The sequence below is a fragment of the Diospyros lotus genome, chromosome 8 (genome assembly GCF_014633365.1).
Source record: "Diospyros lotus cultivar Yz01 chromosome 8, ASM1463336v1, whole genome shotgun sequence".
NCBI lineage: Eukaryota > Viridiplantae > Streptophyta > Magnoliopsida > Ericales > Ebenaceae > Diospyros > Diospyros lotus.
In genome coordinates, this window is record NC_068345.1 from 5594477 (window position 1) to 5666565 (window position 72089).

At 34.0% G+C, this 72089-nt stretch overlaps 1 protein-coding gene and 1 non-coding gene across 3 annotated transcripts; both read left to right on the forward strand.

Annotated features, from left to right (window-relative positions):
- The first annotated feature begins 4247 nt into the window (after positions 1-4247).
- LOC127808679 (vacuolar protein sorting-associated protein 45 homolog) lies at positions 4248-22489 on the forward strand. 2 transcript variants are annotated; one of them, XM_052347244.1, is made up of 13 exons: positions 4248-4508; positions 14866-15067; positions 15200-15279; positions 15743-15970; positions 16237-16362; positions 16502-16582; positions 16676-16817; positions 16979-17157; positions 18354-18521; positions 20333-20440; positions 20534-20655; positions 21445-21576; positions 21948-22489. In XM_052347244.1, exons 1-13 carry the CDS (start codon positions 4419-4421, stop codon positions 22006-22008), a joined length of 1719 nt encoding a protein of 572 aa, XP_052203204.1. In that variant the 5' UTR covers positions 4248-4418; the 3' UTR covers positions 22009-22489. The 2 variants fall into 2 exon arrangements, with proteins under 2 accessions (XP_052203204.1, XP_052203205.1); XM_052347245.1 differs by having other exon boundaries at positions 4251-4508; positions 18354-18509.
- Positions 22490-23554: 1065 nt separating this feature from the next.
- Positions 23555-23643, forward strand: LOC127809069 (small nucleolar RNA Z221/R21b). Its single transcript, XR_008025072.1, has one exon. It is a non-coding gene; the product is annotated as a small nucleolar RNA Z221/R21b (small nucleolar RNA).
- Positions 23644-72089: the final 48446 nt, after the last annotated feature.

Consider the following 72089-nt stretch of genomic DNA (forward strand, 5'->3'; position numbering starts at 1 on the left):
TTATTATTATTATTATTAAATTTTACTTTAAAATTTCATTTCATTCATTTTTCAATTTAAACTTGCATATAACCATAAAATATATATTAATATCTAATTTAAACTATTTTTAAGATCAAAAGAAGGGTATAATTATAACAAAATTTTTATAAAATTAACCACTAATCAGGTGGTCACATTTAGGTAATAAGAATAACGATAAAATGAAATTACCGAAAACCCTAACCATTACCTAACACCCTGAATTGATTATTTAATACATTGGCCCGCGCAATATTCAAATCTGGCGTCATGGAATTCGTCAAGCTAAGCCATCGACTACGTCATCATGCCTCGCCTTGCATGCTACGCGTAAGTGTATAGTGGAACTACACACCCACTTATAGGCTGCAATATCATAATATATATATATATATATTTACCCATAAACTAATTTTCTTTTAATATAGATAATATATATTTTTTATCTAAATTCCTCATTTATCAAAAATACATACATATATATATTTATAACTAAATTGATAAATTTTCTTAAAAATTTAATAATTAATTAATAATTTAATAAATAGTTTAAAATGAATAAATTGCAATATTCTAGCTTCAGAATAGAAGGAATCCATCAAAAATCAAGATTCGAAATAAACCCACGTCGTCATCATAGGCTAGCCTAGAACGCACTCGGGGTCAGTCTTGCTCGGCCTCTAGTCATCTAATAAGGCTTTGTCCTTAAGACTCCGATCAACAAAATGACTTGCCAATCATATCGCCAATTCTAGGAGACCTAAAGAGAACCCAAATTAGATCAACCTCGATATCCTGAGTAGGACCAACCTAACCAAGTCATCCCAGGTCCACAGACAAGCGACAAAGGAGAACAAGCCGAGTGGGCCAGCCCAAGGGCTGCCACAACCGGGTCAGTCATGCCTAACACATTGGGCCATCCTAAAACCCAATCGGGCCCCACCATCCTAGGCCAAAACCTAACCCGACATGCCCAACCCCAAAAGCCCTCATTTCCTTTTTCTTTATATTTTATTTATTTTTATTTTCTTTCCTTTTATTCTTTTTTTCTTTTCTTTTCTTTCTTTTTCTTTTCTTTTCTTTCCCAGCAAACTGCCACCACCAGCGACCACCGCCGGTCGGCCAAAAATGGCCGATCAATATACCGATACGAAGCCCTCGCCACGAATAACAACATATATTAAAATGAAACCCATCGAACGGTCAAATCTTAATAGATCTAAAAATTAATTTTCGACCAAAAATAGGGGCAAATCTGGTCGTCGCCGTTCGTCAGCCGCCGGCCATTTTTTCGACGATCAGAAACTACCCCGAGGTGCGCAACACTAAGGAGAGCAACATACCCAAAATAAGAAAGATCGGACGGCTAGATCTTCGTAGATCTAGAGTCAAAGTCTCGGCTAAAATGGGACAAAATACTGCCAACGTCGCCGGCCGCCGTGGCCGGCGATTTCCGACGATCCAAGACCGCCACCCAACCCTCTTAAGCAAACCGACCATCATATCCAAGAATCACAAAAATTCAACGGTTGGATCTTCGTAGATCTAACCTCAAACATTCGGCCAACAAGCCCCATCGCGCCTCAACCCTCTTTTCATGAAAACACAAGCAAAACAGAAAAAAAAATGAAGACAAAACACTTACCTCCTTGAAGATTGGGGGCACTTTGACGGTGAAAACGAAGTCGGATCGTCGATCGAACGGTTCGATCGTTTGAAATTGAAGGAAATTCGAGAGGGAGCAAGAGAGAATAAAAGAGAGAAAGAGAGATTCTGATTTGGGGGGGGGGTTGCCGAGCGCCTCCCCCTTTTCTTTTTATATTTTCTTTTTTTTAATTAATTATTATATATATAATTTAATTAAATTAATTAATTTAGTTTTTTTTTTTTAATCTTTACATATCTATGGTATAATATAGGGATTTATTTGTTATAACTTAAACGTATTAATCATTGTATAATATAAGTGTATATATGATATACTACAAAAATTTTCATTGTATAAAGTAGGTATATTTGTGGTTTAGCATATGAGTATTCGTGATATAAAATAGGTGTGATGGTGGTACAACTTTGTGGTATTCATAATATAATATAATGACATTTGTACTATAATAAAGGGTATCTATGTAATAACATGGTGATATTTATCATATAATATAAGGGTATTCATAAAATAATTTAATAGTCGATATATTTATGATATATAACATAGAAGTATCCATTATGTAATATTGATGTCACACTAGCGTATAATATAAGTGCATCCATAATATTCTATAGTGGTATTCATAATATAATAGAGTGATGGTCTTGTTCCAACTGAGTGATATTGTGATCTAAGGTAGGGATATATGTGTTATAACATAGGGTATTTGCAATATAGTGCAAGGGTATTTGTGGTGAAATATAGAGTTATCTATGTTATATAACATAGAGTATTTGTGATATAACATAATAATATTTATGGTGTAACTTAGGGATTTATTTATATGATATAATATAAAGTATTTGTAATATAACTTATTAGTATCCATAATATAGTATATGAATAAATATGAGTATTTGTTGTATGACATCCATGGTGTAACATAAATGTATTTGTGTTATTATACATGTGTACTTATATTATAATATAAAGGTAGTCATATGGTATAATGTAAAAGTATGTATGATATAACACAAGTGTATTTGTGGTATAATATATAAATATTCATTAGGGACACAGTCAAGATTTTGATTTAGTGAGGGCGAACTTAAATATAAAAAATATATTTTTAAAAATAAAATAATAATAATAATAATAATATTAAAATATAAAAACTTTTTACAGTTATTCCTTACGATTTTTTATACTATAAATTGCAATTGTTTAAGAAAGTTATCTTGATTATTTGAATTTTTAAATTTTTTATGATTATGAAAGGTTAGTTCTTGTCGTAGAAGAAGACAAATACAATCAATTGATGCATTCAAACGAATTCGATAATCTCACTATATTTATTCTAATTGCTTGAAGAAAATTGTCTCAATATTTTGTTCTTAATTTATTAAGACCTCATACTAGTTTCGTGATTGATTGTGTGCACTATTGGTATCTTTAACATGAACTTGAAATTTATATTTCTTTTTAAAATTATTGAACTCTTATTTCACAAAAGAATCACTACTTTCTTATTTCCTATTATTTATTTTAAAAAGACAACAGTATAAGCAAAATGCAATATCTTTGCTTATATTATATTTCAATCAATCACCAAATTTATTGCATCAAATTGGAATAAATTGTCTTAATTTCGAGATTGACACATACCTTTATGCAAGTGGGTTTTTTTAATTTGATCTCGAAAATTAACATTGTAATTCATTATTAGAGCTTAACTTGGGATCCATAGGAAGTTGTGCAACATCAATTTGCTCAATACTTACTTTGTTAACTTGTTCATTTTTTTCAATATAAATTTCCTCCATACTTGCTTTTTTTATTTCATAATTTTTTTCAATACTTTACTTTTTTTGCATCATCATTGTAAAAAAAATAAAATGATGAGTAAATTGTAAAAAATGTTATAATGGTTATTATTGAATCATTATATACTTGTTTTCTTCGATACTTGTTTTATTTTATTTTATTTCTACTAGTAAATTATAATATAACTTTCTTTATTTATAGTAGTAAACTATTGTAAAAAATAAATTAAAAAAAAAAAGTTAGCCCAATGGGGGCAACTCTAGGCCTCACGTGACTCTACTTTGATATTTATAATATAATGCAAATATATTTGTAATATAACATTGATATATTTGTGATATAACATAAGAATTTATGTGATGTAATATAGAGATATTTATGATATAACGTATGAGTATTTGTGATATAATATAACTTAGTATTATTCCTAATAATGTAACACAATATCGTTGTATTCGTTATATTTCAAAAAGTAATTTGTAATATAATATTAGGATATCCGTTTTATAATTTTATTATAGGATATATATATGTTAAATATGAATTTTTTTAGATAAGTTTTATTTAGATATTCCAAAAAAATTAAAATAAAAACGAGCTAACTAAAATAAATAATTAAGTAAATTCGTACTTTTTTGAATAAAAATATTTTAATCTAAATTTAATTAAATAACATTATTTATATTAATCAAGTAACCAAAACGCACCAGCTACGACAGCAGGCCAGTAGGTCCCAGACAAACTGGGTCCGACCGAACAGAAATCGGGTCTTGGGTCCTAAGAAACGACCCGCCCTTGATCATCTTCTTCATTTCCCTTTACCAGTTCAGATCTGAGTTCTCCACGATCGCTCTCAGATTCACCATCGTCACCGTCAGAATAAGAACACAAATCTTGCAGTAGATCGAGAAAAATTGTTCTCACAATGGTGCTGGTATCCGCCGCACGGGATTACATCAACCGTATGTTGCAGGACATTTCTGGCATGAAGGTCCTCATCCTCGATTCGCAGACGGTTCGTACTGTTCGTAACCCTAGAGTTATTTATGATCCCTCATTGATCTCTAATCAATCATTTTTAGTGTCGCCATCCAATCACTTTTTTTCACAAAAAACGAAGCGACGAGAGTTTGCTTTTCTTTGGAGTTATGTGTCTATGCTTTGAATGTTTAGTGGTTAAAATCGAGTGATATTATTGCTTATCATTAAGAGTTGTTCTTACCTCGGTGAATTTCTGGGATGGTGTATTTGGTTTCCCGTTTCAAAATGAGTTCAGAATGAAATAGTTAAAACTTCATCTTCGATTTCTAGAATCACTCATTCTGGAGAAGAATTCAGTTGGTAGAGAACTTATAGTTGCTCGTCGTTATTATTTCCATTGAGATTTTTACTCAGCTTTGAATTAGATAGGTCTTGGCTGTTAAACTTAAACCCATGTAACAGTTGCTGGTATCTAAGTAATATAATTCTATGAATGGGTGCCCAACTGCTAACTGGCTCATGGATTTCAAATTTGGCTTAAATCCGTGGACTGGCTAGCAGTAGAGGATGAAATATGCGTGCCATGGTTGTTTCATCTTTCTTGAAGTGCTACATGATCGCTGTCTACCACTAGCTACTCTGTCAAATTTATTCATTGCACCTTACCATTTCCAGGCATTGTCTGGTACTCAACCTGCTTCATTTTTGTTGATGGTTACCAATTTTAATGTGTCACCAGAATCTAGGCAGCTTATAATACCCTACTTTGCACCTTATCCTTTCCAAAATTTGGTCCATAATTGGTGCCATGATCATTAAAATGTAATAGCTGCTCAGATTTATGCCAACTTTATGCAGTGAGATGGAGGCAATTATCTAAATTTTACCAAACTAAAATCTAAATTCAAGTTTTTCTACAGGACATCTATGTATAATAAACAGTTGAAAGATGTTACCTGTATAAATATAGGTGCTGTGATGACCCTCTTTATCTTAAACTTTTTCTGAAAGCAACATTTTGGTCCTCAGTAAGGTCATTATATCCAATGTCATGTCAGGGGATACCTGCTAAGTTTTTTTGGTCTTCCTCTTCCTCTTTTGATATAGATGGTCTCCATTTCATCAACTCACTTTACAGGTGTTACTAACAACAGCTATCACTAGCTTATGTGGGGTATGTTACATAAATTCTAGGTCTCCAATCAGCTCTATCCATGGCCATATCACATATGGTTTGTAAGGCCATTATATCATATGCCATGCCTAAAGGTTTTCTGCCAAGGTTTTTTTTTTTTTTGTCTTCTTATCCATCTTTCCTATAAATTTCATTCATTTCATCCCTCCACTTGCATCATAGGTACGTCTATCAATAGTCTTTTCATATGTGCAAACCGTTATAATTGTGAATCTCTCATCTTATCTTTAGTAGGCACTACTCTTAACTTTTCAAGTGCTATTATTTTTTTTTTCACACGTTCAAATCATCTTAATTGTAATTCTCATATCTTATCTTCAATAGGCACTACCATCTTTATTAAGTACGTGTCATGACTCCAAGGATATAATAGTAAATATAATAGTAATTGTAATTTAATTGCAATTATTATTTACAGTTAGGAGCAGTGTAGCAATGTAGTTATTTTTCTTATAGTTATGAATTAGGAGTAGATGGATGTAGTGGAGTAGTGGAAATGGTAACTACTGTAATAGCTTTATATATAAAGCTATCATACGGTTCCAAGAGATTATGATTGTTGTGAATTAAAAGATATTCCTTTTCTTTACAATTCTCCCTTACTTTCTCTCGGAATCTCTTTGTTTTTTCCCCATTTCTGTTTGTATCTCCCTCATTTCTCTCGGTTTCCCCCCATTATTCTATTTGTTTCTCCCTCATTTCTTTCTATATCTCCCTCAATTCCAATTCTATCTTCAAAAGAAACGTTAGTTAGGACTAGGGTCTTGATAGTATGATTTTGTTTTTTATTTGGCTTTTTCTTGTGTAAGCACACATTCACTGTAGCATTCTCATATAAGCCATGTTCATATTTTTTGCACATATTCATGCTTAACTAGTTCACTTCCCAACATTTTGATCCATACAACAAAGATGGTTTTATAGTTGTTTGATAAAGCTTGTTTTTAAGATTGAAGGGATTTTATGATCTCATAATGTGGAAATCAGTGAAACCAAGCAGGAGAAATTCTCAATCTAAAATCATATATTAATCCATAGAATACATGCCCTATTAATAGAGAAGAGAATACACTTATAGGAAAGTCTAAGAAAGGAAAAATAAATATTCTACATAACATACAAGGAAACTATATATACAACAATGATTTAGGAAACATAATCACATCTTAACAGTTGGAGAGAATCCACCATATCTGTAATGACAACTTGTGGATCTCGATATTGTCCAACGCTTCCTTTCAAGTTGGTGAATGAATATCTATCATTTTTAGCTTGCTTATAAGTGCTTCAAACCTCTTAATAGGCATGCCTTTTGCTAATACATCTGCAATTTGATTTGCTGAAGTGACAAAGTTTATGCAAACTTCCTTGGATTCTAATTTTTCTTTAATAAAGTGACAATCAATCTCCACGTGTTTGGTCCTATCATGTTGCACAGGATTGTGTGCAATGTTGATAACGGATTGATTGTCGCAACACAACTTCATAGATCCATTACAAGATATCCTTAGGTCTTACAACACTATCTTTAGCCATAGTAGCTCACATAGACCTAAAGCTATCGCTCTAAACTCAGCCTCTGCACTGGACTGGACTACCACATTCTGTTTTTTGCTTCTCCAGGACACCAAGTTACCCCCAAGAAAGACACAGTATCCTGTAGTTGACCTCCTATCTACCAATGAGCCCCCATAGTCAGCATCCGTATATCCTACCACTTCCATTTCCTTCCCTGGTCTAAACAACGGGCCTTTTCCAGGAGTTGCTTTAAGGTAGCATAGGATTCTTCTCATCGCTTGCATATGCTCTTCAATGGGATTATGCATGAATTGACTCACCAAGCTGATTGCAAATGCGATGTTAGGCCTGGCGTGAGATAAATAAATTAGTCGTCCCACTAATTGCTGATTCCTTCCTTTCTCCACAGCCAGGCTATCATAATTTCCCAATTTTAGATTAGGCTTTACAGGAGTGCCTGCTGTCCAACCACCAAGCATCCCTATTTCCTTCAGCAAATCCATGGTATATTTTCTTTGAGAAAGAAAAATACCATCTTTAGAGTAGACCACTTCTATTTCCAAAAAATACTTGAGCTTACCTAGATCTTTGATATCAAATTAGTGAGCTAGATCTTTCTTTAGTTGTTGTTGCTCCTCAATGTCATTTCCTGTAACAATGATATCATCCACATATATCAACAAAGCAGTCAAACTACCTTTATGTGAGTGCTTGATAAAGAGGGTATGATCTCCCCTACTTTGCCTGTACCCCATAGATTTCATAGCCTTCGAAAATCTATCAAACCAAGCCTTTGGAGATTGTTTCAGTTCATAAAGAGCTTTCTTTAGCTTGCAAACCTGCCCTGCAACACCCTTATTAAACTTCGGTGGTGGTTCCATAAAGACTTCCTCTTCTAGATTACCATGTAAGAAAGCATTTTTAACATCCAATTGCATCAATTGCCAACCATAACAACTGGGTAAGGATTCTTACAGTATTCATTTTTGCCATTGGTGCAAAAGTCTCCAAATAATCAATGCCATAGGTTTGAGTATATCCTTTGGCTACCAACCTTGCTTTATATCTTTCCAAGGTGCCATTAGCATTATACTTAACATTGAATACCCACCTACAACCCACAGGTCGCACCCCCTTTGGTTTGGGCACCAAGTCCCATGTATGATTTTTCTCCAAGGCCCTCATTTCTTCTTGCATAGCATATACCCAATTCTGATATTTCAATGCCTTGTCCAAAGTCTTAGGAATGGCTATAGAGTCAAGGGAAGAGATGAAACATTTATGCTTAGGAGACAAGCGATGATAGGTAGGTCTAAGTCAGTGTGATCAGTAGTAGGTGAAGGTTCAATTGACTGAGAGAATTCCATACTTGACTGTGGAGAGGAAGTTGGTTCTTGCTAAGCACACTGAGTAGGCTGATTCCTTCTTTTATATACATAAGGCGACCCTCTGAACCTTGCAGGAGAATTAGGAATTGATGGAGGTATCTCTTGAGATGTTACCTTTGTAGGAGCTGAGCCTAAGTCAAGATTAATTGGAGAGGAACAAGTGCAAAGAGAGGAATTAGTGGTAGTGGGCAGAGAATCAGAGGTAACATCAGATTGAGTGGGAGATGGGGATGGCTGAAAAATTATTCCAACATGGGCAAGACCTGGTCACCACCTAAACTCTCCCCCTGGTGACTAGAAGCAGAAGGACGAAAGAAAGCTTGGTTTTCAACAAAGGTGACATCCTTAGAGATAATCATTTTCCAAGTAGAAGGATAGTAGCATTTGTATCCCTTTTGAGTGGAAGAATATCCCAAGAAAACACAACGAAGGGCTTGAGGATCAAATTTGTCCCGGTGTTGCTTAGAGACGTGCACAAAGGACTAACATGTGGAAAATGAGTGGTGAGACAATGAAAAGGACTAACATTGCTAATTACTCGAGAGGGGACCTGATTAATCAGGTGAGTAGCAGTAAGCACCGCCTCACCCCAAAAATTTTTAGGAACAGAACTTTGATGCAAAAGAGCTCGAGTCACATTGAGAAGATGCCTTATTTTTCTCTCAGCAACCTCATTTTGTTGAGGGGTGTCAATACAAGAGGATTCATGGAGAATGCCTCTTTGCTGAAAAAAATGATTTAGAGTTTGATTAAAATAATCTCGAGCATTGTTTGTTCTAAATTTTTGAATGGAAACTCCAAATTGGATAAGAATCATCATATAAAAAGACTGCAAGACACTGTTAGGGGCTGATTTTTCCTTTAATAAGTAGACCAAAATCATGCGAGTGCAATCATCGATGAAAGACACAAACCATCTACCCCCGAACAATTGGGAGTTTTTGAGGGTCCCCATACATCAGAATGCACCAATGAAAAAGGAAACAAGAATAATTTGTGACTAATAGCATAGGGAACTCTATGATGTTTGAATATTTCACATACATCACAATGAAAATCGCTAACATTAAGACTGTGAAAGATTTTAGGAAACATAGATTTCAATAAAGGAAAAGGAGCATGCCCAAGTCGGAGATGATGCAGCCATGCATCCTCTTTGTTGGAATTGAATTGAGACACATGGGAGAGAATCGGCTGTTCTCCTACAGAGAAATCATAGGGCTGCTGCTGCTGCAAGAAGTACAGCCCCTTGTGTGCCCTAGCAACACCAATTGTCCTCCCCATTGTCAAGTCCTGAAACACACAGCCATGGGGCAAAAAGATCACATGACAATTTAGGTCTTGGGTTAATTTATAGACTGAAAGAAGATTGGTAGAAAGGCTAGGAACATAAAGAACTTGCTGCACTTTGAAATTGGGGGTAAGACTCACTTTACCATGCCCAACAATAGGAACAAGGTGGCCATTGGCTACTGTAATATTTCTAGAATTGTTCAAGGGTTCATATGTCTCAAAAAAATGTAGGTTAGGAGTCATATGATCAGTTGCTCCAGAATCCAAGATCCATAACTCATTCCTAGGTATTTTGGAGACATTAAAACTCTCAGAATTTAGGCATATACCTGCTTTGGCTAAGGAGCATGAATCTCCTTGAAGAGTCTGCAAGAAAGACTGCAACTTACTGATTTCCTTGCTGATGTCCTCAAGTTTCAGTCTTCCCGAAGCAGTGGAGTCCATAACCTCCTCTCTTCCGGCAATATCTTCTCCTTCGTTAGTGGTTAGGTAGGCTCTCATGGGTTGTTTGGACTGCAACTTACTGGTCTCCTTGGATCCTTCTCCCATCTTGTTCAAGACTGCTTCTTTTCCATGCAATCGAAAGCATGTCTCATGTGTGTGTCTAGGTTTCTTGCAAAATGAACACCACAAGCTGTCCCTACCTTGTTTCACTGAAGACTGCTCCTTGTCGTGGGATGATTTAGGCCATGCCCCTTGCATTCTGTTAGAAATCATAGCAGAACTCTCCATATGATTATCACTAAGCATGGCAATCCTTCTATCTTCTTCACTCCAGACTATGAAGTAGGTCTCATTTAAGGATGGCAGTTTGTCTCGGCTAAGGATTTGTGCTCTTAACTTGATCAAAATCAGTGTTGAGCCCAGCCAAAAGTTATACTATTCTATCCCTTTCAAGTATAGAGGTTATAATGATAGTGTCTTCACTACACACCAGGTTAATGTCTTGGTAGTGATCTAACTCAAGCTCAAAACCATTCATCTTGTTATAGTATTCCGTCACACTCATAGCCCCTTGTCTTGTGCTACAAATTTTAGTCTTGATCTCATAAACAACAAATGCATCTTGCACCTTAAAATATGTTCTTTTTACCGTCTCCCATATATCCCTAGCCATAGATAAAAACATGTAATTTTTACTTACCTCGGGCTGCATTGATCCCCACAACCATGACATCAACATGGAATCTTCAATGTCCCAAACTGTAAACAGAGGATCTGATGACTTGGGAGTTGTTCCAATAAGGTGAGAGATCTTCCCCCTTCCCTTCAAAAAGGTCCTCACCAGTTGAGACCATTGGAGGTAATTGCTGCCATCCAATCGATATGATGGATGCATGCTGGGTAACTCGCCAGGAGATGCGTGTCCAACTGCAGGTACAGTCGGCACCGTCTCCTTCGTTGCCGTGGAAGATGTAGCCTCTGTGATTTTTGACATTCTGGAAATAATTGAGAAGAAGCAGAAGGCAAAGAAAGGGAATGACGGCTAGAAGGACATAGCAAAGAACAAGCAATGAAGGCCGAGGGAAAAACTAAAAACGATTTTAGAATTTCCTTAGGTTTTGCTTTGATACCATGTGGAAATCAGTGAAACCAGGCAGGAGAAATTCTCAATCTAAAATCATATATTAATCCATAGAATACATGCTTTATTAATAGAGAAGAGAATACACTTATAGGAAAGTCTAAGAAAGGAAAAAAAAATATTCTACATAACATACAAGGAAACTATATACTGGTAGTAATCCACTCAAAACCATCATGTTCCATCTTTCTTTTTGACTAATAACATGGGGGATGCAAAGGGGCTGTGGCTGGGTTGGATCAAAGACTTTTATAGCATGTCTTTGACCATATTTTCTATTTCAGTTTTCTGGATTGGGGGATACCAGTATGCCCGGGCATTAATAGGCTCAGAATTAGGCTTCAGGACAATAGAATGGTCATGTGGTCTGGGAGGGGGTAAAGTGTTTGGCTCCCTGAATAGATTCTCAAATTCAACTAATAGTATATTAAGTAAGTCAAGTTGTTTTACCTCTCATTCCACCTGAGGTGGGGTGCTGACTACTAGCATGAATTCATTCCTCTCATTTGGATTTTCTTTCTCACCCTTTTCCATGGCCTGAATGGAGAAGAATTGGGCCATCCGAGCAACCTTCTACTTGAACATCTTTTGTAGGCGTTTTTCTGTAATCATTTTGCACACTCCCACTTCATTTTTGCCTGTCAATGTCATTCTTTTTCCTTCCTTCTCAAACGTGACCTCCATCTTATTGAAGTCAAAGCATATGGGGCTCACATTTTTCATCCAATTGACCCCCAACACTATATCGCTGCCTCCTAACTTGAGCAGCCTCAAATTGGCCTCAAACTCCTCCCCTTGCATTTCCCAACAGAAGCTAGCACAAGCTGACCTACTCATCGCTTTGTTCCCATTGGCTACAGTGATTGTGAGGGGTTCAGTATTGATCAAAGGGCATTTTAGTTTCTTGGCCATCCCTTCATCCAAGAAACTGTGGGTACTTCCATTGTTAATGAGAATCATTAATTTGCCTTCTCCAATCTTCCGTTCCACCTTCATAATTTTGCTATTCGTCAGCCCTCTCAATGCGTGCAGTGATATTTCCCCATTATCCTCCTCTATTCCTCTAGGCATCTTGGTCATCTCCTCCTTGCCTTCACCACCTTCTTCCCCTTCCAATAGAAGTAGTTGCTTCTTGCACTAGTGGTTGGGAAAGTATCTGTCCCCACATCTGAAGTAGAGACTAGACATTCTCCTTTGCTCGTATTTTGGTCCCCTGCCATCTTAGGAGTTGGTTAGGCCAGGCTCCTACCCCCTTGTATATTCCTGTTGGCTTCCTTGCCCAAGTTCGTACTCAAAGGGTTTAACACATTATTTGTTCCACCCTGGCCAGCAACCTTTGCTTCTTCATTTATGCATCCACGGTGAGTTCATGCAACCTGGCACTATCCACCGCATGCTTAAGGGTCTGAGGCCGTAAAACCTTCACTATTGGTCTCAGTTTTTCATTCAACTCACTTATAAAACTTGAAACAAAGTATGTTTCAGTAAGGTGGTGGTGGTGGTTGAGCATAAGTGCTTTCAACTCCTCAAATTGAAATTGATAGCCCAACACAAATCCTCCTCCTTGTCGGATTTTATTAAATTCCTTCACCACATCGGACAATCCTCTTTTCCCAAACCGTTCACATAGTTCCTCAGCGAACTCTTCCCATAGACATATCTCTTTCACCTTGGACCACCCATGGTAATATGCGTCCCCCACATTGTTAAGGTATGCCGCAACCAAGGTTACCCTTTGATGATCGGGAATTCCATACCATTTGAACATTCTCTCACACCTTCTGATCCACCATTTGGGGCTAACTCCGTTGAACATAGGGAGTTCTAGCTTTGGCATAGGAAATCCTTTGTGGTTGTGCCCCCCAATTCCCCTCAACTTATGGTCTCCTACATTTTGCCCTCTTTCCATTGGTTCGTCTCCACTATCTGGAGTTCCAAGCACCCTCTGATTCATCCCTTGCCTTGGGAGAATCGGTTTAGTCCTTTCTCTTGGAGGTAAGTCTAGGGAAAGTCTTACCGAATGTCGGCCCGCAAACATTAGCATAAATCCTTGTAGCTGCTCCCGAATTTGAGTCCCAACCTCTTCCCTGATTTGAGTAACAGCTCCATCCAGCTTCTGATCAATGGTATTGATCGCTTCATGATTGCGATTCGATCCCAACTCCAATTGCCCCACTTGTGCTTGCAATTTGGCCACCGTGGATCCGAATTGCTGTAGCTGTGCCTCCATATTCTTCATACACGTTCTCTCTGCCATCATTTGGAATTCACCTCCAATTGCTTCGGCTTGGGATTTGCTCTGATACCAAAATTGTCAGACCTTAGAGATCTGACAAGAGTTCTCTAGAATTCTGGGAAGAATTCTAGAGAACATGGGAAAACTTGAAGAAGAATTGAGAGGGAGAGATAGAAAAGAGAGCGAAATGAGAGAGATTGAGAGAGGATATTTTCAGAATTTGAATTAATACTTCGAATGCCTTTCTTGGGGGCGATTAGCCTCTATTTATACTGATTCCCCAAGTCACATGGAAACCATTCTCAGAATACATTCCCGCCAAAAATGGCAACCAACTAAGTATCAAAGAATAATCGACTAACCCTCTAAGTAAGTACAATGCACCCCGTGTTTCCCCTTTATTCCCGAGTACAACATATTAAGTAGGTCATAACAAGGAGTAGTTTTATATTAGTGAGGGAGGGAGGGAGAGTTGTAAGTTGTTGTTGTTGTTGTACACACTTCTCCACATTAACAATTGTTTTTCAATTATAGTTTATTGTTATGCACTTTTAACGAGAATATCTTTTTGTTGATATCTATGTGATTTCATAAACAAGGTATAGGGCATTTTAGTTGTTGAGAGTACAATAATAATATAAAAGATAAAGTTAACTCTTTATCTAATTAGATCAGAAAGAGGTTATTGGTTAACAATTTAATATAGTACCAGAGCATGCAAAAGGTCATGAGTTCAAATCTTACTGCCAACCCAATGTTTAAATTGTTACACGTGGTTGGACTAGTTATTAGTGAAGCTTGGCCACACATAAGGGAGCATGTTGAGAGTAAAATAATAATATAAAAGATAAAGTTAACTCTCTCTTTAACAACTTAAGCTTTTAGATTAGATTGTGGTTAACAGTTCAACAATAGTGCACGAGACTCTTGCCACCACAAAGTCATATCTTGTGTGTTGGGAGTCTGTTTACATGTTTCACATCTATGACCTCTTGGCCATGATGGAGCAACCCTATTGTTCCATTATAGCATACCCTTTGATTGTACAGGATATAATTTCTATATGATTTAATTTCACATGTTCCTTGCTTAGATCCCATATATAATATGGGTTGGTCTAATAAACTGATTATATTTGGTTATGTGAGGGTTGCTTTATTGTTTCATGAGTTGCAGGTTAGCATTGTTAGTGTTGTCTATTCTCAGTCAGATCTGCTTCAGAAGGAAGTCTTTTTGGTGGAACTGGTAGATTCCATTTCAAAGTCAAGGGAACCCATGTCACATCTGAAAGCAATTTACTTTCTTCGGCCAACATTAGAGAATATTCAGCACATGCGGCGTCAGCTGGGCAGTCCAAGATTTGGGGAGTACCATCTATGTAAGTTGGTGGTCACAATGAAAATATGAAGAGGGAATATAATCTTATTCTGATATGGAAATACCACATGCATTTCGTTTGTCTCAATCATGAGCTGTTGAGTGAATTGCCCTTTTTTCTTGTACCTTACAGTTTTCTCCAACATACTGAAGGATACCCAGCTTCATATTTTAGCTGACTCGGATGAACAAGAAATTGTACAAGAAGTTCAGGTAACTCTGCATTTTACAAGCATATGCAGCTGGACCAAATTCTGTTATCTGTATGCTACTTTGTCCATTTTCTCAACAAATCATGTTTATACATGTCAGTGTGACTTGGATCAGAATTTGGCGAATAACGTTTATCATGCATCATTTTATAATGCCTTTATTGGAAAATCAATGGTAATTCGGTTATCCTTTTTTGGTGGTTGTTGCTAATAACCCTTACAAAGCAGCAAACCTCATGCACTTGGGACGCCCTTTTTTTGATGGAATGTTATTTATCCATGGTCTTGGGCTTCATAATCAAGCTGATTCTCATGTGTTAGATGTATCTAGTCGTTTGAGCAAAGTTCTTACATTTGCAATTGAATGTGACATAAACATAAAAATGACACTAGAGACTTCTGGTCTGGGCCTGCAATAGAGCATCAATTATGATTTTTTTTATTTGTTAACATTTATTTTGCAGGAGTTCTATGCAGATTTTGTTGCGGTTGACCCTTACCATTTTACTTTGAATATACCTTCCAATCATGTGTATATGCTGCCAGCAGCGATAGATCCTTCAGGCGTGCAGAACTACTGTGATCGAGTTGTAGATGGTATTGCAGCAATTTTCTTGTCTTTGAAACGGCGGCCTGTTATTAGATATCAGCGGACCTCTGATATTGCCAAAAGGATTGCACAAGAGACAGCGGTGAGAGATGTTACAAAAGTGCAACACATTGCTTTGATACTGCATATCAGTACTTTAGAAGTTATTTTGGAGTCAAAGATTCTATGTTCAGTTTGTATTCTTGCTTTTTTCCTGGCTTTGGTCCTTAGAATCTGATTCATGATACTGTATCTTGGTGCACCTGACAATCATGAACTTTGGTAAACTGACTTGGATTACAATGTGCGAGTTCTATGGACTTCAGCATAATGGGAAATTAACTTATTTTATTTCTCTGCATTTAACAGAAGCTGATGTACCAGCAGGAGAGTGGTCTTTTTGATTTCAGAAGAACAGAAGTTTCTCCCTTGTTGCTAGTAATAGATAGAAGGGATGACCCTGTTACACCTTTACTGAATCAGTGGACATATCAGGTGAATTGTGGATATCACTCAACTTGTTTTTTTCTTCTTTCTGCAAAAGATAGGTGCCCCTTTACTTACACAGTCATGTAATTTTTGGATGAGTGGTTAAAAATTAGATATGTGCATCTCATGACGATAATTTTCTCAGGCTATGGTTCATGAGTTGATAGGTATTCAAGACAATAAAGTGGACTTGAGAAACATTGGCAAAATTTCTAAGGATCAACAGGTTGATTTCTATTTGCTTTATAGGAAGATATAATATATATATATATATATTTCCCCTTATGACAAGTCTAATTTTTGCCATTCATGTCTACAGGAGGTTGTTCTGTCATCAGAGCAAGATGCATTTTTTAAAGGTAATATGTATGAAAATTTTGGAGATATTGGAATGAACATCAAGCGCATGGTGGATGATTTTCAGCAAGTTGCAAAAAGTAACCAGAACATCCAAACAATAGGTTTGTATGGAGTAAATTGAAACCATCACAGGAAGTCTAAAATGTTGTTTCTTCCACTGGGGGGTGATACAGAAAGACATTACTGGTGATTGCTTGTACAGTGGTTAAAGTACAGCAATGGCTGATATAGTTTTGTTGTCAAATCCTTTCAATCTCTGCAGAAGACATGGCAAAATTTGTTGACAATTACCCAGAATACAGGAAAATGCATGGAAATGTCTCAAAGCATGTGTCACTGGTCACAGAAATGAGCAAGATAGTTGAAGAGCGAAAACTTATGTTAGTTTCACAAACAGAACAAGAATTGGCATGCAATGGTGGGCAAGGGGCAGCATTTGAGGTGGTTTATTCTTTCATATGGTATCTTAGTGGTGATTTCTTGTCTACGTTTTAATCTAAGTTCTGTAATTCATTATTAGTTTCAATCATTTTATTACTGGATAACTATTTGAGTGAAATAGTTTCACCTTCCATTACCACGTTGTCAATGGTGTAAATCTTGGGATAGAATATTTGGTACATTCAGTTGATAGCATGAGGATGGCCGCCATGTCAATAGTGAGAGGGATAATAACACTTTATCCCCTTGTAACCTGTTGAGAAGTAAAATAAAAATAAAAACATCACCTTGTAATTTGAGCAAGAATAACATTGTGTCATTTAAAAGTGAACACATAACTCCACTTGTGAATTGCACTGAATTGCATATCCCAATGAGGCAAAACAATTTTTGAAAATTGTCTAAATTGCCCTTATTATCTTGACTAATTTCTCTGTTTCTTCCCTCTTTCACTACCCACTAACTCTTAAATCCTCTGCCACCATGACTATATCTTGTCCTCTATGGACAATTATCATCCACCAACTACTGCTGCATCTTAAGCTGAACAGGGATTGTAGGTTTAGATATCTGGTGAAAAAATCTTTCTGCCACATCTTTAAATTATGTAATTTATGATTTGCAGTTTATGTGTTAGAAATCCTTACTGGACTCAAGTGTTACTTGAAATGCCATCTTCTGACATCTGTAGACCCCTCCCTCTTATCCATCCCTGCATCCCCACAAAGCTTATGCACTCGAGCACCACATAAAAATAGGAGAAAGTTATAGTTGAGGAGCTACTATGCCATCTTTCCTCTAAAAAGCAGTTAAAAAGTGTATGTTTGATGTTTTCATCAAGATTTGAATAGGATATGAAATGAAATATTTAATGACCATAAAGTGTTAAGAACTTTGTTGTGTTTTTTATCTTATTGATTAAGAGTTACTTCAGTATTATTATTTTGTGGTTGTTTTCGCAGTTTTCAAGATGAAATTTGGAGTTGAGTCATTATGTCTTGCTTTTCTGGAATCTCACTTTGTTAGAGAATTGATCCTGAAATGCTTCCTATGGGGTTTTAGTTTTTCCAGTGATTTTTTTGATGGAAAGAACATATTCCTGAATCATCTTTGCGATTAGTGCCAGTTGACTTTCTAATGAATGTGGAACTGTGAGATCAATCACCTAACTTTTTCCAAAATGCATTTCTATTCAGGCTGTCACTAATCTTTTGAACAATGAAAGTGTCTCTGATGTTGACCGTCTACGCCTGGTTATGTTGTATGCACTGCGCTATGAGAAGGAGAGCCCTGTTCAACTGATGCAGCTCTTCAACAAACTGGCTTCTCACTCTCCTGAGTATAAGCCTGGGGTGAGGGAACTAGTTAAGGCTATCCTTCTATGTGTTTTATCTGACTGGCTTGCATTCTGCATGTTATGCTCTGACTACTTGATCTGTGTATTTGTACACGGGTGTTAGTTCGTACACTGGTTGGAAGCGTTCACAAAAGTCCACATATAAATTTAGTTCCACTAAGATGTAGAGCACAAAACATCACATATCATAATAACACTTAAAATCTTATGGAACAGCAGGTATTTTTCTGGGTCTTGACAAACATGCCATGGACAAAAGGCAAACGTTCTATTGCACTTTACCACTTATGAATCTGAATGTTATATTTTCTTTCAAACTTACATTATTTCAATAAAAAAGAAGGTTACAATGGAAGCTATATAATTGCTGTGGCACCTAATGGAAAGGTATTGGGTAAAAAGGAATTTTCACGTGGTGCTTATAGATTTAGACAAAGCTTATGACAAAGTTCCTAAAAAAGTCTCAATGAGAGTTTTCAGGAAGACAGAAATTTGAATTACTTGTATGCATGCTACTAAAGACATGTATCATTGAGCAGAAGCACCTGTCATAATACATGGAGGAGATATTGGGGAATTTTTCAATTACAATTGAATTACATCAAATGTCTACTTTAAGCCCTTACCATTATGCCCTAGTAATGGATAAATTCACTAAAAATATCTAGATAGAGGTGCCTTGGTGTATGCTTTTCATTGAAGACAACTGTTAGTGGATAAGACGAAAGAAGGCATGGATATTAAGCTCAATATATGAAGAAACACTTTAGAATCTAGATGTTTTAAGTTGAACATATTGAAAACCATTATGGAGGTAAGTTTAGTGAAAATATAAGTATGGATGATATTATTGTAAAATTGGAAGATCGAGTTGTACTAAGAAAAACAAAGTTTGGATATATCTTGGATCAATTATCAAAAAAGATGGAGAGATTAATGAGGTTGCTACCCATAGAATTAAGGCAGAATGGTTAAAATGGAAAGTGCATTCAACATTTTATGTGATAGTAACAATCTTTTAAACTAAAAGAAAAAATTTATAAGATAGCTACAAAACCAAATTTGTTGTATGGCAAAGAATGTTGGGTAGTAAAACACTAACACATGCAAAACATAAGCGTAGCTGAGATGATGTTCAGATGAATGTGGCTATATAAGAAAAGATAAAATTGGAAATGAGGTTATTCATAATAAGATTGGACTCATGTGACTCTTATTGAAGATAAGATATTTGATATGCAATTTAGATGGTTTGGTTATGTGATAAAAAGACCAATAGAGGCTTCTATGAGGAGAGTGGACAGAATGGATTAAATATCTAGCAAAAGAGGTATAGGAAGACCAAGAAATAACTTGTGGGAGACACTTAAGGTATGGTATGAGTTCTGAGAACCTTATAGAACATAAAGCTAACCATCGATAGAAGTTCTGGCAAACTGGAATTCATGTAGTTGCCCTCATATGGCAGGATAAAAGTTCGATACGTTGTTATTCTATTTCAAATTTTAAATGGTTTTTTTTATTGTGATTTCGTAGCAGTTATTAATTCATGCTTCTGGCCATGAATCTGAATGTTATTATTTGCTTTCAAAATTATGCTTTTTCACACTTATCATCTTTTAATTGCTCTTTTGGATTGTCACTTCTTAGCAATTATTAGTTCAAGCTTCTGGCTGCAAAACTTGACATGACAGTCGTGCAATTCCTGTTAAAGGAAGCAGAACTTGATAATGTCATCTGCTAATTGCTCTTTTAGATTGTCACTCAAATTATTAATTCATGCTTCTGGCTGCTAAACTTGAGATTGTTGTATTACAGCTCGTCCAATTCCTATTAAAGCAAGCCGGTGTTGATAAACGAACTGGGGATCTTTTTGGAAACCGAGACCTTTTGAACATTGCACGTAACATGGCTCGAGGACTCAAGGTTTTGAACAATTTTGTTGTCTTCTAGTTCCATTTTTCCCCTTTCCTATTCTTGCCCACAAGCCCCTATATAAATTTGTTTTCATTTTTGCAGGGAGTTGAGAATGTTTACACCCAACACCAGCCCCTTGTATTCCAAACTATGGAAAGCATTATTAAGGGGAGGTTGAGAGATGTGGACTACCCATTTGTTGGAAATCATTTTCAGCAGGGCAGGTGTGTTTGCAATGAATCATATATTTTAGTTTGCAGTTATATGTTTGTGAGCCTTGGTTGCAATGTTTGAGTTGCTCCTTTGTGACTCCGTACACTGGTTCAAGTTGTGGAGCCAGCCTCTTTGCAAAAAAGCATGGGAAAGTTTGTGTACGAATACAACCCTTCCCCAACCCTGACAAAGTGGGGACACTTGTGCATTGGGATGCTTATGTTGTTTATCCCACCCAACTTGTGCAAATAAGTTACTTATATTGATAGAGAACTAGAAATTGTTCCATAAGATGCAGAATTTATCCCTACTAAGTACTAACTTGTAATGCAAATAAGGCAGGCGAAGTGATAAAGCACTATAAGTAGTTTCAGATTAGTCTCTTTGGTTAAAGTTATGATTGGGAAAGACAACAATAAGAAATAACATTTACCTCTTCCATTACCTACTCTAATACGTCTAAAAATGTGCCCTAAATTGTCAACAAAAGGAGAATTATAATTGGCAAGAAGCATGGCCTCAGGTTGTGCAACACCTGTTTTCACTTGTGCAAGATTTGGCTTCTCTTTGGTTGGGAGCTTTAATCATGAGGCTTTATGTTTCAAGGGCTCTGCTGCCAATCAGCTGTGAGATGAGGCTCTGGTTATTGATGTTTAAAGTAGTCATTGGATCTCCCTGCACCATTTTAGTTGGTCTTTCTCCTAGTAAACATCATTAATCACTGCATAATATGCTGTGGATGAAAAGTATTAGGGACACAATTTTTTTATTCCATGTCAAGTATATTTTATTTTTGGCAGGCCACAGGAGGTGGTGATATTTATTGTTGGTGGCACAACCTATGAGGAGTCACGCTCTGTTGCCCTACAAAATGCCACCAATTCTGGAATTCGTTTCCTACTTGGTGGTTCAGTGATTCTCAATTCCAAGAGGTTTGTTGCAAGTTATCATTATGTTTTGATGTATAAGTTCATAGAGTCTGGATAAAAATTTGCTGCACTGCACCCATTGCAATATATGCAATTGTACAAGCATTGATGGGGCACAAACTCTCTCAATGCACTGATTGCTACATACACTGAGCAATGAGTTTGGCTTTGATTTGTTTTGATCGGTGTGAATGGTGCAGTGTGCAGTCTGTTGCTTATGAGTATCCCTTAACCCTTTCTCCTAAATTGTGGGCACAAAATTTGAATTAGTTTGTCTAGTCCTTATAGTTATTTCTTGATAATCAGTTACAGTCCCTTTCTCAATTTTACATTGTTGCAAGATGTCTCCTATTACACCGTTGTTGGTTATGTAGGTTTTTGAAGGACCTTGAAGAGGCCCAGAGGATTACTCGGACCAGTACTAGTGTGGTCTGAAGTTCAGATTCTCCTCCCAGACGCACATTTTATTGGAAGAGTGTAGATAAGTGGATCTGCCTTTGGGTTTTTCCTCGTGATTGTCAATAGTAATACCCTTTAACATACTGTGCATAAGCAGCTTCAGTGCTTAGACCAGCCCATTTGTTCGGCATAAAATGGAGTTCGAATCAGTTTTTACGACTGATTGGAACAGGAGAAAAGGGCACAGTTGATCGATAAAAGGACTAAAAGCACCGAGTAACTTGAAGGACTGATGGTACAGGTGAGCCACACATACTTTAGGCTTTGATCCTAGGAAAGGAGGATGGTTCATGATTTCATTTACTTGAAAGACCTCATTTATTCTTATATATAATAGCTCACTGATATATGTTGTTGTAGTTCATTGTAGATGATGATCTTTTAGAATGAAATAGCCAATACCTAACTCTTGTAATGGAGAACATCTTTTGAGCGAGTTTTTAAACATTGCATAGAAGATGTGGACTTGTCCATGTGAATGTGAATTGTTGTTTAAAGTTGGTAGGAAAGGTTGAACACCCAGATGATCATTGGCCATTTATGATTTTTTAGAAGTAATAGTGAATGTGTTTCAACATTTATGCTTACAAACATACCTTATAGCCACCCCTTTATTGTAATTTAGTATTTCTATATTAAGAACGGAAGTGCATGCGATAAGACTCATAGAGCTACTCAAGTTTAGGCTTTTAGCCCTTATGCGTGCGCGCGCGCCCAATCAATCGCAAGCCACAGCCATCAATGAAGTTTTCCAGACAAGGAATATATGTTAACATAATAATAAGGAAAATGTTATTGGTGTATATTGTATATACTTTGAGCTAAATAATGATATTAAAATATTTAAAATGCTCTTTATTTAAGATAATGAGGTGAGGCGGTGAAGCGTATGATTAAAATATTTCTTACCCAAGGTGGTGAGGCGTTAAGGTGCATTGAGTTGAGGTGATGAAGCGCGAGAGGTATTTTTATTATTTATGATATATTTTGTAGTTTAAAATATACACAATGATGTACTTATAACATGATGTATAGATATGAAATCTTATGTTATAAAATTTATATCAAAATGATGTAGATACAAATTAATCATTAGAAAGATTGATGATTATAAAATATAATTTTATATTATTTTAATTAAATTTTATTAAAGAAATGTTGCAAAAAAAATATAAATTATTAAATATTAACTAGGGTTTTAAAGGCTTTTTTTTGTTTGTTTTTTATAATATAAAATATTGGTCCTATTGGACGAGAATATATTCTTTAATTATTAAAACTAAAACAAAAATATTTTAAACATTTCACGCTAAGAGAAGTATAAAGTGGAAATAACAATAAGTTTCCGAGGACAAAAAGGTAATAACGAACGAAGATGGGAGCATTAGGGTTTTGGTTAGGTCTCATTGCTGAGCTCTATATAAACGGCAGCCATCGCTTCAAATGGCCATCCATCTCTCTCTCTCTCTCTCTCTCTCGCTCGTTTATTTAGTTAAAACAGGTTTTGATTAGGGTTTGGGAGGGGCAATGACGAGTAAAGAAGTCATGCACCACTCTGATTTTGCTAATCAGTGATGAAAATGCTTTCTCAAACCCATATGATCTGAGCCCTCCCTTCGATTGTCGATGTTTCAGATGTTTTTTTTTTGTTTTTTTTTAATCTGTACGCGATCGGAGAAGGAGCCAAGTGATGGATGGCCTCTCCAGAAGGAAGGCCGTTAACCACGATGCGGACCGTACAGCTTCACCCAAGAAGCTTCTGGGGATTACACTTGGTTTCTGATGGTTCCTTTTCTGTTTCCTATTTTGATCTGCTCTTTGCTCGCCTTTTCTAGTTAGAGTTTCCTGACTAACTGGATAGTATTCTGTTGATTCCATGTTTTTTCTCCTGACGAAAATTATGTCGGTTTTGAATTTGGTTATGGTAGTTAATGTTTTTCCAGAATTAAAGTTGACATAATCTTGATTTCGTTTCAAAATTTTAGAAACAGAAGCGGAAAATATTAGTTGTTTTGTTGGTTATTTGATTTCATCTTTTTTTAAGAAAATGTTTTTTAATGAGTGAACACTGTTTGCATTCATTCATGTAGTTGTTTGTTTTTCCTTTTAAAGCTCTGCAAGTGAAAGGGATTTAGAAGATTAATATTCTCAAAATGGTGAAGTAAACTCTCATTCATCTTCATATTATTTGTTTTTTACCAATTTGAGGGAGAGAGTAATAGAGTTTAATTTCTTGATAGAAATGAAAGTTGTGTGTACGTTCCTTATTATCCAATTTCATCCATTTTTTTTCGTTCCTTTAAACGTATGATGAAATTTGTAGTGCGAACGCAGCATCGCCATTTACGGTGCAATGAGCGGGCATTTTTCCACACGAGATTTCTGATTATTTCGCTCTCAATTCCAGGTTCTGTAATCGTCTTTTATACTGTATGGTTGATGAAATTAAAATTCCATGGTTGATACATGGTCAGATTAATGTATGCTAACCCCTTTCTTTTCAATTTCTTGATGGTGAGGTCGAACCCAACCATTCCTCCCTAGTCCCCCCCCCTCTTGCTTTATCTCCTTTTCTTTCTTCTGTGACAAATTTTCTGTCGAATGTCTAGTATTTGATGATCATTTTTTCTAGTATTTGGTGATGATCAGCTGCAATTTATCATCGAATATTCTTTTTGAGGCTTCATTTTTACAACATGTGATCCTATGTAAAATTTTTGCTTTTATGACATTGAGGGGATGGGGTGCTAACCCTTTGCCTCGTGGGGGGTGGTGTGCTAAGATTCAGAATTGTGGACAGGGCATGGCCACCTCGCCCTTGTCCTACTTGTTGCCGACATTACATTTTTCTCTCAAGTCATGAATTGTATAAGACATCCAAGCTAACTAGTACTTGATTCTTCTATTAAAAGCATAATTTTTGGTTTAATTCAAACTTCGCTCCAATTAGCCTATTAGATTAAAAAACATCTTTTTCCCGAAGTGATATGCCCATGGTCATGCTCAATGGACACGTATTTTATTAGCTAGGCCATCCTCGGCCCTGGCCCATTAGCTAAGCCACTCTAGGCTTGGCTCACTTAACCAGGCCGCTTTTGATTTGGGTATTCATTTCGGCTTGGCTTATCTCAAGAAAAAGGTCTTTTATAGACCCAAGCGCAAAATGATCTTTCTTAAAATTGGATTCCCTAATTTCGATCAGGATTCTTTTTTTGGGAAACGAGAGGTTAACTCAGAAGTCAGAACTGGAGAATTCTTCTAATAAATTTAGATAAAACACTTTTTCCTAAATAGACACATCCTAGAGCCTACCGCCCCACATTAGTTGGTAGTTACCCCCAAAGGGATGTTCTCGCTACCGCATATGGTGGGGGAACGATCTTCTCACAGAACAATTATAAGATATTTTGAGATGTAAAAGCTCCGAGCACATAGAATGCCATTTTTGGAAGGTTAACTTTGAATGGACTAGAGAGGCCTTCATCTTGGCCTTCCATATAAAACCCAAATTTCTTACGAAGATACAGAAGAATAGGGTTGCAATTCGAGCAAGTTAATTTCTAAGTTTGAGTTCGGCTTGGCCCGTGCTTGGATGGCATCTCGAATGATCGGAACTTAAGAGAATTCGACGTACAGTTTTAAAGACGACCTACGCTTAAGGCTCAAATTCTCACAAAGGTTTGGGCAAGTTAAAGGCAACATGGGTTTTACGTGTTGATGGCTCCTCCAAAGCAACTTCGCAAAAGTAGGGGTAAGGCATGCTTTCCCCAAAATGCGACCATATGCGATATGCCCTATGCTTCAATTTTTGGCAACGAATTGCCCAAGAGCTTGGGGCACTGCGTCTCACAATATGTATATACAGTGACTCATAAGTAATCGTTAGTTAAATCCAAGAAACCTTTGAAGCTCGAGAATAAAAAATAACACAGTACCTAGTCAAGGTTAGTAAGGTAATTTCAACCTTCCAAAACTTCAAGCAGGTTTCTCACGAAGAAAATCATAACGGAAATTCTATTAGCTCTCCATGTATTTCTAGTGCAGCCCACACTTCCGTCAAATTTTTTAATAATTTTAAAATTTTTATTCTATCTTCATAGCCCACCCTCTCCTTTGACCACCCTTGATTGTTGGATTGGTCTCTCTTTTTTTCTTGTACCATATACACACATATATTCACAAACACACACATATATGTATATGCACGCGTGGCGGCTATAGTTGTCGACCCACTATCATCGAGGGACACATTCTCTTTCTTTTTCTTTCTTTGTGCGCGACGATTGCAAGATGGGTTGGCGATGGCGATTGACTCACCACTATTACCAAGGTGGGGTTCCAAGAGGGACAATGCTACACGGACGAACACAACGACAAACAGATTGACAAACTCAGATTAAATGACAAATTTATCCTTTGCTTTAATTACAAATCTACCCTCAATCAACTAAAAAAATTAAAATCTCGCCCAACTCTACCTGCCCAACCCCTGTTTCTTCTTCACCTTCTCTCTCTCTACCTGCCCAACCCCTGTTTTTTCTTTATCTTCTCTTTGTCTCTACCAGCCCAACAGTTGCTTCTTCCTCACCCATTCTCTCTCTCTCTCTCTCCCGTGTGCGACTGCATCTTCTCCGGCTTCCCATCGCACCAGCTCAACAACGGCCTTTACATCTTGGATCGACCTGAGCATTTCAAGGCCCACTGCATCGTTTTGTACACAGGTAGCGACATCAAGAGGTCCGGCAAGCTCAACAAGATGTTCAACATCTCTACCACCGACCCCACCCAACATACACCTCTCCCAACCCTCACGCCCATCCACTTTCTCTTCTCATCACAACAGTGGATCCCTTAGATCTGGCTCCAACTCCACCCGAGTGCGTGACCGGCGACTGCGTCTCCTCCACTTTCGGCTGTCCAGCATCCCTTGGGTCTCCTGCGCGTGCGTGACTGGCTAAAGATTTCCCTTCCATGGCTTCAAACCTTTCTTCTTCTTATTCTTTTTTTGTATAAATTTAATTATAATATTTGAACTTATAGTGTTGTTATATCAGTGTCTACATTGTGTATGGTTATATGTTTAGATGAGATGTATAAACTTGTAGAGTACATTGATTGGTTGTTAAGAGTAGCTTGTGAAGTGGTTGTATGATTGTGAAGTGGGTTTTGTATGGTTTAAGAGTAGCTTGGAGCCAGGAATGGAAGATTCCATAATCAGTATTTTGTTGGTGATCATACGTGGGTGCAATTTCTTTTTGTTTTATGTTCTCTTTATGTGATTCTTGTTGGCTGTCCAATTTTTTAAAGGATGTTTAAAATTAACAGAAAACAATCCAACTTAACAAATAAGGAAGAACATCCAACAAAGAATTTTAGCACAATGGGTTTGGACGCATCAGAGATTAGCACCAAAAAAACAAGACTGTATCAAGGCATATCATCCACCAATCCAAGTTCTCATTAAAAGACAAGGCCACTCAACACCCACAATCATCCACGATTCACATACTATCAATGGTCCATGGTCTTTTTGCAGGTTGCTTGCACTTATATTTCAATCCATAAAATATGAAAATTGGAGTCAAGGCTCTAGTATATTGTAGTTGCAACAATAAAAGAACACTTTGTAGAATGACAAATTAAATTATCCTATTATAAGTTACATATGTTAGGCCTAAAACAACAATAAACAGAGAGATTAAACTTCTTAAAATCTTGCACAATCTCTCTCTGAAACAAAAGTTTCCTGATGAGGAGTTCTCAAACATTGCACGAAGAAATCAAACTTCTCAAATCAGTAACCTTGTGACGATTTGACGACGACAGTGGGCATCGTGCATTGACCACCGGCCACCGACTTAGGCGAGCTCACCGGCAATGCAGGCGGCTCCTTCTTCTTTGAGCTCGCTGGCAACCGATTTCCTTCGTCTTCAAGCTCGTCGGTGGCTCCTTCGTCTTCAAGCTCACTGGCAACGCGGGCTGGGTGGGTAAGGAAGAGAGAGAGAGGGGCACGTCGACGCCCAACGCTGTTGCTAGTGGAAGTCCGATGACGGCAAAAATGAGCACCGAAGGGTTTGTAGGTGGAGGAGATCCATTGGAGGTGAAGGAGATGCAGTGGAGAGAGAAAGTGAGAGAGATAGTTGGAGATACCACTACAAGAAATTTGGTCATTAGTGGCGAAACAAAATCGTCACGTATGATTAAAATTTCGTCACAAAACTGTATTGGTGACGATTTTTTTGACGTCACAGCCATCGTCACGTTAGGTCCGTAGGGAAAAGTAATTAGTGACGTTTTTTATATTTCGTCACAAATGCATAAAGGAAAGGTGACGAAATTTTTGTTGTCACTGAAGGCATCTCCTTTAGTGACGCATAATTTTGCCACGAAAACCAATAAAATTACGTCATCTTAGAGTTCAAATCGTCACAAAACAACTGTGATGGGGTTTCTTATTGTGACAATTCCTATCATCACTAAAAAACTGTGACAATAGTGACGATAATATTGTCACTATAGTCTTTTTATATTTTGTCACTATTAGATAAAATCGTCACTAAATAGTTTGATCAAATTTGATTTGGTGACGTAAACTAAAACGTCACAAAATATCATATAATTGATAACACAAAAAATCGTTGCAAAAGGCAACTACTTTTTGTCACAAATATTGATTGTCATTAATAAATTGGGTTGATATGTTAATTGGTGACGCATAAATATCGTCACCTATCAAATATATTTATTTACAAAATTTGTTGCCACAAAAAATAGAAAATGTTTGTCACATATAGACATTTTCGTCACTATAGGCATGACTTTTGTAACATTAATAAAATTGTCAAATAATAGATAACCAATTAGTGACAATTTAAAAACGTCTTAAATTCACACAATTATATATTATCTTTATTTAGTGACAAAAAAATAAAATGTCACTCAAATATGTATGTGTAGATAGGTGGCAAAAGTTTAATTGTCATAAATTCATAAATTAAACTTGTTAATTTGGTGACAAAAGCAAGTTGTCACCCAAAATTGCACAATCTAATAAGTGACAAAATTATTTTTGTAGCAAATTGTATAAACCTGTAAATGTTTTCTTTGAAAAATATTATACTCATTATCAATTGATCCAAAATTTGAAATTAAAAATACTAAAATCATATTACACACGCAAAATGGATTGATATATAATGATCAAATCTTTGTCACAAAAAATAAATCCCAATATGACACATCCAAAAATATAGAAGTAATTAACATCTAATTAGTATCTCAATAAAAGTTATGAATTAACGAAGTAGATTTCACAAAACTTGTTCAAATGTGACAATACAAGTATCACCACAATATACTTCAACCTCTTCTTTTCAACCCTTCAGTTGATTCTGCGTGCGATTCATTTGAACCTGAAATCAATCACATTTGTAATTGTGTTGGAAGGATAGAAACATGCAATGTAAGATGGAAATTTGATCAAGTTGGACACATGTAAAGTTTATTTAACAATGAAGTAAATAGAAAAGTAGTTATTTTATTCTTATCTTGATGTAGAAAAGTAGTTATTTTTTTCTACATCTCCCTTTCTTACCTTTTTTTGGAAAATATCATCTCTCTCATCGTAGTATCCAATTTCCCTTCTAATTGAGTTGTTGTTTCAAACTTTGTTTGACAAGTTTGTAACTCATCTTGAGTCTTCTTAAGCTTCTCCTCCAACTCATAAGTTCTCGTTTCTGAAGCTTTAAATGATTTAGGTTTAGGTCCATACCCAATCCCTTAACATATCCACACCTAGTACCTAGTACACTATCCACTATGTCATGGGTTCTCACTATCTATGGATTGGTTTTGCAACTCAACCATTTTGTCCTAGACATTGAAGGAAGAAAGCAACATTAATTAAAATACTCAATATAAAATTTTAGTTATAAAGAGAGAATGATCCTTCTAGATGAGCTCTGTTACGCACAAACCCCTTATAACGACCCAATGTCCTAATAAGTAATATTTAATGGTGTCATTCAATGGAACTGAAGTTGGTGAGCTATAAGTTTGAAACAAGAATGATAAGTATGAGATTACCTTTCAATGGGAAACATCCAGAAGTTGTAAGTTTGAAACAAATATAGATATTATTTTTGTTGGCAATTTTAATTTATAGCCCCAGAAGTTGAAATATCAATTTGCCTAACTCACAAAAAGCCATAAAACCTTTTCACAAAAACAGAAGGTGCACGTCAAAAGTAACATTTGAGGCAGGTCTTTCTACTACTCACATAAACACCAATTATATGATTAATATTAAAGCTTGTATAGGTTTTTCTAGCTTGGTGCTTACATCATGTTGTTCAAGAGTATAACAATTCATAACTCTGCTTTTTAGTATAGATTCAGTTCACAGTGTTCCCTTCAGGTTTCCATAAACCAACAATTAAATCTACCAATAGACTTGAGCATTTGCACATAATTTCAAAGTCCATTCACTGGTCTATACAAAACAAAATGAACAAAAGTAGCAGAACAAACAGATGCAAGATATATGCATAGACTGAAATTACAAAATTTCATACCAAAGTTGGAACCATTGTGCAAACTATCCATGACCTCTCAAAACCTAAATTTTTGGGGTTGTTATGGTCCCAGAATTATTTTCCATCATAATTTGTAATGTAAGAGAACAGGTCAAAGTTTACAAATAAGTTAATTCTAGCTTCTATAGCAGAGACTAGAACAAATCTTGAATCTATATTTTTATGGAATAAAAAATCTATAGTTTTCATGGAGAACATAAAATTATATCTTAGTTTAGTGGTAAATGGACTAACTAAACAGTCTTCGGTAAATCAAAACAAAAAATGAATTCAAATAAACAAGTTAAACATTTTTACCGAAGGAGATATGGCATCTGGGGATATGTTACAAGTGGATGGCTACAAAATACAACAAAAAATAAGAACACTGTGACAGCCATTTTTACTCAATCATTTTGTATTCTAGAAGGCCTACTACGACGGCCATTTTTACTTTAAATGGTCAAGGATGAGTAAAATGCATGTAGCATACATCTAAAGAAGATGCTTCCAATTTTACTTTCAGAATACGCATTTTCTGGTCTAATGGGCATAGAACAACACATCATGCCTTAATCCCACTGGGTGAGTCTTGTCTCCAATGTATATAAGTAGTTTTCTTTTCTTTTTTTTTCTTTTTCTTCTCCCAGAATTGCTTCTGTCATTAAACTATAAGCAAGTGTAGAGTGAACTCTTTTATGATTGAGAATAAACATAATCTAAACTCCTATTGGCAGCTATAAAGAATTATGCTTCTAGAATTCATGTAACCTATCCCACCAAGTGAGATTAAGGCTTGTGATTGTTGTGGTTGTTATAGAGCTTCCAATTGCACCTTTTGATTCATACATTTCTGAAACCTAAGAATTGAAATATGGTATGCAAAAATAGTCCAGTTGAATAACAAATATATTCTAAAAATCACAAGAAAATCTTGTGAAAAATCAGAACACTTAATTCAAACACTGCTAGTATTCTCTTCAACAACCCATAACATGAAATCTTTCATATTGGTAACCTAATACATAGCATTTCAAGAAATCCTAAACTATATTCAATTTCAAGTAACTTCAAGGATTTGAATCAATTCTCCCATTCATAGAATAAATTAAAACCAAAAATATATTCATGCCAACAAGAACAAAAACCAAAAGATTCGTCCAAATGCAGTCATGTTAATAGAAATTAACAACCAGCTCTCACTGTCTCAAACATAGAATAGTGATACATAATTACCTGGTCCCTAAATATGATATCATGCCTCAGCATTGTCTGCCTCAACAGGTCCTTGTCATTGACCATAAACAGGTCTGTACTTGGCGGTGGCAAGGAAACATTATATAAATGCCTAGTTGTCGAGCTCGTATAGCCATTATATAGCCATGCACCATTGTTAGCAACTACAAAATACAACAAAAAATAAGAAACCTCTTAGATTCTAGAATCAACGATACAGTTATAGGTGGATGGAAAAGATAATCAGAATAATAACTGCAAGTGCAATAGCAAGATGATCTGAGGCAGCGGCGACGAACAGAGGCAGAGGAAGTGACCACGAAAGGAGGTGGTGCAACGACGGCGACCGGAGGCGGTGGCGCCGGAGGATGGGTCGACGGCGGGAGTGAGTTCACATAGAGAGAGAGGGAGAAGGCAGGGGGAGGGACGGCAGAGAGGTGACTTAGGGTGAAATATTAGGGATTTGGGGAAAGAGGCAGGTGTCTCTCCCGCCCACATTTTGGGTTTTTTTTTTAAATTTTTAAAAATATTTATTTGTTAAATAAAAATTAAATAATTTATGAAAATAATATTATTAATTATATTTATATAGTTTAAAAATAGAAAGATGGAGTATAATATCAATAGTAAATTATTATACATTTAATATATATTTTAATTTAAAAATATTTTTTAGATTTAGTTTACATTTATATATATTTAATTTTTTACTATACATTTTATATAATTTTATATTTAAAATTTTTCTGTATTATCTTTACATTTTATATTATTTACATACAACTCTTGTGATTAATTAAATTGCTATATTAGGATCATATATGTGTCACTTTATAAGAATATAAAATATTAACTTTAATGTATAATTTGTTTCATAATTTTATTCAATTTTAAAAAATAATTTTAACTCATTTATATTAAAATAAATTTATATTATATTTTTAAATTTTATATCACCTCGACCATATGAAATTAAATTAATTCATATATTTTATAATTAATCAAACAAACATTATAATGTTTGATTAATCAAACACAATGTAGATAAATATCATAAACATATGAAATTAAGTTAAATATGAGACGAGAACGAAGACAAAGAGGAGGCAATGGATAGCTTCTATATCAAAAACATTTTTCCAAAGGCCCGATGGAGCTTCAGGCCGCGACTGCGTATACTAAATATATTATTAAATAAAAAAATAAATAAGTTATCATACTGCTGTGAAAACTATAAAATATTTACATTTATATAGCTATTCTAATAATACTTTATAAGAATATAAAATGTTTTAGTGCAAAACTATATTTTTTGACAATCAACGTCTATAATTGTTCTACATCTGAAATGATTCGAAGTAACATTAATTCCTGTCATGAAAAAAGAAGCGATCATGCTTCCATATATGATTTAATTTAATAAAAAATTGGATTTAGTTTACATTTATATATATTTTATTTTTTGATTTTATATTTTATATAATTTTGTATTTTATATTTTTTCGTGTTAATTAAGTACTGAATAGACATATTACACAATGGAGATATATTATTAAATGAATAAATATATTATTAAATAAAGTCATGTTTGATATATACTATATAAGAAATATACATTCTGATTATTTTTATGTATTGTTATTTTTAATTCAAAAAGTTATTACAAAATCGATATTTCTATTTTAAATGCTAACTCGGAGTAAATTATTATTATAGAAAAAAGTAATGCGTAACTTTTATTAATATGTGTAGATAATATAATCCAAAAAATTGTCACATCAACCAATACATGGATACCCACACAAATATAACATTTGTAATTATGTGTGGGTAAGTTTATAAACAATTACCCGTACATGCGTAATATTTTTTACCGCGATATTATCCCACCAACCTCTAAAAGTGGAGAGAATTTTTTTTGTCAAAATTAAATGTGGACATATCAATTTACTCACACATAATAAATATGGATAATGTAACAGGTTTGTATAATTTAATCACCCACACATATTACTATTATGTGTGAGTAAATACCCACGTATAATATGTGTGGGTAAGTTTATAAATAATTGCTCACACATACATAACATTTATTAATATGTGTGGACAATATAATTCAAAAAATTGTCACATCAGCTAATACTTGGATACACACACATATATAACAATTGTAATTATGTGTGGATAAATTTTTAAACAATTACCCACACATATTATCATTATGTGTGGATAAATACCCACATATAATATGTGTGGGTAATTTATGTGTGGGTAAATCCCCCAAATTCTTGTAGTGTAAACCGTCACCCAATGTCTTCACTTTATGTATCAACCTAAAATATTACTAACAATAGGTGACGAAACTTACCGTCACCTAATACTATTCACCAATATGACAATATGAAATGAGTCACAAATAGATATTTTTGAATACGTGACGCAATAAATCATCACCAAATATAATACTAATTAGTGACATTTCTAAAATCGTCACCATATGCATCAAATTAAAATATTATTAACAAGGGGTGACGAAACGTAATGTCACCTAATACTATTAACACATGTGACAATATGCAATGCGTCACAAATAGGTATTCTTGCATACATGACGAAAAGAAAATTGTCACTGACTGTAATACTCATTATTGACATTTCAAAAGTCGTCACCTTATGCATCAAATTATAATATACTAACAATGAGTGTCGAAATTATATGTCACCTAATATTATTCACAAATATGACAATATCTAATGCATCACAAATAGGTTATTCTTATATACGTGACGCATATCATATCGTCCCCAAATCTAATACTCATTAGTGACATTCTTAAAGTCGTCATCTTATGCAACAAACTAAAATATTACTATCAATGGGTGACCAAAGTTAACGTCACCTAATACTATTTACAGTTGTGACGATATCCAATGCGTCACAGATGATCATCTATTAATTTGTGACGCAAATATATCGTCACCAAATATAATATTAATATGATGATGTTTTATTTTTTGTCACTTACAAATACAAAAATGTCACAAAATCTTTTCCGCAATCAAGTGTTGGCGTTAAAAATTGGTGCCAATTTATGCATGACGTTTTTTTGTGACGAAATCTCAAAATCATCACAAAAAAATAATAGTTCATGAATTTTGGTGACGAAATGTTTATATCGTCACAAAAAGTACTCTTTTGTGACGAAAATTCACAGCGTCACTAAAAAATTGTCACTAATAGCAAAATTTGTTGTAGTGTACAATGGAGAGGAAAGAAAGAGAGAGACTCTGAAATGAGAGAAAGAGGGAGAGAGATAGGGGCAAAGTACAAGTGCCCAATTTTGGGCGCTTCTTCAAATAATTTGGATTCAAGTTCTCGCGATATTTTGGTGTCAAAATCTCGCGAGAATCTAGGTTTGTCAACCCGTTTGTCGTTGTGTTCGTTCGTGTAGCATTGTCCGTTCCAAGAGCCCTTGATGGGCATGGGTCAGGGACACACACACACACACTCTCTCTTCTTATCTTCATTTTTACCCACGATTTGGCCATCATCGTACCAGGTTGGTGCCTAGTGCGATGGTGGCGGCGGCTTGGCCATCATCGTGGCTGACGACAATCACAATGTCGCCATTGTCGCGGGGGGAAACTTGGGGGTCAGGGGACCACTAGAACCCTGGTGTTCGAGAAACCCCCAAATATCGGGGTTCGATGGGGTGCCCAGGCCCCGAACACCTGAACCCTGGGGTATGGGAACCTTTCGAATCTCGGGGTTTAGGGGTTCGAGGAACCCCTGAATATTAGGGTTTGAGGGGTTCTTGGACCCTTGAATCTCTGGGTTGGAGAAATCCCCGAGGAGTTCGCTGTGGGTCGGTCGCCATGGTTGACCCATCTTGGCAATGGCGGCGGGTCGATTGCCATTGTCGAACCACCTCGCGGCCGTCGCACGGAGAGAAAAAGAGTGTATGTGTGTGTGTGTCCCTCTCGATGGCAGTGGGTCGGCAGTCATGGTTGTCGTATGTGTGTATATATATATATATGTATGTGTTTATGTGTGTATGTGGTATAAGAGAGAATTAGAGAGATGAGACGGCGGCTGATGGTCGATAGAGAGAGGGGGTTGTAGGGGTAAAATAAAAATTTTAAAATTATTGAAGAATTTGACTAAGGAAATTCTATCCCCAGTCTGACAAATTATTCTTTACAGCCCACCCTATGTAAAATTCTATCAAAATTTTAAAATTCTCATTTTAACCCCGCCCACTACTTCCTTCGATCATCTCGACCGCCGCCTCACATCTCTCTTTTCCTCCCACACTATATACACACATACACACAAAGACATAGAGAGATGGCCGACCCACACACACACATTTATATATATATATACACAAACACTCACACACGCATGGCTGCGGCCATGGAAACCCCCGCATAGCACCGCGAGGTGCGGAGAATTCGAGGTGCGGAGGTTTAAGTCCATGGCCGCGACCATGGCTGCCATGGTTGCGACCATGCGTGTGTGTATATATATATATGTGTGTGTGAGTGTTTGTGTATATATATGTGTGAGTATGTGTATATATATATAAATTTGTGTGTGTGAGTGTGTGTATATATATATATAAATATATGTGTGGGTCGGGCCGACCCACTCTCTGTCTCTCTTTATGTGTTTGTGTGTATGTGTGTATATAGTGTGGTAGAAAAAGAGAGAGGTGAGGCGACGGTCGAGATGGTCGGAGGAGGAAGTAGTGGGCTGGTTAAAATGAGAATTTTAAAATTTTGATAGAATTTTGCATGGGATGGGCTATAGAAAATAATTTATTGGGCTGGGGATAGAATTTCTCATTTGACTATGGTGTAAACTGCAGTGATAAATTCGTGTGCTGCGAATAGTATTTGCCAGATCATAATGGGTTGTCTCACTTGTTTCAAGAAATTGCAGTTTGAGCTGTTATGCTTTATTGTACGTTTTCTTCCTTGTAAGTATACTAGTGGTGAAAGTTGCGCATCATCGCAATGATTCCTTAGTACTAAGCCCAAAATGTCGTTGATCATTCATTTCTTTTAAGTTGGTGAAATAAATTCTCGTATAGGCTGAGATAAAGGAACATCTATATGGACAATTAATGTACTAATCTCTTGGACAATAATTGGGGGGTTTCACTAGTTTAACCATATTCTTAAAAGAGTTTTTCCCTTATTAATCACCTCCCAAAAGTAACAAAACTTGTAAAGTATGAAGTCATAAAAAATATTATTCTTTTAAAATTGACTCTATTTTGTAGAATTAAGACTCTGATTACGGGTGGACCTATGCTAGGGCCCCAAATTTTTGAAAGTCCCTTTTTGGTAGTAAACACAAAATGTTTAGAAATTTTAATGTTTTTGGTCCCTCAATTGTTTTAAAACCCATTTTAGTATAGAATAAAAATAAAAAATTTAGAGATATTATTATTATTGCCCCAACTGGATTCGAAATCCTATAAACTTAAGCATGGTAGTTAAAATTGCAAGTCAACTCGTACAATTTTATGAGTTTACGAGTCATGAGATATAAAATAAGTCAATTCGTTTGTAAGATCGGGTTTTGTAGGATTGAATCCGAGTCTATGAGTGTACCGGTCTGAGTTTACGAGTTTATCGGGTTCGAGTTTACGATTTTAGGAATTTATCAAATTTAGTCTTGTCCACAATTTTGAGGTTAGAAACAAAAATATTTTCGTCTCTATCCAACATATATATATATATAATAGTTATCAATATCCTATTTTGCTTCTTCTACAAACCCTAAATAACGTTGTGCTTGTGTGCTTGCTTGTTGTGTCTTTCTCCAAACCCTAATTGTTGTCGATCTTATTTTGGCTTTTCTTCTTCATTCGTTCACCTTAAAAGTTTGATGAATCAAACTCAACCCAGGTATGTGAGTGAGTTATGAGTGAGAGCTATGTTGCACGGAAACACCTCATAAGAGCCATTTTTTCATTTTCGAAACGTTTCTTATTCCCGTTTCAGACCATATTTATGTCTATTTTTTTAGAAAAATATCCGTTTCCTATCGAAAACTTTCCCGTTTTCGTTTCCATGCAACATAGAATGAGAGTGACTATGTTTTGCTAGGTTTGGTTATCAAATATTGTGTATGCACTATGCTGAACTTTGTGTTGCATCTAATTGATGTTATGAGTGAGTGTGTTGTGCAGTTGTGTCTGTGTGTGTATATTCTCATTTGTGATGATGTTATCTACACGTACAAATAGGTGCAAGTTCAAAAAATTAATCTTAAATATGTCACAATCAGATCATGGGTGGGTCTAATTTTATATTAAGATTGATAATTATCAAGAAACAAATATACCTCTTTGGTATTGGTAACTTAATTAGTGTAATGACATAATGTAGAAATTTAACAATATTTGTTGTTTTTATGACTTAATATTTTTATTTATTTTTAACAATGTTTGTTGATAATGATGGTAATGTTTGTTACTTGAAAATTTGATTATGAACGGATAAATGATGAATTTAATATTTAAAAATTTTATATTATTTAGTATTTTTGAAATTGATAGATGAAATAATTTTAAAATAAGTACATCTATTCCATTTACAATAAGAAATATGTCATTATAAATATATATTTATATAAATTAACTTTTTTTAATTTTTTATAAAATTTTATGATTTTACAATTCGATTTTATGAATCCCTTATATCACTTCAAATCTCGATTTTAACAATGATTTGTACACTTAGGTATATTAAGAGATTACATGAGACATAATTATCATAATGTTGAAATTTTGGCCACCGTTGAAAAGATACAAGCATCCTCACCACATTAGGGTATTAGCAAAGAGGCTTTTGGTGACTTTTTACTCCATATTAGTTTTCAGTGTCTTAATGTTACCACCCAATTTAATCGACAAATATTATGTGTGTGTGTATAATCTTTGTGCACGCACCCACACACAATTGCTATATCAAATATATATATATATTACAAAATATTATAACATATAAGGATTTATTTATAATAATATATAAATCTTTTGTCAGTCTGTTGATGGCAAACACAACTCTCCACATCAAACTCAAGCTCATTCGACCGTTCTAAATCATGGAAATCCTCAAAATACAATGACAATGAAGTGTGAGAGTGGTGTAGGCCATGACCCAAATCAAGTAACGTGCTTACCAGAATTTTTGGCGTTCATAGATTCCAAATGTCATGTCCCACAATCTCTCCCTCACTTCTTGTTCACACTGCAGGTCCATTTGATTTTTCCCAACTCATGTTCACACGCAGACAAAGGTCACTTCAATTTGGCATTTTATTATATATATCTAGGGACACAAAATTTAATTGCAAACCAGTAATAACCCTTGATAAAATAAATAATATATAATTATAAAATTATGACCATCACACAATTTCAATACTACTTTTTATGAAAAAAAAAAAAGAAGAGATGTTGGAATACTCAAACTTCTAGAGTTGCATTACTCAAACTTCTACTTGCATTACATCAAACTTCTAGAGTTGTAATATCACTTTGAGGAACAGACAGTACAAAGGTTGGATTAAACACACACAGTTACTATTGTGTTATTAAATTGAGGTATCTAAATCTTCGATCGGCTTAACTAATCTTTTCGTATCCATCAGCTGTTCATATATTATTCTATGGCCTCCACAGAATCAGAAAGTCATCTATTGTGGGTTTCCAGGTGGCAATCTGTAACGTGCCTTTTCAGTTGGTCGTTTCAATTTATGATTCTCCCAAATTCTCAGCAGCTTCTTTTGTCGCTCCAATTAATCATACACGATCATCTTTTCATTCCCAAAACGGGCCCAGTGAAAGAAACCCAGATGAGAAAATTTCAATTCTGTTTGGTTGCCAGGAAAGGCAGAGGAAAATGAGCATCATCAAACCCAGAAAAGAAAATTCAAATATTCTGTTTGGTTCCCAGGAAAAAGAAAAAAAAAATAGCAGCAGAGGAAAGTGACCATGATCGTGTCCAGAGGTTAGAAGTTCAATTCAATCCCAAATGCTACGAATCAATCTGTTCTTGAGAAAACTCTGGAAAACTAGAAAAGCCCAACTCATCAAACTGCTAAATTACATTGATTCAATATAAGTTGAATCCCAAATGCTACGAATCTATCTGTTATTGAGAAAACTCGGAAAAACTAGAAAGCCCAACTCATCAAACTGCTAAATTACATCGATTCAATATACATACTGAAAGGAAAAGCAATGAATCAATTAAAGAAAGAACATTCATGGGCATGGAAAGATTCCATTCCCCTCCCTGTTCTTCCGCATCATTGAGCTGGGTGTTTTGGCCGCTGAGACCATCTTCCCGGCGCCGCCGCAGCCATCGCCGGAAAGCTCTGGTGCAGAGCGACAGAAGAGAGAAGCCACGCGATCAAACATCATTTGCTTAACAGACCGTCTCCTCGCCGGGATCACACTCGCTTTCCTGGGCACAAAACGCGGCGGCTCCGCCTTCAGCTCCACTTTCCCCTTCTCTCCCACCGCCATCTCTGCAATGTCTTCAGGCTCAGCCGCTGTGGAATATAACTGAGGCAACCCAATTAACTAGCAAATGGAACTTTTGGGTCGAAAGAATCTAAAAGCCCCACTTTTCTTAACATGTAGCATTAAGATATCATATAATGGATTCATGTAAGCCGCACTTTACACTATATTCCAATCCATCAGCAGCAAGGGAATAGGAGAAGGATCGTAGTTGGACCCACCCACCCGCTTTTCTTTTCTTCTTATTTATATTATATTATTATTATATAAGAAGAAGGTTTCTTCCCAAATGAAACCGGTGTCATATCTTGTCAGAAGGAGGTGGTTTTTTCAAATGACATTGGTAATTATCTTATCTTGTCTGTACTGCACCAAAGCTTTGTCTGTCTTGAGTGCGATTTTGTTCACCCGGATGACCATCACCTCCGATGTTTTCAGAGTACGATTTTGTTTATCCCTTTAAGCGCGTTAACATCACTCCCACACAAGTGTGAGGGACACAAATGTGAGGGTAAAAAAGTAACGGAACGATGATTATCCCATTATATGCTGTTCTGTTACTTTTTTTACCCTCACAAAAAATGTGAGGGTGATGTTCACCCCGTTTAAGGGATAAACAAAATCGCACTCATACTTTTGAAAGTAAAAAATAATAAAATGATAATCAAATATTACTCCTATACTATCGTTTTATTATTTTTCACCCTAAAAAATATTAAGGGTAATAGTCAACCCATTAAATGGGATGAATAAAATCGCACTCGTCTGGTAACATTTTTAAGAAGAGATCACTAATTTCTATGTATTAATTAGATGTACGACTTAATCTGTAAGGCATTGTGAGCTCCATGGATTTTTGCAAATCTGATGGTCTATGATTGGGTATTGGGTATTGGGTATTGGCTATTGGCTATTACTCCGTTGACGAAAGAGGGAAGCAGATAGAATTAGTGAGTAATTGTGTGTGTCCTTCAATGGAATTTGCAAAAGTAAACAGAAATTAAATAAGCTTTGAGTGCAAGTGAGAAGCTTCTGCTTCTGCTGGTGGTGGTGGTGGGACCTCTGATGCCTCACTAACATATATAATTAACTAATTTACGGTGTTAACTCCATGCCATGCCAAAGAAATGTTTCCCAATTCCCCCACGAATTTTTTGCAATTTAGTCTCAAACGGACCCGGTCGGTGGAAATTACACAAATTATCCTTCGCTAAAATATAAAATTTGTTTTTAACTACTTTTTAAAAAAAATATATTTTTATCCATTTCAAATAAATTAATTACATTTTATAGTTATTTTACCAGTTTTGACCCTACCATCTAATCTTGCACATCAATACTTTATTTAACAATTCAAAAAAAAGAGAAAAACCATAAAAAAAAAACAAAAATATCCCACTAATTGAAAACACAACAAAACACATTTTCCAACAAACCCTGAAAGTCAGAGTCACTACTACAGCCTACAACATCGCCACCACTGTGCAAAACCACCACTGTCACCAGCTGTCTGCAACACCGCCATAAAATTGAAAGCAAAACATAATTAGAGATCATTTTAATGGTAATGGAACCCATGAATTGAAAAGAAAAAAAAAAAACTAATCGAGCTTTGTTGGACATTCAATCTGATGATCGAGTTTGGTGGGCCAACGAAACCCGATCTAGGTTTTGTTAGCCCACTAAACTCGATGGGCCAACTATACCCGAAACTAGAATTAAATCACTTTTTATTTTTTATTTTTTTTCATAGAATTTTTTTAGTTACCTAGAGATCATTCTAGTAATAATGGAATTCACAGATTGAAAGAAAAAAATAAAAAAATAATCGGGCTTTGTTGGGCACAAAACCGAATGATCGGGTTTGGTGAGCCAATGAAACTCGATCTGGGTTTAGTTGGCCCACTAAACACGATGGGCCAATTAAACCCTTTTTTTATTTTTGTTTTTGTCATGGGATTTTTCTAGTTACATAATAGGCTCGAAATTAAATTATTATTTAAGAATTACACTTTTATTTAGATAAAATAATATCGTAACATTATCTAGATCCAATGTTCATAGTTAGTAGGTAGTTAGAACACTTGATCGATAGTCACCTAATGACATCTCATGCACCAAGTGACGATTTTGTTGGCATTCTACGTTCAATTAATCCGAATAACATTACTAGAGATCATTTAAGTAATAGTGGAACCCATGGATTGAAAGAAAAAATGAAAAAAAAAATAATTAGGCTTTGTTGGGTACTAAACTCGATGACCGGATTTGGTGAACCAATGAAACTCTATCCAGTTTTAGTTGGCCCACTAAACTCAATGGACCAACTAAACCCAAAACTAAAATTAAATAATTTTTTTTTTTTTTTGTCATGGGGTTTTTCTAGTTACCTAATAGCCCCAAAACTAAATTATTATTTAAGAATTACACTTCTAAAAACTAAATTATTATTTAAGAATTGCATTTTTATTTCGATAAAACAATATCATAATATCATTTTGGTCTAATATTCATGATTAGTAGGTACTTAGAACATTTGATCAATAGTCACCTAATGGTATCACATGTCACATGCACCAAGTGACAATTTTATTAGCATTCTACGTTCAATTAAGTCAAATAACGTTACTAAAAATCATTTTAGTAATGGTGGAATCCACAAATTGAAATGAAAAAAAAATAATCAGGTTTTGTTAGGCACTAAACCCGATGACTGGGTTTGGTGGTTCAACGAAACCAGATCCGAATTTTGTTGGCCTAGTAAACTCAATGGGCCAACTAAATCTGAAATTAAAATTAAATTAGTTTTTATTTTTTTGCCATGAATTTTTCTAGTTATCTAGTAGTCCCAAAACTAAATTATTGTTTAAGAATTATACTTTTATTTGGATAAAACAATATCATACATAATCTTAATTCAATATTCATGGTTAGTAGGTAGTTAGAACACTTGTTCGATAGTTACCTAATAGCATCCCATGCACCAAGTGACAATTTTGTTGACATTCTACGTTCAATTAACCCAAATAACGTTATTAGAGATCATTTCAGTAATGATGGAATTCACGAATTGAAAGAAAAAGAAAAAAATAATCGGGTTTTGTTGGCCTACTAAACTTGAAATTAAAATTAAATAAGTTTTTATTTTTTATTTTACTTTTTGCTATGAATTTTTCTAATTATCTAAAGATCATTTTAGTAATAATGAAACACAAGAATTAAAAGAAAAAATTAAAAAAAATAATCGAGTTTTGTTGGGCACTAAACCCGATGATAGGGTTTGGTGGTCCAACGAAACCTAATTCGGGTTTAGTTGGCCCACTAAACCTGATGGGCCAATTAAACTCAAAATTAAAATTAAACTATTTTTTTTTTTTGCCATGAGATTTACTAGTTATCTAATATGTCCAAAATTAAATTATTGTTTAAGAATTGCACTTTTATTTGGATAAAACAATTTCATAACATAATCTTAGTTCAATGTTCATGGTTAGTAGGTAGTTAGAACCAATGTTTTAAAAATTGGATCGGCTGGTCGAACTAGTTTAACCAAAAATTGGTGGCCTATTCGATCCGATTTGGCTTAAAAAATTGGATGTCTTTCAATCCGTTCAGAATAAGTCAAAATACGGTTGGACCGGTGAACTGGGAACTGAGTTGACCCTAGTTTTTTTTACTCCCATAACTCACTTTTAAATTTTTAATTATTAATTAATTCTTTAATAACATATATAACAATTATATATAAGATATTAGTTGTATATTAGTTAATAATAACATTTCTCATAATAACATATAAAATACTAGTATTTCAAATATATATTATTTAATTATAAAATATATATATGTCATCATTCGGTTGGACCACTCCGGTCCAACTGGTCGGACCAACTGACCAGTGACCCAATTAATAGGTTAGTTCACTGTTTGATCTGATTTTCAAAACATTTGTTAGAACACTTAATCAATAGTCAACTAATGACATCCCACGCACCAAGTGGCGATTTTATTGGCATTCTATATTCAATTAACCCGGATAACGTTACTAGAGATCATTTTAGTAATAGTGGAATTCACGAATTGAAAGAAAAAATAAAAATAATAATAAAAAAAATAATCAGAATTTGTTAGGCATTAAACCCGATGACCGAGTTTGGTGGGCCAACAAAACTCGATTTGGGTTTTGTTTTTGTTGGCAACTAAACAAGAAATTAAAATTAAATTAATTAATTTATTTATTTTTTTGCCATAAGTTTTTCTATTTACCTAGAAATCATTTTAGTAATAATGGAATTCATAGATTGAAAGAAAAAAAAAATTTGAGCTTTGTTGGGCACTAAATCCGATGATCGGATTTGGTGGTCCAACGAAACTCAATCCGGGTTTAGTTGGCCCACTAAATCTAATGGGCCAACTAAACCCGACACTAAAAGTAAATGATTTTTTTATTTATTTTTTGCCATGGGGTTTCCTAGTTACCTAATATGTCCAGAATTAAATTATTGTTTAAGAATTGCACTTTTATTTGGATAAAACAATATCATAACATCATCTTAGTCTAATGTTCATGGTTAATAGGTAGCTAGAACACTTGATCGATAGTCACCTAATGATATCCTATGCACCAAGTGACGATTTTATTGGCATTCTACGTTCAATTAACCCGAATAACGTTACTAGAGATCATTTTAATAATAGTGAAACTCACATATTAAAAAAAAATAAATATATAAAAAGAATAATCAGGCTTTATTGGGCACTAAACCCGATGACCGAGTTTGGTGGGCCAACGAAACCCGATTTGGGTTTTGTTGGCCCACTAAACCCGTTGGGCCAACTAAACCCAAAATTAAAATTAAATCACTTTTTGTTTTTTTTGTTTTTTTTTTGTAATGGATTTTTCTAGTTACGTAAAAATTATTTTAATAATAATGGAACCCACGGATTAAAAGAAAAAGTTTAAAAATATGAAAAAAAATAATCAGCTTTGTTGGGCACTAAATTCGATGACCAGGTTTGATGGGTCAATGAAACCCGATTCGAGTTTAGTTGGTCCACTAAATCCAATAGGCCAACTAAACCCGAATACTCTGTGGCCAAAAAAAAAAAAAAAGTTTAAAGAAATTTGGTGAATGTGACTTCAATAAGGTCTCAGTTGCGATTAGTGAAGAAAGTTGAATAACCTAATAAGTAAAAAGATTGAACAGATGAATAATGGTTGTGTTTTGATGGTTTCGACAATGGAGAAAGTAAAAAATAGTGAATGTTGAAAATAAAAGGTAATGTGAAAGAGATAATGATATTTTGCTAAATGAGGTTAAGGTCAATATGAGATTTTTATTTTAAAATTTTATTAAGGGTATTTTAGATATCTTATATAAAAGTGGCTATAGAATGTAATTAGTTTATTGGAGTGGATGAAATTTTTTTTTTCAAAAAAGTGACAAAACGTTTATGTCCATTTATTTTGAGTTAATTATGAATTACTTTCTATGTATTTTTGGGATGATCGTCCTTGCGTGGTCTTCGGTACTCGTGTTCTTGATTATGTCAGGAAAGACAAATTGCAGATTGAGCGCTTGGCCCTTATGCAGAACAATAATTGAACTCGCAACCTATCTGATTGACACAGACATATTACTTATCTGACCGCTCGACCTATACTCTAAGACGACCCTTACTTGAATGGATTGACATATGTTGGAATTGCTTTACCTCAATTATACTCATATATTTTGCAAATGTTATTTCTAAAAGGTTTTTATTTAAAATTAATAAAAAAAAACCTTGGATGGATATTCTTCTGGTGGTGATAGAGAAAGCAATTCATCATTTTTCATTAAATTTATTTCAAAGTTAGGCAAAATGGAAATCTGGGCAACTTTGGACACACAATGTTACTTTCTAACTTGATGGGGCTAATACATACGCTATTTGAGATATTCCAAACAACTATTAGTTTGATTTTTAAGTTCGTTTGTTTGCATATAACTTAAAATTTAGCATTGAATAAATAAATAAATAAATAAATTTGAGTTTGATTTTTAACCTCATTTAATAAATAATTCAAGCTTAGTTTTAAGGTATCCAACTCTTTTAAATTTGTGAATAATCTTGTTTATAACTCGTTCATATGTTTGTTTGTAGGGTACTTTGAAATAATGCATGCCTTTTATAATTGAAATTTTTTGTTTTTGCATTATTTATGATATGTTACTACACAAAAATAAAATTAATTAATGATAAAGAAGTTGAGTCAACCCAAGAAATTGGATCAACCCAAAAGCCCGTAGCAAGGGCCGTCTCCAGCCCAAGAATTTTCTTCATATGTTGGGGATTTCACGTAACGCGTAAATTAAATAATTCTGTCATCCACAAATATTTTTAAAGGTCTAAAAAAAAAGAATTAGTATTATTTAAAAATAATCTTAAAACAAAACAAATAGGAAAAATACTATTCTTAATGAGTGGATGAGACAGTTTTAATAGTGTTGTACAATAATATTATTAATTTAATTATTTTATAAATTAAATTAATAATGACAGAAATCACGTGAGAGATGGGGAGGAGCAATTGTGAGAATATGCCTAGAAAAATTTGTAACATTTAGGTCAACAGGAATTTAAGATAAATATAGTGATAAAGTATGATTAATTGTATTTAGATTTTATTTTATTTTTAAACTGTAATTAGAGTTTGTATGTTATCCATACGAATAATGCTATTTATTTTAGGGAAATTCTATAGGCAGCTCAAAAAATTACTCTTCACAACGTGCGTCCCATCAAATTTTTTAAAAATTATAAAGTACCTATTTTACCCCACAGTCAACCCTCTCCTCCTATCACCTCTCATCGCCAGCCATCGTCTCGCATCTCTTTTTCTCTCCTACATTATATACACACATACACACACAAACACATACATATAAATATATATATACACGCGCCAATTCAACCAGCACACACATATATATATATATATACACAGAGCATGGCCGCAGCTATGCAACCACCAAGCGCGCGTGCACACACACACACATATATATATACACACACAGCATGGTCGCGGCCATGCAACCCAGCACACACACACACACAGATATATATATATATATATATACACACACTCACACACACAAAAGCATGGCCGCAACCATGAAAACCTTCACATGTCGCGGTGCGGGCATTCCTCACATCTCGCGGTGCGAAGGTTTTCATGGCCGCGACTGCCATGGCCACAACCATGCTTTTGTGTGTGCATATATATATATATGTGCGCGCGTGCTAGGTTTCATGGCCACGGTCATGTTGTGTGTATATATATATATATGTGTGTGTGTATGCGCTTGCTTGCTAGTTTATGTGTGTGTGTGCGCACTTGGTGGTTGTATGGCCGCGGTCATGCTCTGTGTATATATATATATATATGAAATAGGTATTTTAAAATTTGTAGAAAATTTGATGGGACACAGGACTGTGAAGAGTAATTTTTCGAGCTGCTAATAGAATTTCCCTTACTTTTATTACATATATGAACAGTGGTGATGTGGCATCCCACGTAAAGGAAATATTTGTCTGGAGAAGATAAAATGACACCTAATATATTTTATTTTTTATATTTTAAATAAATATATAATATTAATTATATCATTCACATGAACTACAGTTCATTTCTAATTAAGATAATATCATTATTCTATCCATACATACCAAAGCCTTTCTGTTGCCTTGGGCCTTGTAATAGTTTGTAGTTACAAAGGAGTGGGCTGCTGTAAATGTAATGGATCAGCCAGGGCCCAGCTGATCATCAAAATACTATGATTTATAATACCTTTTTTTTTTTTTTTATCATAAACTATAAATTAATACATGAAAAATGCATACAATCTTAATTTAAAATCCTCCAAAAGTTGAATTTTAAAATCTACAGGGATTCCATGGTAATTAATATGGGCCTGGCCTGGTGTGATTGGGTGGTTTGATTTTTATTCTCAGGCCCAAATTCATGAGGGCCCACTCAAACTATTTATCTGGCATTTTATTATCTGGGGACCTAAAATTTAATTTCAAACCTGTAATAACCCTTGATAAAATAAATAATTTATAATTATAAAATTATGACCATCACACAATTTTAATACTAATTTTTATGGAAAAAGAGATGCTGGAATATCATTTTCCTGTTGCCGGGTGTTGGCTTAGCTGTAACCATTATGGCTTGCTTGCATTACATCAAACTTCTAGAGTTGTAACATCATTTTGAGGAACAGACAGTACAAGGTTGAATTAAACACAGTTACTATTGTCTTATTAAATCTTCTAAATTTTCGGCTTAATTAATCTTTTCATATCCATTAGCTGTTCATATATTATTCTATGGCCTCCACAGAATCAGAAAGTCAAACCCAGTGGCAGTTTGTAATGTGTCTTTCAGTTGGTCTTTTCAATTCTATGATTCTCGGCAACTTCTTTTGTCGGGCCAATTAATCATCTTTCCCCACACCACACGATCGTCTTTTCATTGCCAAAACGGGGCCAGTGAAAGAAACCCAGATAAGAAAATTTCAATTCTATTTGATTGCCAGGAAAGGCAGAGGCAAATGAGCATCATCAAACCCAGAAAAGAAAATTCGAATTCTGTTTGGTTCCCAGGAAAAAGAAAAAAAAAAAAGCAGCAGAGGAAAGTGACCATGATCGTGTCCAGAGGTTAGAAGTTCAATTCAATCCCAAATGCTACGAATCAATCTGTTATTGAGAAAACTGGGGAAAACTAGAAAAGCCCAACTCATCAAACTGCTAAATTACATTGATTCAATATATGTTGAATCCCAAATGCTACGAATCAATCTGTTATTGAGAAAACTCGGAAAAACTAGAAAGCCCAACTCTGCTAAATTACATCGATTCAATATACATACTGAAAGGAAAAGCAATGAATCAATTAAAGAAAGAACATTCATGGGCATGGAAAGATTCCATTCCCCTCCCTCTTCTTCCGCATCATTGAGCTGGGTGTTTTGGCCGCTGAGTCCATCTTCCCGGCTCCGCCGCAGCCATCGCCGGAAAGCTCTGGTCCAGAGCGACAGAAGAGAGAAGCCACGCGATCAAACATCATTTGCTTAACAGACCGTCTCCTCGCCGGGATCACACTCGCTTTCTTGGGCACAAAACGCGGCGGCTCCGCCTTCAGCTCCACTGCCCCCTTCTCTCCCACCGCCATCTCTGCAATGCTTCCAGGCTCAGTCGCTCTGCAATATAACTGACGCAACCCAATTAAATAGCAAATGGAACTTTTGGGTTGAAAGAATCTAAAAGCCCCACTTTTTTCAACATGTAGCCTTAAGATATCATATAATGGATTCATGAAAGCCGTACTTTACACTAAATTCCAATCCATCATCAGCAAGAGAACCGGAGGAGGATCGCAGTTGGACCCACCCTCTCTTCTTTTCTTCTTATTTATATTATTATTATTTTATAAGAAGAAGGTTTCTTCGCAAATGAAACCGGTTACCGGTGTGATATCCTGTCACAAGGAGGTTGTTTTTGCTTTTGCAAATGAAATTGATAATTATCTTATCCTGTCTGTGCTGTACTGTACCAAAGCTTTGTCTGTCTGGTAACATTTTCAAGTAGAGATCACTAATTGCTATGTATTAATTAGATGTACGACTTTTCTGTAAGGCATTGTGAGCGACATGGATTTTTGCCAATCTGATGGTCTATGATTGGGTATTGGGTATTGGCTATTGGCTATTACTCCGTTTCTTTAATGGAATTTGCAAAAGTAAACAGAAATTAAATAAGCTTAGAGCGCAAGTGAGAAGGTTCTGCTGCTGCTGGGCCCTCTGATGTCTCACTGATATATATATATATATTTTATTAGCTAATTTACGGCATAAATTTTATGAGTAAAATTATTTATCTAAATTAGAGATAGATTTTTAATTTAAATAGCATCTTTTTATTAAATAATGAAAAAGTGCATAATAAATAAAGACACTTATATTTTTTTATTATTCAATAAAAAAATATCACTTAAATTAAAAATCTATCTTTAATTTAAATAAATAACATTATTCTAACTCCATGCCATGCCATGCCGAAGAAATATTTCCCAATTCCTGACAATTTTTTTGTAATTTAGTCCCAAACGGACCCTTATGCACTCTTGAATGGATTGACACCTGTCGGAATTGTTTTACCTCAATTATACTCATATATTTTGCAAATGTTATTTCTAAAAGGTTTTTATTTAAAATTAATAAAAAAAAAAACCTTGGATGGATATTCTTCTGGTGGTGATAGAGAAAGCAATTCATTTTTCATTAATTTTATTTCAAAGTTAGGCAAAATGGAAATCTGGGTAACCTTGGACACACAATGTTACTTTCTAACTTGATGGGGCTAATACATACGCTATTTGAGATATTCCAAACAACTATTAGTTTGATTTTTAAGTTCTTTTGTTTGCGAATAACTTAAAATTTAGTGTTAAATAAATATATAAATATATTTAAATTTAATTTTTAAGCTCATTTAACAAGTAACCAAACCTTAATTTTAAGCTATCCAACTCTTTTAAACTTGTGAATAGTCTCGTTTATGACTCATTTATGTTTGTTTGTAGTGTATTTTGAAATAATGCATGTCTTTTATCATTAAAAAAATTTGTTTATGTATTATTTATGATATGTCACTATATAAAAATAAAATTAATTAATAAAATAAAAAAGTTGAGTCAACCCAAGAAATTGGGTCAACTCAAAAGCTCGTAGCAAGGGGCCGTCTGCAGCCTAGAGAATTTTTTCTGTACGCTGGGGGATTCCATGCAATGCACAAATTAGATAATTCTGTCATCCATATATATTTTTAAATACCTTTAAAATCCTCACAAAAAAGAATTAGTATTATCTAAAAATAATCCTAAAACAAAACAAATAGAAAAAACACTATTCTTAAAAGGATTCTAATTCCGATAAGATATTAAAATCCTGGATAATTATCTTATAAGAAAATCGCAATCATAAGAGATTTAGATTTGCTCAATTGTACGTCTCTGATATTCGTATAAATACTACGGTATCAAATTTTTATCATCTCCAATATTTGACTAAAATATCAATGTATTACTTCAATGACTCTAATTGTTCTCCTTCTTGCTGTCTCAAGCAATGATAGTCTTAGGTGAGAGACAGTCTTGGGAGGCAACATTCTCGAGTAGCAACAATTTTAAGGCGAGTGATAGTTTCGGGTGGATTGATGATGACGTTTCTTATTTTATAAATTTATTATTATATTTTGACAATAGCAATTTATATTATTCAAAATTTTAAAATATATCAGACTATACTAATATAAAATATCTTACATCAGGCATGACACCCCATCCCAATTGTCATTACTTTCAGTTAGTGGGATTTGGAAGCAAGCAATCGATGCATATATAATGGCATGCAGATTGCAACGAAAATTCAAAGGCTCAATGGCGGTGGCCGGCACTTTAACTTCTTTTGCCCGCTGTCGGGGTATCAAAAGACTTTGCCTTTGGCTGCTATTGGCTTATGGGTCGTCTGGTTTTGCTTTACAGCTTATAATTATAGCATTAACAAAGCAAACCCATTAAAATAGAAGTAATTTTGGATTTTGGATAACAGTTCATTGAAAAAACCAATACAACAAATATTATTTATTAAAAGTAATTAGTTAGTTTAGTTAGGTTTCGAGTTCCCTAAACGAATCAACCTTCTAAACTGGTCTGAGCTCATTTTAATTATTTCTGTTTACTCTTCCAAATTCCACTAAGAAACAGTACTCAAAATACTTTCTGAATTCTATCTACTCCTATATCCAACATCATAAGCAACCCTAGTCCAGCAATCACATTTGTATTATTATTTTATACATATCCTTCTGTTTTCTAAGTTAACGAATGTGTGTTCACACATCTAATCAAGAGACGACAATACCATAACAGTCAACTCTAAATAAACAAAACGGAATCTATATATATATATATATGGGGTAATAACCTTTGCAGATGTAAAATTTAACCATGAATCCACGTTTTGATGTAGCCATGTCGCTTCAAGGAAAATGTTGACAAAGGTATTGCTTCCGGATTAATAACTTTCACCCCATTGTTTAACGTTCAATGAACCTCTTGCCTAAGTTCTATTAATTAATTGCAGAGAATTCAGTCTCTCAGAGCATCTGCTGAGCCTAGAGAGAGAGAGAGAGAGGACCATGGAGGAAGGAGAAGCTCTTCACGAGCTGAAGGTAGAGGCACTGTTTAAGCCCAAGAAAGGGAGTGTGATTCCGGCAATGAGGACGTCTGTGAAGAGAATGATGTTTGATCGCATGGCTTCTCTCTTTTGTTGCTCATCTGAAGCTGAGCTTTCCGGCAACGGCGGTGACGCCACTGGAGAGATGGTCTCACAGGACAAAACGCCCAGCTTGATGAAGCACAAGAACATGGAGAAGAATGGGATCGTTCCATACCCACGAAAGTTCTTTAACTGATTTATTATGGTTTTTCTTAACTCTTATGTCTAGTTCCTTTTACAAAACCCATTCTCGAGACTCATATAATTCACTAGTCAGTATGCTTATTCTCCCATATGTATGTATGTATGTATGTATCTCATTGTAGGATGATTGAACTTCTTTTAAAATGATACCAGTAGTACTGTCGGATTAGTCATACGGCTATGTGTGAGAATTTTAAATTTTTTTACATTAAATAGAAGAAATTTTGGATTTTGGATAACAGTTCATTGAACATTAACTGATGCAACAAAAATATTATTTATTAAAAGTAATCAACCAGTTTAGTTAGGTTTGGAGTTCCCTAAACAAATCAACCTTCTCAACTGGTCTGAGCTCACTTTAATTATTATTTCTGTTTACCCTTCCAAATTCCACTAAGAAACACTCAAAATACTCTCTGATGATGAATTCTACCTGCTCTTATCCAACATCATAAGCAACCTTAGTCCAACCATCACATTCGTATATATTATTAATTTATACATATATCCTTAATTATGTTTCCTAAGTTTAACGAATGTGTGCTCACCTATCTAATCAAAAGATCCACAAGATCATAACACTCGACTCTAAATAAACAAAACACTCGACAAGATCTTATAATTTAATATTTTATTTTTTCATTACTACTTATAGGTACGTCTTAGTCCAATCTAAACGGAGAGTTTTAGTTTGAATGGCTTTAGGTTAGGTAGAGTACTGAGAAAAGAAATAAAAAATTTAATACTCAATATATATATGTACTTAGTTCACGACACCATTTAGAAGTTGATTATTATTTTATTTTTCCGTTCACTAAATATTAAAACTTGCAAATTAGAGGAGTATTTTGGTTCAATTTCTATTTGATTTTAACCTTTTGAGTTTTGCTAATTTTGCGATGACTTATCCATGATAGGCTAATCTAGGAAAATGTCACATATATATATTATATATATATTGGTTATTCTATATTCTTTTTTTTTTGTAAATAAGGATTTCATTGAAATAAAAAAAAACAAAGCATTTACATCTTAAAACTAGAGCATACGCCTCCCAACGAAAGAACAAAAAAATAATAAAAAAAAGCAACAAAGTTAGAATGCCATAAACTTACTCCTGAATTAAACTCAATTGAAGTAACAGTTAACATTTGTGATATCAACTCTCAATTACTAAGGAGGAGTTCAAAATAACAAAGTAAAAGAATCTTGGACAGTTGGAAGTTGCCAAACATGACGCAATGCTAAGCTTTGCAGAGTATGAGGGAATAGGATGGTGGACAAATGTGTCCAAATAGCACATTGAATTTAATACACTAATTGAGACATGGACTGCTTTTGCTTCCAAAAGCACCGATTGTTGCATTGTCTCCATATAAAATAGACCATGGCCTACAAATTCAAAGGATTAACAACCTGCAAAGAAATTTGTACCCAACTACTTCATTTTCTCTTTTCATTATGTTAACATTGAAGCACATGTTTAATTACATGTTAATATTTTGAGAAAATGAAATCATTTCATCCTTATCTTGATTTTTCAATGGATATAGATTGTTACAATTATGTCCAAATAGAAAAGGCAATATCGGTCATTCTTATAACTTTTTTTTTTGGTATTAATAAATAATATTTATTTTGCTCATTACAGGAGAGGAATAATTTCACACTAGCCACAGTAAGTAAATGAGTAATGTGGGTTATAAATAAAGAATGATTCCTTAATCCCAATAAAAAGACTTGAAGATAAAATCTTACAAATCAGGCTCTGAAGACTTCAATAAACATAAACAAAATACCTGGGAAGTAACTTTTGACTGCATCAGTACATGAAGTTCCAATTTTTTCCTTCATTTGGTAGGATTTGATATATCTGAATTGGAAGCCATCAAATGATTCTTTCATAATCTTAGAAAATCACACGAAGATTTGCAACAAAGATTTAAAGAATCCAAAAGGAGACAGCTAATCTCCACTCCATGTGAAGTGTCCAAAGGCTTGATGAAAACAATTAAAAGACTACTTAATGGGTGTGGTGGGCCTTTTTACTTCTTTTGCCCACAGTTTTGGGGTTCAAAACAGCTTCCCATTAAGATGGCAAATGCTTGCCATTTGTCTACGAGTTGTTGGGAAAGACCTGGCTTTATTCTCAATATATTGTTTTTAGCACACGTGGGAGTGTTTGTCTCCTTCAATGTTAACAACAAAGGCGTGGTGGGTTGGGTGCTTGGGTTATCCACATTGGTTCTAGTTGCGGTGGCTTAACCCACAATAGGTAAAGTCGTACATTGAATAGTCAGTGATTGGTTGAGGGAGGCTAAGTTAAGTTAATTTGATGATTGATTCATTTGTCTAGTCTAACTTGTCCTCCTACATTCATGCAGCCTGCTAATTTTGCTATGATCTTCAATCGAAATGTCTTTGTCTGGATATGGCCTCCGGGTCGACCGAAAGAGAAATTTCGGGTCATTTCAATCAAATTTCACGCCCAACATATGGTGACCAGATTGCTTCCGTCACCCAAGTACCCAAATTTCCAACTCAAATATATTATTTTATTTATTTTACTATGATGGTGATGTTTTGTTTATACCTTAAAGCATTTGGTGAGTTATAATTGAAATATTAAAAATAATAATATATTTTCGAGGGGCATGAGGTAAAAATCGTTTTGTTTTTCTTTACTCCTTTAAATAATATATTTTTTAAATTTAATTCATGTGAGTTTGAATAATAAAAAATAAAGAAAGCTAAAAAAATTGAAAATTATCTTTGTGAATTGATTTTTAATTTTAAAAAATAATGGAAAACAGAAAGAAAAATGAATCGGGAAGGCAGGTGGCCAGACGTCAGCTAATTGCGTCATTTCTCAAGTCACCGGATGGGCCCACTGTCAATCTTCCCTTTGAAATTTTCTTACTCTTAAAAAACTCTTGGAATTTTCTTCAATGTGAATATTACTAACTTTCTGTCGAAATCAAAGTATTTAAAATATCTAAATTATCATCAAAATTCATAAGAATGGTGAGGGGATATTTTACTAAGGGTAAAATTATTATACTATCCTTGGAGACTATCAACCTGATGTCGCCACGTGCCTGTCTCAGGAAGCTCTACGTGTCATTTAGATCTTTATCCCATATTTGATTTTGAACGAGGTTGACTCGGTCAACTGAGATTCTCTCCAACGTCTTGTTCAGAGGTTATCTTATCTCTTCAGAGTATGCTCTACGTTATCTTTAAATAGAAGTCAACTTCTACAAGTATGGATCATCTGATTACTGTGTTATTTTCCATTTCGAGTATTTTTTTCTACTGACTTGAGCATCAGAATTCTCCCGGGGGATTAAAGGCCCCGCCCTTGCAGGTACTGGGTTTGAGGCAAAACTCGGTGATCGGTCAAGTATTATCATATAACAACTAAAAAACTCACAAAAAAATCTCGTATAGAAATATCAACTTAGATAGTATTTGTTAAAATAAATAAGATAAAATTATAATAAGATAAAATTATAATACTTTTCTAATTAAAATATGAAATGATCAAAATAAGACTGAAATTATAAGGTATAAGATATATTTATTTAAAAAAAAGAGATAAGTATACGTAATTTTTTTTTTAAGGGTCACAAGATAAATTTAATAAATATATTAAAAATAATAAAAATTTAAAATATTTTTCATATCTTAATTTTTTGAGTTTATATCTTAATTATCAAACACTAATTTAAAAAGTATATCATGTGACCATTCAAAAAACTATATAAAATTGATTGTTTAGTTTTGTTTCTATTGGGACACACTTCTATGTCAAAGATTATATAAAATTGATTGCTCATAGTTTTGTTCACACTTCTATATCTTGAATGTTTGACTAATTAAATGTCCACCTTTACAGGCAACCAATACATATATTTTGATAAAATTATATATCCCGAATATATTACTTACTAATTTACGGCATATGAGTTTCGGCTCCTTCAGTAAGTTTTTTGAAAACTTTCTCATAAGTGGATATTTTATATTAAAATTTAGATTTACTAAAATTTAACCATTAAATTCTTTTGATTTTTGAGTATGTGCATCGCTAAGCCAAGATTAATTTAATGGTCAATTTCAATCATCAGAATCCACTGTGAACAATGGTCGACGACCTTTTTTCAAAAACGAGTTTTAGGTCTTTTAACAATAACATTGATTTTTAGATCTACAAAGAATCAGTTGTTTAATCAAACTCTTTTTTTGATATATGAACCATCATAATTGAGGGAATCCGATGACCAGTTCCGATTATTGGAATCACCGGCTAGTTATGTGGCAAATGACAATAGTAAAGTTAAAAATTAGTTTGATTTGTTCGATTATTTTTAGGGTTTTTTTTGGGTTTGTTCAGTCGATTCAACTCTTAAAAAAATTTTGTTCGATTTTTTTAATTTTCGGTTAGTTTGATTTTTGGGTTTGCTTGGTTGATTTGGTTTGATTTTATATAGTGGTTCAATTTTTTTAGTTATTAAATTTCTATTAGTTGGATAACTGAACTGATCATTTGACCACCATTATTGGTATCCAATTATGTTAGGCTATTAGGAATTAAATCTTTATATTACTATGATTCGTGAATCGTTACATGCATTTGGGAATTACCCATTAATACACTTGAAAGGGTAATATTTATAGTCTTTGTCAACCAAAAAGGGGAAGTGGGTCGGTCATGTAGCAAAGATAACGGGATAATGTTTAGTGCATTTGGCGTATGGATTTATTTATATGTTAAGGGGACGTTTGTTAAAATGAGCAAGATAATATGGTATTAAGATAAGATTAGAATATTTTTCGAACCAAGATATGGAATGGTCAAGATAAGGCTGTGAAGCATTCCAAGATTTCTATCAGTCTATTTGTTAAATTTTTTAGAATCCACTGGTAATTGTACTTTTTCTTTCCATTTATTTGTTAATACATATGATAAGCACCAAGATAAAGATTTTTTACAAAAATATCCCTATTACCAAATTTATGATTAAAATAGTATTTTATGATTAATATGAATTGTAAAAAAATTAAGATTAAAATTAAAATAATATTTTATTTTCTAAATTCATGTTCAAAAATAAATTTAAAAAGAGTTGAAAAGTATAAATAATATTTTTTAGAATTACAATAATTCCATCTAGATAATTAAAAATGGCCAAAACATATTTTCATAATAGATGATAAAATATAACATTAAATTAAATAATTTAAAAATTGATGAAATGAATTATATTAGTTAATAAAATATATATAGAGAAAGAAATTTAAATTTTAAAAATCAATGAAATGAATAATGTCATTTAAATTTTAAAAATTGTCAAAACATATAATAATTTAAAAATATATTAAATAATATTAATTATAAGAATTAAATAAATAAGTTTTTTAATAAATTTAAATCTTTAAAATGCATTAAAAGGCATTAACTATCTTACAAGGGGCAAATAAGTAATTGAGCCTTATCTTGAAAGAACTAAATAAATTTATCCGAGGAAGGAGGTCAGATAAATTTATCTTAAAAGGGGGAGATAAGAGATCACGTGAATCCTTTTTCGAAAATGGTCAGATAAGTTTAACAAACACGTTAGAAAAACCAAATATCCAGAATGCTTCCCATATCTGACATTTTCTCCCTCTTATCTTGATAAACAAACACCCCCTAAATAAATAGTTAATATTTGGTTATATAAATTAATAATTTTAATTTTAATTTATTTTTGCTCCACGAACATGGTGTAGTGATAAAGCACTTGGAGTTTCACATAAAGTATCGAGATTCAAATCAGTGCAATAACTTAAAAGACATAATTATTGCTGGAAAACAGTATTTAGTTGAAAGACGGCAATAAAGTTGAAAGACAAGTCTCGTATAGATTGCACTGAATGTCTAATTCTGAATGTATATATACTGTGTTTGTATATGAATTTATCTAGAGGGTGCATTAGGAGAAAGATCACTCGCCCTTAGAATTAGTTAAATAAAGCTCGAACACTTCAAATAAATAACAAAAAAAAAAAACTTAATAGAACCTTGCGATTATCACTTTTGTGCGGTCTCTCAACATTCGTGTCCTCGATTTTAGAAGATAAGATAAATTGTAAATCTAAATTTTACCTCCCTACATAGAATAAATAATTAAATTCAGCATAAATACCAACTTATCATAGCCTATAGTCCATGAGTGACAATGCAACGGCAATGTGTGCCGTATAATGCTTGCCGGGTTTGGGATGGTAAAATGAAAACGACGTCGTAGAACTCCCTTTCCTTTAGAATTTTCGTTCCCAAGTGGCCACGCTCATATGGTCAATTGGAATCAGTCCTAGGAAGCCACGGCCTCCACTCAAACCATTCCAAACTCACGTGGGTGTACTAATTTTCTCTTAATAAGCATCATTCCCAAATTAAAGCATTTGATTCATTCATATTATGTGGTTGGCATCAATCTAGTTCAAGTGGAAGTAAGATAAGTTGGCTAAAATGAGTGAACAATCCTTTTTAATGACTTATCCTTAAATCAAGAAATTTAGCAAGTTTTATTATTAGGTTTCAAATTTTCTTCACCAGTTGAAATCAACTAGTAATGATGAAGTATCATGTGACACCCAAGAGCAAAGCTCGTACTTTAAATATTTTTCTTGATAATTCAACACTTAATGTCACTAAGTTGTGACCCAATGTCTAAACCTGATAAGTTTAAGATTTAGGATTTAAAATTGTTTTACTAAATATATACTTTTTGACTTTCTTTGTCTTTGCAGAGAAGTAGCGTGTTGTAATTTGTCTTTTCTTTTTTATATAGTTTATTACAAAGTGTGACCACTCTTTGTAATTAAGTGAGTTTTAATTCAATGATTCTCCCAAATTCTCATTAACTGCCTTTGTCAGCTCAACTAATGATTTTCCTCCGATGATGATCTTTTCATTGCCGAAACGGGCGCAGAAAAAGAAGCCCAGAAAAGAAAATTCCCGATTCTGTTTGGTTACCGGGAAAAACAGAGGAAAGTTATGCGATCATCATCATACCCAGAACCCCAATTGCAATGGATCTGTATTATATACCTTTGAATAGAAAAGTTTGTACAAACAAGAAAACATAACCCCAGAAGAGTACTGCTGCTAAGGTACAGTCAAACATACTAAAAAGAAAAACCATAAATCAATGAAAGAAAAAACTTTCATGGGTACGAAGGTACGATTCCATTCTTCTCCCTGTTCTTGTGCTTCATTGAGCTGGGTGGTTTGGCCGGCGAGGGTATCTTCGCGGCGGCGCCATTGCAGGAAATATCTGCTCTGGAGCGACAGAATAGAGAAGCCATGCGATCAAACATCATTCTCTTCACAGACCTCCTCCTCGCCGGAATCACACTCCCTTTCTTGGGCTTAAAGTGAGGCTCCGCCGGCGGCTGAAGAGCTTCTTTTTTGGGCACCGCCTTCTCTTCCACCGCCATCGTCTCTGCAATCTCTCTCTGCCACTGAGTTATATATACCCTGCAGGTAAAATAACTCAAGCAATTAAGACCCAGTGAAAGTGAAACTTTGTCAACGTATCTAGAAGCAACCTTTTTGTCAACACTTGTCGCCAAGTGCCTTGACGCCACTCCAATTTTCGGATTTCACCAACGTGACGAAGTTTTCTTATTACAGAAAGCCTGACTCAAAAAGGTCTTCTTGTTCTTTTGATTTGATGTGTGAACGGAGGTGGATGTGTGTGATAATAAAAAAATGCGATCGTCCAAGCTTGGCTATGATTGATGTTATATAGACAGTGACCTGCAGCGAAGCAGATAGGATTTAGAAACTATTTGAGTGTTTCTTAATGGAATTTGGAAAAGTAGACAGAATATATAACAACCTTTGACCACTTAGATAAGAGTTTAGTAGCGTGAAGAGAAAGGTGTTTTGGATAATAATATTTTATATTTTCATTTCATACACATCGCTCTTCCGATAAGGCTAGCTTAAGAGTTGGTGAGCCCGAAAGACAACTCCCTCTCTCTCTCTTTCCTAGCGTCTCACGTGATAGCCTAATCGGCGATGGGACTGCGTCTGTCATGATTGGTGACCATTTTTGAAGATGCCATCACTCTTGGTGTCTAACGTGTAGTCTCTCTTGGTCTTCGATAGTGCCATTGCTTTCTCCATCATCTTTAAAGAAATTGATTGGATCGTGTGATCGGTTGTCTTGATCAATGATCGTGTCTCCTAATCTACAATAATCGACGTCTCTTAGTCTCTTTTCAATCCTCATAAGAATCTCTTTTTGTTGTTGTCAGCGTCTCTTAATAGTGGTCGGTCTCCTCTTTTATCTACAGCATCTCTCTTTCTTTCTCTCTTTCAAATATCTCTGGTTTCACGTCTCTTTTTTCTCTCTCTCTAGTGTCTCTTTTAGTATCTTCTTTGGCATCTCTCTCTTTCTTCGATGTTTCTTAATGTTTAGATTTATTTATGGTATTTTTATTTTTTGGGGACTCTTCTTTTTGGCTATCCTAAGCATAGGCGGCCTATGCCTTGAGACGACTCTAAACTCAAGCAAGAGCCAATGGAAATGAAACTTAGTGTCGAAGTTAATCCGGAACTAATGTTTGTCAACACCTGTTGCAAAGTGTCATGCCATTTTAATTTTTTATTTTTTTTTCTAGCCACTTTTATTTGGCCTAATAAATTGGATCGCATTATCAGTGAAGACGAATACTGGAAAGTTCAATTTATCCCTACATTGAGTAGAGGTAATTACAATGGAGTTTTTCTTCCAGGCCAGTCCAATCCATGCAACCAAAAACATTATCTCATCTTTCCTCAAGTGGGAGGAAATTTGAAGATGAGAAATTGACAATATATAGCAGATACATGTTACTTTCGAATTGGGTGGGGACAATACATTGGTACTGTTTTTGGGTCAAGTCTTTGTTACCTGAACCTAGATGCCATAGAATAACACTGAAACGACATTTATGTAATATCAACTCAAATTATTGCACATAGGTGCCATCTCAAAACCAAAGTCTTTGCTTGGAATAGACATGATCAAGACTATAGGAGTACACAAGCGGTGCGGCATAATTATAGTAGAACATATCCAAAGCACTTTCAATTATATATATATATCTAGCATATGCAAATGCTATTAGGATTTGGTAATTATTATCTATTGATTAGATGTGTGATATGCAATAATTTAGAAAAGACATGGATGTATATATATGGACAATACAAATCTGAAGGTTTAAGGTTGGTTATATATAGAGAGAGAAAGTGAGAGAGATGGCTGGGGGCAGATAGGAGTGTCAAAAAAATATTTGAAAATTGATGAAATGGATTAAATCGGATCGAATTGCGCCTTTTGAATTGATTTTATGGTTCAAAAATTAGGTTTTGATTTTAAAAAATTAAAAATTAATATATTTGATTTGGTTATTAATTTTTTTTTCAAATTGTGATTCGAACCAAATTGAAACCGATATTATACTTATATATATTATAATTTTTTAGATATATATATATATACATACGCTATATTGCTTACCGGTGGTAGTGAGAACTTTGGTTTGATTCTATTGTTTCAATTTTAATCCGCTAGTTTTTGTTTTTTTTTTTTTTTTTTGGTTATTGTTATTCATGAATTCTTTTATTTCTAGATTTTTATGTACTATTAATATACTAAATAGTCGATGTAATCTCATTTAATGAGATAGTCTATAAATTATTTTGTTCTACTTTTACTTTAAATTGAATCATTAATAAAATTATGAATTTATTTTAATTAATAAATTTGTTTATAATTTCATATTTTACAAAAATATTTAGAAGTTAAATATTAGTTGGATAGAATCGAAATCAAATAGAAACTGATCCGGTGTGACGAATTGATCATGATTTGATTTTATATATATGTAATGGTTTAAATGTGATTCTTATTTTTTTTAAATCTTTAAAATGGTTTGATTACTAAATTTTTGTAGAATTTGATCAATCCAAACCATTGAAACCTTAGGGGCTCCGGTGGACAGTGACATGAAGATAAGCTGCAGGCGGAATTTAGAAAGGATTTGAGTGTTTTTTAGGGAATAATTAATCTCGAAAAGTAAACAGAAATAAAATAAGCAGAGGGCACAAGAAGATAAGGTTCTGATGGGACCCTCAAACATGACTAAACTAATTAATGGCATGCTGCATTGATTCCACGTGAAAGAAATGTTCATTGAAACTTTCCCAATTTCTAAGGTATTTTAAAGAAAGGTAAAATATATATTATTAAGAGGATAAAAGTTACCATCTAACCCAACAAATAGTTGGTCTCTACCTTTTATTTTCATCTTTCTCTTCATTTAATATTTAGTTTATTGTTTGTTCTGTTAGTTTTGCTCAAATATGACACTACACATTAAAGGAGAGATCTTGTGGAGGTTTTCAAGATAAGACAACGCCAAACAGAGCGCAAAGCCACCCACCACCCAGCTAGACTAAAAATAGACAGAGAATGAGATTAGTCAGTGTGTATATATATATATATATATATAGCATTACCTAGGTTGTAGTCCTTATCAATGTTTTAAAAATCAAATCGAAAAACGAACTGGTCTATTAATTAGGTCACGGATCAATTGGTTCGACCGGTTAAATCGGAATGGTGTAGTCCTTATCAATGTTTTAAAAATCAAATCGAAAAACGAACTGGTCTATTAATTAGGTCACGGATCAATTAGTTCGACCGGTTAAATCGGAATGGTTTGACTGGATGATGTCATATATATATATATATTAATATATATTTGAAATAGTAATATTTTATATATTATTATGAGAAATGTTATTATTAATTAATATACAACTAATATTTTATATATAATTATTATATATGTTATTAAAGAATTAATTAAGAATTAAAATTCTAAAAATAAGTGAGATGGTGAAAAAAATTGAGGTCAACCCAGTTCTCGATTCATCGGTCCAATTGAATTTTGATTGAATTAAAGGAAATTTAGTTTTTTGAGTCAAATTGGATTCAGTAGGCCACTGATTCCAGGTTAAACCGGTCCGATCCGATTTTTAAAACAATGGTTCTTATATGCTCTCTTGTTATTCGTATTCTCAATTTTAATAGAGGAAATAAATCTCAAATAAAGATTTTATTTTAATACGCAGAACAAGAAATCAAACTCATAATTTATTAGTGTGAATTCTAATTTATCATATTCTAATAACTTTAACTTGTGCCATGATAACTATATGTACATTACTTTAACCCTATTATCATGTAATATTTTTATTTAAAATTAATAAAAACTTGGGATGGTGCGAAAAGGAAAGTTGGTTGACTTAAAGAGGGGTTAACGCATTAGTTATTTAGAATATTTTAAACTATTTTCTTACTAAAAATAATTCAATACAGAGTCAATAATTTCTCTGTTATTAAATTGAACCGATCGAGTAACTCACTTTAATAATTATATATATAATTATATAACCGGTTCGAATCCAATTCGCTTAATGTAAAGGACCGAATGATTCAATTTATTTTGATGCTTCTCATCAAGAACCCCATAAACATCCCTAAATTAATTTCTCCATAAATAAAGGAAGGTGATCATCATCCCGGCCCCAATTGCTATATATGAATCTATATATATGCCCTTGAATAGAAAAACTCATACAAATCAAACCCAATCCAGAAACTGCTATATGCTAAGATACCCACTGGAAAGAAGAAGCTTAAATCAGCGATGAATCAACTTACTGTGCCTGGCACGAATCCCATTTTCTCCGTCAACTTATCCATCACTCAGCGGCTTTGGGTCGACGGCGAGACCATCTCCTCGGCTGGCGCCACCGTCGCTGCCATTGCCAGAAAACCCCGCTCCAGGGCAACAGAAGAAGATACAAGCCATGCGCTCAAAGATCATTCTCTTCACAGGCCTTCTTCTCGCCGGATTCACGCTACCTTTCTTGGGCTTAAAACGCGGCTCCGCCTGCTGCTTATGAGCTTCTTCTTCCGCCACGGCCTTCTCTTCCCCTGCCATCCCTGCAATCTCTCTCCGAGCTAGACTGAATTCTCTGCAATATATATAACTCAAGCAGGAGCCAATGGAAGTGAAACTTGGTGTCGAAGTTGATATAGAAGCAACGTTTGTCAATACCCGTTGCCAAGTGTACTTTTCACAATAGTAGATATGTACGTGCTACTTTCTAATTGGGTGGGGACAATACATTGATACTGTTTTGGGTCAAGTCTTTGAGTGCCATTTTGCGCACCCCATTTAACGCGGCGGGGGGGCCGCCCCGCCTAGCCTTGCGCTAACGCCTCCTTTCTCCTCTCCTCTCGCTGCCATGCCGCCGCCGCCGCACGCAACCCTCTCATTGTCACCTTGGTTCGCCAACCATTTCAAAGGGAGGATGCAACGGTGATACGATATGAGGTGGTGAGAATGCAACGACAACGGCAAGATAACAAGGCGACAAAGATGAAATAGTAACAGCGAGAGAGTCAACGACAATAGCAAGGGAAGGGAAAAGAAGAGAGAGAGGAATTTAGGAGAGAGAGAGATAGGGTGGGCCAGGGTGGTGGGAGAGTAAAGTTATTCCGCGTTAAATGGGAGTAAACAAAATGGCACTCCAAGTCTTTGTTGCATGAACCTAGATGTCAATAGAATAACACTAAAAAGACATTTATGTATTATCAACTGAAAATATGCGCATAGATGCTATCTCAAAAGTAAGTCTTTGCTCGTAAAAGACATCACAAGACTTGGGAGTACACAAGCGGTGCGGCATAACTATAGCGGAACATATCCAAAGCACTTTCAATTATATGGGCACTACTACGATACCCCCAATTGGGTACTTACAAACAAATGATGCATTATGCATCTTAGCTGTCAGGAGAACGGATTGAAAGCACTCTCAATTACATGGGCATTGTTATGGTATCCCTTTGGATACTTGTACCCAAATGCTGTAGTGTAATAAAAGAGAGGGTGTAACACTAACGGTGAGATGTAAAAAAAAAAAAAAAGCTATTAGAATTTGGTAATTATTTGTTGAAAGTTGAGTAATATTATGTTATTATCCATTCATTAGATGTGCGATGTACAAGAATTTAGAAAAGACATGGATGTTGGATATATATATATATATATAGAGAGAGAGAGAGAGAGAGAGAGGATGGGGGACAGTGACATGAAGTGGAGCTGCAGACGGACTTCAGAAATAATTAATTTCGAAAAGTAAACAGAAATAAAATAAGCAGAGGATGCAAGATGAGAAGGTTCTGATGGGACCCCCAAACATAACTAAACTAATTAATTCCATGTGAAAGAAATGTTCATTGAAACTTTCCCAATTTCTAAGGTATTTTAAAGAAAGGTAAAATATATTATTAGGAGGATAAAAGTTACCATCGAACCCAACAAAATAATTGTTCTCTACTTTTTATTTTTATTTTTCTCTTCATTTAATATTTAATATATTATTTTTCAATTAGGTTTGTCCAAATATGACATCACACACGTGAATTGGGTGTTTATAAATTTTAAAAATTTTGTGAAAGTTTTCGAGATAAATACGAAGATAATGAAATATAAACAAAACAAAAAAAACAACCAAAATATGTTGAAGAAATAAAAAAATTTAGAGTGGTTTGACTAAACCTAACATACTCCACTACTCTAGGTAGTCCCTCTAGTATAAATTGTTAGAAATTACAATCTCCTACACAAGTAGGTTGGTCTATCACAAACGTTAAGAATTACAACAAATACAAAGAGAAGATATGAGAGTTGACATTCTTATTTATAATGTTTCTCAATTAAATACACAAAAGTTTTAACAAGATTTTACTAATGATATATATATATATATATGTAGCTTTTTAAGAGAAAAAAGAAAACATAAGCACTAATGAGAAGAATAAATACAATTTTAAACTCCAATCACTTTATTCCTATTCATTAACCTCTCTAGTGCATCCATGAGCTAGTATTTATAGGTTTCTCCTGTGTTTTAAAGAAACTAGCCGTTATAGAGTCGTTGGAGAATTAAAGAGTGTAAAAATTAGCCGTTAACACATGTTAGTAAAGGAAATAGTTGATAGTTTCACTAAATTGGTCGACAATTTACTTCAAAAAATTTGAAGCACATAATGGGTTTGGGGAAACCATCGACTCTCTTATAAAAGAGGTTGATTTTTTTTTGACAAATAGTCGACAATTTGAAACATAAAGTCGACAGTTTTAAGAGACAATTAACAATATATAGTCATTGTTAACTATTTTTGAATTTCGAATAAAACAATCAAGAACATGAAAAACAAAGATTGTCGATTGTTTTTGTTCTTAAGCTTAAAATGATCAATATTTTTAAACAGCAAGTTGATAGATTTTGATCTTTAAGATAGCCTAAATATAAAGGCAAAAAATGGTCAATAGTTCAACTAACATAGTCGACAGTTTTGGCTTCAAATAAAGTGTTCATGATATGAAAAATATTTTGACATTCTTAACATATTTGATATCAAAATAAATATAAAATATTTTGTAAACATTCAAAGCATATATCATTTGACATTGATTGAATTAATCATTTTTTATTTTTAAAGATAAAATATAATTCATTTCTAAATATCAAATATATAAAAATTTTCATTATCAAAATATCATCAAAAACAAAACAACATTTTCTAGAAAAAGGAAAAATCTAAGTGATTAAGAACACAAAAAAGATCTAATAAAAATTGTTACATCCAAAAAGGTGGGTCCAAGGTTAAGACAGGCTAGAGGAATAAATCCAAAGAGGAAGGCTTTAGAGATCTTCCCGACAAAGTAGTCATCGGAAAACTTTCTTGGGAGCCTCTCTCAAGTACTCTTAAAGAGACTCTCCTAGAAGTTTCTCCTTAGTTTTAAAGATATAGTATTTGGGGAATCTCCTAAATAATGTGTCAACCCGTCTCCTAGATCTTTGCCTAGCGATAAAAAACAAACAACTCTAGAAAACGTGGAGTGGAGCCAGGTTAGCTTTCTCCTTTTAGATTCTTTAAATCTTGTTGCAAATCTTCCTGTGATTTTCGAAGACTAAGAATCATTTGATGGCTCCCAATTCAGATCTTACATGCACGGATATCAAATAATACCAAATGAAGGAAACCATTGGAATTTCAAGTACTGTTGCAGGCAAAAGTCAATTCCCACGTCTTTTGTTTGTTTTCATTGAAGTCTTCTGAGCCTGACTTGTAAGATTTTATCTTCAAGTTTTTTTTGGGATTAAGGAATCATTCTTTATTTAATTATAACCCACATTACTCATTTACTTACTTGTTTAATGTGAAATTATTCCTCTCCTGTGACGAGCAAATTAAACAAATATTCTTTATTAATACAAAAAAAATTATAAGGATGATCGGCATTAACTTTTCCATTTAAACATAATTATAATCATCTCTATCTATTGAGAAATCTAGATAAGGATGAAATGAGTTTGTCTCCTTTGAATGGTAACATAAAATTAAAAATGTCCTTCAATGTTAACACAATTAAAAAAGAAAATTGTTGGGAGTGAAAATTCCAGTTATATACCATATTAGTTTCATTGGTTAACCCAAAATAAGTTTCTTTACGAGTGAAAATTGTCGGGAAAAGGTACAAAAATCGTCAAGAAAATGTTTTTCTACAATTCCACTAATTGTCGAGAGATAGACATCGAGAAACTATTGAAAAGAGTTTTTTTTTAACTATAAAAGAAAATTGTCGACAAAACTCAGCGCAAGCTGGCGATTGTATTGATCTAGTAATGATTCTTATTGCCAACCATATTCATGACTTTTTCAATAATTACAAACTATCAAGACTGGTATGCTTTATCACCAATTTACAACCACCAGTAAAATTTTCATGTTTTTCTGATAATTTATAACTATCGATAAAGTTTAAGTATTTTCTCAACGATTGAATGGGTAGACAAAAAAATAAAAATTTTAAAAATTAAATATGCAATAAAAACTTAGAAAACATATCATTTAATCTCGAATTAAATAGCAAATTTATATAAAATTAGATTTCAAAGGCATAAAAAATAAGAATAAAAGTTATGATAAAATGAAATGCATCAATAGAAGTAATTTATTTCTTTTTTTTTTGTGTGTGTTTACTAAGAAGGTAAGAATAAACTTGAATAAAAAAACAACTAACAATTAACTAGTAAAAGTAGGAATAGAACAAAGGTAGGATATCTAATAATTATAGAAAAACTTAACCACAACAACCAAATTTAATCCTATATATGACATTTTCCTATATTAGTTTATTATCGACAAATCATTGCAAAATTAGCAAAACCCAAAGATCAAAGGGAGAAATACATAAATAATCTAAAAAAAATTTAGAAAATTGTTTTTAACCACTTTTTAGTAAAAAAATATTTTTGATAAATCAAACAAACTGATTGCACTCTATAGCCACTTTTATGTGAGATGCCTAAAATATCTTTAATGAGATTTTAAATTGAAAAGCCCACATTATCCTTATCTTCATTTACCAAAATACCCATGTCTTTTTCATATTGCCTTTCTCTTCTCTCTCATCTTCCAACGTTCACGTTACTCTCTTTCTCTCCATTGTCAAATCATCCAAACTCAGTCATTCATTATACTTTTAATTTTTTTACTTGTTAGGTCATTTAACAACCTTCATCAATCATAACGACCTCATTGAAATCTCATTCAATAAGATTCATTCTCTCCAATAAACAATTTCACTGACTGAATATCTAAGGATTGATTTTATTTCTATTTGTTTTGTTTTGTGATCACATTGCTTATAAAGGCTGTGTAGTATGATTGTGCTTGTGAATAGAACATATTTTGATAGAAATCTTTCTAGATCTATACTGATTTCTAAGAAAAAAAAAATTCAAAATTGCACAACGTCATCGGGTATTGTGGGGCCACAAAACCTGATTTTTTAATAAAAATGGATTTTTTGATCTTTTTTTTTTTGAGCCATGGGATTTTTCAAAGTTACCCAATAAAAAATGATGTTTTTTACATTTTTTGGCTTAATTGAATTTATAATTCACAATAAACAATAGAATGATAATAAAACACAACCAATACATGATTAAATGTTCTAACTACTAATAACATTGGATTAAATTGATGTAATGATTATAAAATTTACCCAAAAATACAAGTATAATTTTTAAACAATAATTTATTTTTGGAACTATTGGATAACTTGAAAAAATCCCATGGCCAAGAAAAGAAAAAAAAAATCAAAAAACCATTTTAATAAAAGAAATCGGGTTTTGTGGGGCCACAAAACCTGATTTTTTAATAAAAATAGATTTTTTGATCTTTTTTTTTTGGGCCATGGGATTTTTCAAAGTTATCAAATAAAAAATGATGTATTTTTACATTTTTTGGCTTAATTGAATTTATAATTCACAATAAACACAATGAAATGATAATAAAACACAACAAATACATGATTAAGTGTTCTAACCACTAACAACATTGGATTAAATTGATGTAATGATTATAAAATTTACCCAAAAATACAAGTATAATTTTTAAACAATAATTTATTTTTGGGACTATTGGATAACTTGAAAAAATCCCATGGCCAAGAAAAGAAAAAAAAAAGATAAAAAAAACCATTTTAATAAAAGAAATTGGGTATTGTGGGGCCACAAAACCCAATTTTTTAATAAAAATAGATTTTTTGATTTTTTTTTTGGGCCATGGGATATTTCAAAGTTACCCAATAAAAAATGATGTCTTTTTACATTTTTTGGCTTAATTGAATTTATAATTCACAATAAATAACAATGGAATGATAATAAAACACAACCAATACATGATTAAGTGTTCTAATTATTAACAACATTGGATTAAATTGATGTAATGATTATAAAATTTACCCAAAAATACAAGTATAATTTTTAAACAATAATTTATTTTTGGGACTATTGGATAATTTGAAAAAATCCCATGACCAAGAAAAGAAAAAAAAAAGGATAAAAAAACCATTTTAATAAAAAAAATCGGGTTTTGTGGGACCTTTTATACAAACTATCTAAATACTTTTTCTGTTTTTGATTGATACTAACTTAAGTATCAAATGGCTCGTATGGGTCCAAGGTTAAGACAGGTCTAGCGGAATAAATCCAAAGAGGAAGGCTTTAGAGACCTTTCCGACAAAGTAGTCATCAGGAAACTTTCTCAAGAGCCTCTCTCAAGTACCCTTAAGAGACCTTCCCAGAAGCCTCTCCCTAGTTCTAGAGATATAGTCTTTGGGGGATCTCCTAAATATGAGTCGTAAAGAATGTGTCAACCCGTCTCCTAGATCTTTGCCTAGCAATCAAGAACAAACAACTCTAGAAGACGTGGATGCTCCTCCACCTATTATTCTTAACCTTTATAAATGGGGAGTCATCATTCTAATCGAGATCCGTAAGAACTTTTATACAAACTATCTATACTTTTTTTGTTTTTGATTGATACTAACTTAAGTATCAAATGGCTCGCGCGGGAGACATCTCATGTCCTAACTGTTGTCTGTTTTACAGGTCTCTTGGAGACTAGAGGCTGAAGACAAACATTCTTTTGTAATTGTAAATTTATTGTTGTACTTTGATAATAACAAAAACAAGATACAAAATATTGTATTTTATTTTAACAAAGTTAGACCAATAAAGCTCTAGTTTAGTTTGAAAACAGATAGCACGAGAACTTCTAAATCTCAGATTCGTTTCATGATATATGCAGGTCCTTTTAAAATTTGCTCCAACTTGTTGAATTTCTTTGATGTGTAATCGTTGCATTTAGATAAATTACACTTTAATTATTAATTTAATTTGTAGTACTATTAGGATATAGACACATTGGACTGTTTGGTTATGGAAAATAAACTAAACTTTTCAAGTAGAAAACTCCTAAAATAAACATATAACTTCTCATCAAAATATAAATAAATAAACTGAACTTATAAAACAACCAATCAACCCCTACCTATTCAAAGTAATCGAGAATATGAAAAAAATTCAAATCACATGTGCCATTTATGACATAATCATCAACTCCCCAATCAACTACGAAAAATCAGATTCAAGGCTGAGATCAAGAGTCATGGGAGAGAGGATACATATA

Excerpts from the sequence above, each read along its gene's own strand:
- LOC127808679 (XM_052347244.1), top strand. The coding sequence starts at position 4,419 with ATGGTGCTGGTATCCGCCGCACGGGATTACATCAACCGTATGTTGCAG. Across the intron at positions 15,280-15,742 it reads AAATTGTACAAGAAGTTCAG|GAGTTCTATGCAGATTTTGT; the intron begins GTAACTCTGCAT and ends TTTATTTTGCAG. Across the intron at positions 16,583-16,675 it reads AAATTTCTAAGGATCAACAG|GAGGTTGTTCTGTCATCAGA; the intron begins GTTGATTTCTAT and ends TCATGTCTACAG.